Source organism: Triticum urartu, chromosome 5 (assembly GCF_003073215.2).
Source record: "Triticum urartu cultivar G1812 chromosome 5, Tu2.1, whole genome shotgun sequence".
Classification (NCBI taxonomy): domain Eukaryota; kingdom Viridiplantae; phylum Streptophyta; class Magnoliopsida; order Poales; family Poaceae; genus Triticum; species Triticum urartu.
In genome coordinates this window covers 44,648,415-44,720,503 of record NC_053026.1, presented here as the reverse complement: position 1 = coordinate 44,720,503, position 72,089 = coordinate 44,648,415, and the positions used below count along the sequence as shown (strand labels likewise).

Genomic DNA, 72,089 nt, shown 5'->3' with positions numbered 1-72,089 from the left:
GGGCCTTCATGCGCCAAGGTACTCAGCGATGGTGGAGTTTCCCTTCTTGGTGGTGGAGAGGGCCATCCTTGTATTGACGATGGCCGCCTCCGTCTGGGAGATAAAGATCTCCGTGATTGCAGTCCATGCTGCTGACGCCGTGGTGCATGTTGCGATCTGAACCATCACAGGGGGTGAGATGGAATTGAAAAGAAAACTCAGAACCTGAGAGTCGCGAGCCCTGTCGATCTCATATGCCGGGTTCGGCACATCGGTGACCTTGTCGTCTTTGTCCGACAGCTTGGGCGTCGGTTCCTCCCTCTCTGGATCGAGGTAGGAGACCAGCTGAGCGCCACGGATTGTGGCCAGAGCCTGCGCACGCCAGATGTTGAAGTTGGAGTGATGGAGTTTCTCAGCGATGGGGATCAGCACAAATGGAGCGGCTGTGGTGGAGCTTGAGGAAGACATGGCGGCGCGAGGGTTTTTGGCGGCGCGGGAGATGTGCGTAGAGGAGAGGCTCTGATACCATGAAAAGATGGGTTAAGCGTATGCCTTAGCAAGGACGTGTTGCGTGTTATATATAGGCACAAGAGATTACAGGGTTTAGGTAGTTAGGTTGTTGTAGGATTGATCTCCAAGTCATAATCTATACAAAGGATAGAGATCAACCTAAACATATCCTAACTACCTGGCTACAACACGCACACGCCCACGCATGTATACGGTTTATATGTACACCGTATACATCTATAATACATACTTTAACAGACGGCCATGGCCATGGCAGCACCCCTCGTGGAGCTCAACGGCCATGGCCATGACAGCATCCCTCGCGGAGCTCGACTCCCATGGCCATGGCGTGCCCTAGCAGCCCGGCGGCATCCCTCGAGCGGAGCTCGACGAACATGGCCATCGTGTCCATCACCAGGCGGGGAATCATGCACCTCGCGGGTCACAGGGGGCGCGTGTCTAGCGTGAGGAAGAAGACGAGTTTGGGGGAGATTCGAACAGTTACGGGCGCGCAGATCCTACGGCTACCGAGCGACCGGCCGAACTTTCGGCCGGCGCACCAGCGCCTATCGTTGCCCTATAGATTATATACTACACGTACTTCCTCTTAATTAGCTCCCTCTATAAGCCACTTGATTTCTTCTTTCCACTTTGCTCGACAACTCTAAAATTAGGCTGGATGGCTTTAAGATGTATTCATTGCTGTGCTCCATATAGAGTTATAAACATGTGACAAGAATGATAATTTCAAGCGAAAAAAGTGTCTTTCAGAAAGAGATCAATGTGATTGATTTGTTCCTTGATAGAGCCTGCCAAAGGAGTCCATGCAGTACACTAGTAGACCCAACAAGCAGCTGCAGATTGACAGTGGAGGTTGAACTCTAGTTTCCAAAGTAACGCAAGTAAAATCGGATATGAATAACTAAATCCACTGTCGTATACGAATGAATATGTAGGAAGAACCAAAAAAACCTATTAAGACTATCTAAATATTGTTAAAGCACCAACTCCGGGGGGAAGAGCCACATGACATTCCATCCTAGGTAGCCAGGCTCGTAAAACCTCGTCGGTTTAGCATTCTGAGTTTTCATATTGAGCACCTCGCCTGACTCGAGAAAATAGATGTCATCCTCCTTGATATCTCCACAAGGTGCAGAAACAAACTTGGAGAAGTGTTGGCTGATGAATAGTGCTCGGTCGCCACCGAGCCCATTAGCCATGGGCACCCATTTGCGTGTCTTAACATCGGCCATGAAAACATCAACCTGGCGAATGGATGAGGAATAGTCTGGAAAGATATGGATGTGTGGCTTCACCATGAGCAGCTCCCCGTGTGACTGGACTAAGTGCCAGCAAGTGTATTCTTTATCGCGCATAAATCCATGATGTGAGATATTCCGATAATTGAAGTTATTTCGACCATCATCATCATTTGGCACTGTTGGCCCCTCATGAAAATCATTGACCACCACATTATCAGCCACGGCTATCATGCCCACCGCAGCCTCTTCTTCTTTTTCTTCTTCCTCCTCCTCCTCCTCCTCGCCTTCATCCCCATCATCTGCAGCGACATCAATATCTATCACTTCCTCATCTTGGTCATCGTGATCATCAACATCATCTTCGTCGTCCTCGTCGTCCTCATCGTCATCTTCGACGTCGTCCTCATCTTCATCGCCATCATTATCTTCATCGTTGCTACTATAATCATCATCCCGACCATCGTAATCAATTGGCCGTCGGATTACACGCCTTGCAATGGTGACCATGGGCCTTCCATCCTCATCCAACCCTAGGTCAAAAGGGATAAGGTCCTCCGCCTTGCTAATGCCATAGAGCTTCTTTCCATGGAAGGCAATGTCAATGATATAAACATATGGAACTGCTCGTGGTTCGGGCACCCACACACCCTTTCCTGGCAGGATCACGATGAGCGGATGGTTCTTGTTGGTGGTGACGACGGCCATGAAGTCATGGGCGGTGGATTGCATCCGGAACTTGCTGACGCGGTAAGCGGGGTGGAGGGCTGCGTCCAACTCGGTCAAAAAAACACGCTCTCCAGAGAATATATTGTGTAGAACATAGTTGTCGATGAGTTCGGGGGTCCGGTGGTAGACGCCGAAGAGTAGCCACTCGTCGGCGGAGCCGGAGAGATGTGAATTCTCGGGGATGAAGGTGGGGTGTCCCGAGGGACCGTTGGTGGGTGTGACGACTTCACCATCAGTGAAGACCATCCATGGTAGCTGGGCTGCCTGGGGTCCATGGCGTCGCACGGCGGAGTGCCATGAACGGCACACAGCGCGGGAGCGGGCGCGGTCGGCAGGGTTAGGGAGGCCGGCGACAACGAGGTCTAGGAGCTCCGGTGGGAGGTCCACCCACGACGACGCCATAGGAATCGATCGTTGATAGTAGAATTGTACCAAAAGTGGGGTACTTATTGTAGTTTTGCACCGTACGTAGAACGGGCAGGCCAGCAGAGACAGAGTCATGCACGTCGCCGGCGGCCAAGCGCCAATCTCTTGTAGTAGTATAGTTTGTATTGACGTCCATCTAATACATGATTTGTTCGGTCAAACTTTGCTAATTGTGATTCTCAAAAAAAAACTTTCCTAATTATGCATGTTGTCAGTTGTCACGTCCAGGATTAAATTATAACTTTTTTGAAATAAGATTAAATTAGAACATATTTTCCTTCATTGACCGGCTTTAAGTGGGTACTTATGTTTCCCTTAAAAAATATTTCCCTAGAAAAACTGGGTACTCATATTTCCTTCAAAAACAATATTTCCCTAAAAAAGAAACTGGGTCCTTATATAAAAAAACCTGGGTACTTATACTATCACGTGAGATATTGTATCAATCGTACATTTTCATAAGCATGAATGCATACAATTTTTTCCCGCCTAGACATACCATATTTTCAAAAGATTAGCAACGACAACTAATACATAGAGGACGTAGCCAGGCCCAGGCTACCAGGGCCACGGCCTGGGGCGTCGTGGCTTGTTTATTTGTTCACTGTAGCAACCAGAACACTATTTGACATTATTTACTACTGTAGTTAGGTTGTTAGCAGGGGGCATGCTCCTCTGTGGCTACGCCTGTGAATACATACACAATGCAAAGGGGCCTGCCATAATCAGATCATCAAACCGCGTCTCGACCAACACCGGTCATCTCACACACCAACACCGGTCATCTCACAGAGCAACAACTTCAACTTCAACTGAACTTTCCTTATCAATGCACTAACCACCCTTCAAAATAGAACATAAGAGCAACTCTAAAGGGCCGACCCATTTCGTCCACCTGCGTCCGTTTGGGTCGGCGCGGACAAAAGTGGTGGCCCAGCGCGCCGACCTAAACCCAAATCACGTCCGCGTCGCGTCCGCGCCGACACATTTGCGGCCCAAATTTGCGCCCCAAATGCATCGGCGCAGACGCCGAATAGACGCTTCGCGCGCCTTCTCGCTGTCCACGCGTCAGCGATGGCGCTCATCCTTTTTAAGCCAACCATGCAGCGGGACCGTCCTCATCCAAACTCATCGTCCCCATCTGCCCACCCTTACTCCCTCGTCACCGGCAAACCCTAGCCACCGTAGCCACAGCGACGATGGGCCTCTTCTCCGGCGCCAGCGGCAGTAAGGCCAATGGCAAGTCCCCCGCCACCCCTTTCCCCTCCGAGTTTCTCCTACCCCCGCCGGCGCCTCGCCGGCAGAGGCAGCGCGTCAGCGTGCCAGTGCACCAGGCGGAGTGGCACTGGTAGAACCGCCAGCCGCTGTCGTATCCCGACGTGACGCTGCCGCACGACTGGCATCTAGATCCAGATAGGATCACAATGCCGGCGGCACCGCGGTCGGCTCGTGCTCACGCGGAGGAGGTGCGGCGCCCGCAGGCGCTGCTGACGGCGGAGCAGCGCCGCGACTCCGCCTACGCAACGCCGGCGCAGGAGCAGGCCTACCTCGAGATGTGGCGCCAGCACCGGCTGGCAGAGGAGCGCCGACAAGGTGAGTACGAGGAGTTGCTCGAGCGCGAGGCGGAGGAGGAGGCGCGCCAGGCCGCGGCTGCACAGGCGGCCGCACAGCCCCCCACTCTAGCACTGCCTGCGCCGGCACAGCCCGACATGGCAGCGCTCTGGAACACGGCGTTCGCCTGGGCCGGGCCGGCGCTGACGCTCATCGACCTCACGGACCCCGAGGACGACGACGACGCCGCCTAGGGTAGCGCGCCTCCTCGTAGTTTAGGCTGTTTTTTATGCAAATGTGGACGCGTGGACTCTCGTCGGCCTTCGTGGCCGGCTTTAATGTTTAATTAATGCAGTTTCTCTTTTTTTAAATATGCATGCGTTCATTTTTTTTGGCGCCGTCTAAATGGGTCGCAGGCCAGCATTGGGTGCAGGTGCCGACCCAAATGCGGAAGCGGGCATCCGTATCCGTCTGGCCGACCCAAACGGACAAAAAGTGGATGAAATCGCCGTCCGTTTGGGTCGACCCGTTGGAGTTGCTCTAAAAGTCCTTTTGTACAAGTCTCCTTTCAAATAAAAGTCCTTCCCAAATAGACAATGTACCAATCGTGCATTCTTGTAAGGGCATCTCCAACGCGGATCCTCAAATCGCCCCTATATGTCATTTACAGGAGTCGTGATGAGTTTTGCCATCCAATGTTATCCCTCAAGCGCCACTGAATAGTCCGGCAAACTAGAAGCAAACTAAGGAGTTTGCTTTGGGGGAGTCCAGACATCCGTCTAGCCAACCAAAAGCCATCATGTCAGACATTCAAGCATCCTCTCTCTCTTCAACTGCGACATGCAATGCATAGATGGATATTTAGGGGACATGATTGGATAACCAGCTTCCACGTCAATATCCTTGAACTGTTCTGGACCAGACCGTGGACAAATAATGTACCCATTTTAGGGGTTATCATTCAAGATGCCCTAAGCATAAATGCATACAAATTTTTCTTCTGACCATGATTGCCTTGCTAATTATATTAGGCATCTCCAATGCAGATCTCATTCCGGCCTAAATTGTTAAGAGTCGTACCGTTCGTCAGGGATCCCTATATTACGTCTGACATGCTGGGATGTCCAGAATTCCCTGGGCTGATCCCAAATCGGGGGGCTCAATCACTACTAGGGAAAAGCCTACCAGCAGCGCGGGTTTTAGGACTATCAATAGCGCGGGCAGGAGCGCTACTGGTACGGCGCTACAACTAAAGGTTAGCAGTAGCGTTGGTTAACCCATGCTACTGCTACACCGACTTAGTAGTACCGCTTTCTCGACGCGGCGCTACTGGTAATTACTAGTAGCGCTTCTCCCAGCCCGCGCTACTACTATTATTCCGTATTTTATTTCTTTTTTATTTTATGTTGTATTCATACACCTCTATACAAGTTTTCATACAGCAGCAATTTAGAGATTGCTTTTACATCATAATGAGTTATTACATCATTGGGTGAAAGAACCGTGGACTACTTTCAAGTGGCATCCACTTGAAACTAATCTGCGGTTCTTTCACGCAATGATATAATAAATATCATCATCATCATCATATCATTAACAACTTATCATCATAATACATCATTGTCATATAACACCTCCTCATGATCATCGTTTTGATCGATAAGACATCACATAGCAAGTTGGTCACTAGTCATAATCACAACTACTCCTCATCATCAACTCTAACACATTGTACCACATAATAAACATATTGTACCTCATAGGACCTACTACATTCTCTTAGGACCTACTATATTCTCTAAGGTAAAATAGTAAAAAGCAAGATAGCCCCTGGCTCTCCATTATGGAGAATGCAGATTATCCTGTCTCCAATTCTTGCCTTTCGCTTAATGTTGCTTCCAAGAACCTCCTTACGAATGTCCAAATATTTTTTCCACTCTTTTATTAGCATGTGTTCACCGGTTTCAGAAATCCGATATGCACAGGTGAGATCCGTAGGATGACCTGACTGTATGTTCAGAACTTCAAGGCGACCATTGTAATACATCAGATGAGGCACACAATCCATCAGGATTTTCTGTTGAAAAACATAGTAATAACTTCGTAGTTAGCAATGATGTACTAGTTTTAGAAGTATGCAAAAGATGCACAGATATCGTAATAGTAAAAAATCTTACCAGGGTATCTTCATAGAAGTTATCGTGGTTCAACACGTGCACTAGTGGCACATATTCATCATAATTTGGAGGAGTTCGATAATAGGTATTGTAATTCTTAAAGAAAGTACAAAATGCGATCAGATGATTTTTCTCCTTATAAGTTAATTCGGAGCCATCGGTGTAGTGGGTTTTGTCTACCATCTTCGGCACATTCTTTGAAGAATGAAAATAAGCTGTCAATGGAAATAAGTTGTCAACTATTTTGAAATAAACAATATAAATTAGTTAATAACTATGTTTGAGAAACTCACATAGCGGTAGAATCGGAAGCGTATCAACAAGGACCCAAATGTCCATAATATTTTGCTTGATGTCAGGATCACCAAGATCCATGGTGACAATCATACCCTCATAAAAACCATACATTTTGCAAAGTGCTTCCCAATTTTGGCAACCAAAATGGGTTACGCTCTGAGAATTGTACAGACTTACTTCAAAATCCATACCATGATGGGTCCTTAGATGTATTTCCTTTGTTTCAAAATTTTCATGGTCTTCAAAACTCATCCTCTCCAAGACATAGCGTCTTGCATGGCATGGGATAAGCTACTCGAATTGTAAAAGATGAAAATTAGACGTTGAAATAGTTGAAGTCGTGCTTAATTACGAAAAAAAACACTTGTCGTCGTTGCGTACCGTTTCAACATTGAAGGTCTCCTCGAGCTTAATGTTGAAGCGCCGATCATCGTCCACCAGCTGCACTCTCCCGGGAGACTTTCGTCATTCGAGTACGACATTTCCTACGTTCATAATTCAAAGATTAAACTTGTACAATTAAATATATGTACTAAAAACCCTAAATTAGATCATTATTTTTTGAGAAAATCCAGGTCACTCGATATTTCCTACATATTCTAGCACAAGTCATGCCAGAATTCACGGGAAAATCCGGCATGATCTTTGCTAAAAAAGGACATATTGAGCGCCTGAAATTTGTCGGAACGGAAATTAATCAACACTCCGGCAAAACATAAGCCACTCGGAGGTCTAACCTGAACATGACCGGCCACTTGGGCAACCACATATCCTATTTGAGCAACACAGGATATACATGTTTTTATCTACATCATATATATCTTATAGGACTCATATTAACATGGAGATTTGGCTGGTCTCACCTCGAGGTCGGAGGGGGTCGGTGACGGGGACGACGGCGGGGATGATGGAGGGGCTCCTTGATTTCTGCAAAAACAAAAACCCTATAAGTTATCACTAATACATCCCGAATAATTTCTTAAATAAAAAAATAACAACAAATATGACATGTTCAATTAGTTCTATTAATTCAACTAGTTCTTACTAAATATAAACTTACTATAAATAGAAAAAAAAACTAGTTCTTTCTAAAAATAAAGTAGTTCAACTAGTTTATTAATTTCCTTACTAATTATTTTAAACACTTACTAAATAAACTAGTTCTATTAAGCACTTACTATAAATAAACTAGTTCTATTAAACACTTGCTAAAAATTCTACTACCCTAGTTCTACCCTAAATTTTCTTACTTCTATTTTATTCAAAACACCTAAAATAGTCAAAAAAATTATTCTATTAAAAAACCTACATTCTACAATGTCTACATTCTAAAATCTACATTTAAATTACCTACAATTTGCAAGAACAGAGACAAGGGAGGGAGGGAGGAGAGACGAGGGGGAGGGGCAGCCGGAGGAGGGGGGAGGGGCCGGCCGGAGGAGGAGGGAGGGGCGGTGGGAGGAGGGCTGTCGGCGGAGGAGGGAGGAGGGAGGAGGGGGCGGCCGGAGGCGGAGGGAGGAGGGCGCGATGGGAGGAGGAGGGATGAGGGTGTGGGAGGAGGAGGGAGGGAGGGAGTACCTCGGTGGAGGACAGACGATGGCGGCGGCGGCGGCGAACAACGGGTATCGGCGCAGGCGAGAGTGACTGAGAGGGAGAGTGAGTGAGAGAGGGTCGGCCGCGTGGGGAGGATAAGTTAGGGTTAGTAGTAGCGCGTGATGTCTACTACACAACCTTCTTCTTGTAGACGTTGTTGGGCCTCCAAGTGCAGAGGTTTGTAGGACAGTAGCAAATTTTCCTCAAGTGGATGACCTAAGGTTTATCAATCCGTAGGAGGTGTAGGATGAAGATGGTCTCTCTCAAGCAACCCTGCAACCAAATAACAAAGAGTCTCTTGTGTCCCCAACACACTCAATACAATGGTAAATTGTATAAGGTGCACTAGTTCGGCAAAGAGATGGTGATACAAGTGCATATGGATAGTAGATAATGGTTTTTGTAATCTGAAAATATAAAAACAGCAAGGTAACTAATGATAAAAGTGAGCGTAAACGGTATTGCAATGCGTTGAAACAAGGCCTAGGGTTCATACTTTCGCTAGTGCAAGTTCCTCAACAATAATAACATAATTGGATCACATAACTATCCCTCAACATGCAACAAAGAGTCACTCCAAAGTCACTAATAGCGGAGAACAAACGAAGAGATTATGGTAGGGTACGAAACCACCTCAAAGTTATTCTTTCCAATCATTCCGTTGGGCTATTCCTATAAGTGTCACAAACAGCCCTAGAGTTCGTACTAGAATAACACCTTAAGACACAGATCAACCAAAACCCTAATGTCACCTAGATACTCCAATGTCACCTCAAGTATCCGTGGGTATGATTATACGATATGCATCACACAATCTCAGATTCATCTATTCAACCAACACATAGAACCTCAAAGAGTGCCCCAAAGTTTCTACCGGAGAATCACGATGAAAACGTGTGCCAACCCCTATGCATAGGTTCATGGGCGGAACCCGCAAGTTGATCACCAAAACATACATCAAGTGAATCACGTGATATCCCATTGTCACCACAGATACGCACGGCAAGACATACATCAAGTGTTCTCAAATCTTTAAAGACTCAATCCGATAAGATAACTTCAAAGGGGAAACTCAATTCATTACAAGAGAGTAGAGAGGGGAAGAAACATCATAGGATCCAAATATAATAGCAAAGCTCGCGATACATCAAGATCGTATCACCTCAAGAACACGAGAAAGAGAGAGAGAGAGAGAGAGAGAGAGAGATCAAACACACAGCTACTGGTACATACCCTCAGCCCCGAGGGAGAACTAGTCCCTCCTCGTCATGGAGAGCACCGGGATGATGAAGATGGCCACCGGAGAGGGATTGCCCCCTCCGGCAGGGTGCCGGAACGGGTCTAGATTGGCTTTCGGTGGCTACGGAGGCTTCTGGCGGCGGAACTCCCGATCTATTGTGCTCTCCGATCGTTTTAGGGTATATGGAGATATATAGGCGAAAGAAATACGTCAGGGGGGCCATAAGGGGCCCACGAGGGTGGAGGGCGCGCCCTAGGGGGGTGGGCGCGCCCCCTACCTCGTGGCTCCCTCGTTTCTTTCCTGACGTGCACTCCAAGTCCATCAGGTTGCTTTCCTTCCAAAAATAAGTTCCGTGAAGTTTCAGGTCAATTGGACTCCATTTGATTTTCCGTTTCTGCGATACTCTAAAACAAGGTAAAAACAGAAACTGGCACTGGGCTCTAAGTTAATAGGTTAGTCCAAAAAATCATATAAAATAGCATATAAATGCATATAAAACATCCAAGGTTGATAATATAATAGCATGGAACAATAAAAAATTATAGATACGTTGGAGACGTATCAGCATCCCCAAGCTTAATTCCTGCTCATCCTCGAGTAGGTAAATGATAAAAACAGAATTTTTGATGTGGAATGCTACCTAACATATTCATCATGTATTTCTCTTTATTGTAGCAAGAATATTCAGATCCATAAGATTCAAGACAAAAGTTTAATATTGACATAAAAATAATAATACTTCAAGCATACTAACTAAGCAATCATGTCTTCTCAAAATAACATGGCCAAAGAAAGCTATCCCTACAAAATCATATAGTCTGGCTATGCTCCATCTTCACCACACAAAATATTTAAATCATGCAAAACCCCGATGACAAGCCAAGCAATTGTTTCATACTTTTGATGTTCTCAAACCTGTTCTCAAACCTTTTCAATCTTCACGCAATACATGAGCGTGAGCCATGGACATAGCACTATAGGTGGAATAGAATGGTGGTTGTGGAGAAGACAAAAAGGAGAAGATAGCCTCACATCAACTAGGCGTATCAATGGGCTATGGAGATGCCCATCAATAGATATCAATGTGAGTGAGTAGGGATTGCCATGCAACGGATGCACTAGAGCTATAAATATATGAAAGCTCAACAAAAGAAACTAGTGGGTGTGCATCCAACTTGCTTGCTCATGAAGACCTAGGGCATTTTGAGGAAGCCCATCATTGGAATATACAAGCCAAGTTCTATAATGAAAGACTCCCACTAGTATATGAAAGTGACAACATAGGAGACTCTCTATCATGAAGATTATTGTGCCACTTTGAAGCACAAGTGTGGTAAAAGGATAGTAGCATTGTCCCTTCTCTCTTTTTCTCTCATTTTTTTATTTGGGCCTTTCTCTTTTTTTATGGCCTCTTTTTTCTCTTTTTTTTTTTGGACTTCTTTGGCCTCTTTTATTTATTTATTTATTTATTTTCGTCCGGAGTCTCATCCCGATTTATGGGGGAATCATAGTCTCCATCATCCTTTCCTCACTGGGACAATGCTCTAATAATGATGATCATCACACTTTTATTTACTTACAACTCAAGAATTACAACTCAATACTTAGAACAACAATATGACTCTATGTGAATGCCTCTGGCAGTGTACCGGGATATGCAATGACTCATCAGTGACATGTATGAAAAAATTATGAACGGTGGCTTTGCCACAAATACGATGTCAACTACATGATCATGCAAAGCAATATGACAATGATGGAGCGTGTCATAATAAACGGAACGGTGGAGAGTTGCATGACAATATATCTCGGAATGGCTATGAAAATGCCATAATAGGTAGGTATGGTGGCTATTTTGAGGAAGGTAAATGGTGGGTTTATGGTACCCGCGAAAGGTGCGCGGTATTAGAGAGGCTAGCAATGGTGGAAGGGTGAGAGTGCGTATAATCCATGGACTCAACATTAGTCATAAAGAACTCACATACTTATTGCAAAAATCTATTAGTTATTGAAACAAAGTACTACGCGCATGCTTCTAGGGGGATAGATTGGTAGGAAAAGACCATCGCTCGTCCCCGACCGCCACTCATAAGGAGGACAATCAATAAATAAATCATGCTCCAACTTCATCACATAACGGTTCACCATACGTGCATGCTACGGGAATCACAAACTTCAGCACAAGTATTTCTCAAATTCACAACTACTCACTAGCATGACTGTAATATCACCATCTCCATATCTCAAAACAATTATCAAGTATCAAACTTCTCATAGTATTCAATGCATTCTATATGAAAGTTTTTATTATATCCCTTTTGGATGCCTATCATATTAGGACTAGTTTCATAACCAAAGCAAATTACCATGCTGTTCTAAAGACTCTCAAAATGATATAAGTGAAGATCAATGAGTAGTTGAATAATCATGCAACTATATGAAGACTCTCTAACATTTAAGGATTTTAGATCTTGATACTTTATTCAAACAGCAAGCAAAACAAAATAAAATGACATCTAAGAATAGCAAACATCATGTGAAGAAGCAAAAATTTATGATCAACCGATACTAACTGATAGTTGTTGAAGAAGAAAGGTGGGATGCCAACCGGGGCATCCTCAAGCTTAGACGCTTGAGACTTCTTGAAATATTATCTTGGGATGCCTTGGGCATCCCCAATCTTGAGCTTTTGTGTCTCCTTAATTCCTCTCATATCACGGTCTCCCTAAATCTCAAATGCTTCATCCACACAAAACTCAACAAGGACTCGTGAGATAAGTTAGTATAAACCATTCCAAAAACCTTATCATACTCTACTGTAGAAAATCATTAAAATTATTATACAACATTGCATACTGAATGCCTCTGCATATTTAATAGTCATATCCTCAAATAAAATCATTCAAGAAGCAAACATATGCAAACAATACAAACATAACAGCAATCTGCCTAAATAGGACAGTCTGTAAAGAATGCAGCAACATCCATACTTCCCTAACTCCAAAACTTCTTAAAGAAAATTCCCACTATATTAAATTTATCAGATCTTAATATGCAAAAGGTTTCAACATTTTATCACATTCTGACTTTTCTAGGGAATTATTGCAACAGCGGTGAACTTTCTGTTTTCAAACAGCAACATGTGGACTTCTAAAATAGGCATAGTAAAGGCTACCAATGCCACTTTTATTGAAATAAAAGATGCAAAACATTATTCTAAATAACATCAAGCAAATCTTAACAAAATAAATTGACGCTCCAAGAAAAACACATATCATGTGGTGAATAAAAATATAGTTTCAAGTAAAGTTACCGATGAACGAAGACGAAAGAGGGGGTGCCTTCCGGGGCATCCCCAAGCTTAGACTCTTGGCTATCCTTGAATATTACCTTGGGGTGCCTTGGTCATCTCCAAGCTTAGCCTCTTGCCACTCCTTATTCCATAGTCCATCGAATCCTTACCCAAAACTTGAAAACTTCGCAACACAAAACTTAACAGAAAACTCGTAAGCTCCGTTAGTATAAGAAAATAAATCACCACTTCAAGGTACTGTAATGAACTCATTATTTATTTATATTGATGTTAAACCTACTGTATTCCAACTTCTCTATGGTTTATAGACTCTTTTACTAGCCATAGATTCATTAAAATAAGCAAACAACACACGAAAAACAGAATCTGTCAAAAACAGAATAGTCTGTAGTAATCTGGATCAAACGTATACTTTTGGAACTCATAAAATTCTCAAATAAGTTTCTGGACGTGAGTAATTTATCTATTAATCATATGCAAAAAGAATTAACTCAATAGCACTCTCCAATAAAAACTGGCAGCAATTCTCGTGAGAGCTAAAGTTTCTGTTTTTTACAGCAAGATCAACAAGACTTTCCCCAAGTCTTCCCAACGTTTCTACTTGGCACAAACACTAATTAAAAGCATAAAACCACATCTAAACAGAGGCTAGATGAATTATTTATTACTAAATGGGAACAAAAATCAAGGAACAAAAATAAAATTGGGTTGCCTCCCAACAAGCGCTATCGTTTAACGCCCCTAGCTAGGCATGATGATTTCAACGATGCTCACATAAAAGATAAGAATTGTAACATAAAGAGAGCATCATGAAGAATATGACTAGCACATTTAAGTCTAACCCACTTCTTATGCATAGAGATTTTGTGAGCAAACAACTTGTGGGAACAAGAATCAACTTGCATAGAAAGGTAAAACAAGCATAACTTCAAAATTTTAAGCACATAGACAGGAAACTTGATATTATTGCAATTCCTACAAGCATATGTTCCTCCCTCATAATAATTTTCAGTAGCATCATGAATGAATTCAACAATATAACCAGCACCTAAAGCATTATTTTCATGATCTACAAGCATAGAAATTTTATTACTCTCCACACAAGCAAAATTCTTCTCATGAATAATAGTGGGAGCAAACTCAACAAAATAACTATCATGTGATTGAAAATTAAGATCAAGATGACAAGTTTCATGGTTATCATTATTCTATAAAGCATACGTGTCATCATAATAATCATCATAGATAGGAGGCATGCTTTCATCATAATAAATTCGCTCATCAAAACTTGGGGGACAAAAAATATCATCTTCATCAAACATAGCTTCCCCAAGCTTGTGGCTTTGCATATCATTAGCATCATGGATATTCAAGGAATTCATACTAACAACATTGCAATCATGCTCATCATTCAAATATTTAGTGCCAAACATTCTAATGCATTCTTCTTTTAGCACTTGAGCACAATTATCGGAATCCTTATTTTCATGATAGATATTAAAAAGATGAAGCATATGAGGTACCCTTAGTTCCATTTTTTTGGTAATTTTCCTTTATAAACTAAACTAGTGATAAAACAAGAAACTAAAAGACTAGATTGCAAGATCTAAAGATATACCTTCAAGCACTCACCTCCCCGGCAACGGCGCCAGAAAAGAGCTTGATGTCTGCTACACAACCTTCTTCTTGTAGACGTTCTTGGGTCTCCAAGTGCAGAGGTTTGTAGGACAGTAGCAAATTTTCCTCAAGTGGATGACCTAAGGTTTATCAATCCGTAGGAGGCGTAGGATGAAGATGGTCTCTCTCAAGCAACCCTGCAACCAAATAACAAAGAGTCTCTTGTGTCCCCAACACACCCAATCAACACACCCAATACAATGTTAAATTGTATAGGTGCACTAGTTCGGCGAAGAGATGGTGATACAAGTGCTATATGGATAGTAGATAAAGGTATTTGTAATCTGAAAATATAAAAACAGCAAGGTAACTAATGATAAAAGTGAGCGTAAACGGTATTGCAATGCGTTGAAACAAGGCCTAGGGTTCATACTTTCACTAGTGCAAGTTCCCTCAACGATAATAACATAATTGGATCATATAACTACCCCTCAAAATGCAATAAAGAGTCACTCCAAAGTCACTAATAGCGGAGAACAAACGAAGAGATTATGGTAGGGTACGAAACCACCTCAAAGTTATTCTTTCCAATCAATCCGTTGGGCTATTCCTATAAGTGTCACAAACAGCCCTAGAGTTCGTACTAGAATAACACCTTAAGACACAAATCAACCAAAACCCTAATGTCACCTAGATACTCCAATGTCACCTCAAGTATCCGTGGGTATGATTATACGATATGCATCACAACAATCTCAGATTCAGTCTATTCAACAACACATAGACCTTAAAGAGTGCCCCAAAGTTTCTACCGGAGAATCACGACGAAAACGTGTGCCAACCCCTATGCATAGGTTCATGGGTGGAACCCGCAAGTATCACCAAAACATACATCAAGTGAATCACCTGGTATCCCATTGTCACCACAGATACGCACGGCAAGACATACATCAAATGTTCTCAAATCTTTAAAGACTCAATCCGATAAGATAACTTCAAAGGGGAAACTCAATCCATTACAAGAGAGTAGAGGGGGGAGAAACATCATAGGATCCAAATAATAGCAAAGCTCGCGATACATCAAGATCGTATCACCTCAAGAACACGAGAGAGAGAGAAAGAGAGAGAGATCAAACACATAGCTACTGGTACATACCCTCAGCCCCGAGGGAGAACTACTCCCTCCTTGTCATGGAGAGCACCGGGATGATGAAGATGGCCACCGGAGAAGGATTCCCCCTCCGGCGGGGTGCCGGAATGGGTCTAGATTGGCTTTCAGTGGCTACGGAGGCTTCTGGCGGTGGAACTCCCAATTTATTGTGCTCCCGGATGTTTTTAGGGTATATGGAGATATATATGCGGAAGAAGTGCGTCTGGGGAGCCACGAGGGGCCCATGAGGGTGGAGGGCGCGCCCTAGGGGGGTGGGCGCGCCCACCTACCTCGTGGCTCCCTTGTTTCTTTCCTTACGTGGACTCCAAGTCTTCTGGGCTCCTTCTGATCCAAAAATAAGTTCCGTGAAGTTTCGGGTCAATTGGACTCCGTTTGATTTTCCTTTTCTGCGATACTCTAAAACAAGGTAAAAAAACAGAAACTGGCACTGGGCTCTAAGTTAATAGCTTAGTCCCAAAAATCATATAAAATAGCATATAAATGCATATAAAACATCCAAGGTTGATAATATAATAGCATGGAACAATAAAAAAATTATAGATACGTTGGAGACGTATCAGCATTATAGATACGTTGGAGACGTATCAGCGCGTGCGCGAGAAAAGCGCTACGGCTAAGGAGAATAGCAGTAGCGCTGGGCGAGGATACGCGCTACTGCTAAGTTGGGCTAGCCATGTGTGCCCAGTTCAAACATAGCAGCAGCGCTTTTTGCTAGTACGCGCTACTGCTAAAGTTATAGCAGTATCGCGGTTTATTTACGGGCGCTGCTACTAAGTTGCAGTAGCGCATGATTTTGTCCAGCGCTATTGCTAAAATGGTGTGTATAAGGTTTTCCCTAGTAGTGAATAGGGGATTCCAGAATCCGAATGTCCGCCACGTCGAAATCTGATAGACCGGACCTACCCAATCCCGCCCCCTCCATTTATAGGGTTGTTAAGCAACTGAATTATGATTGCAAATTCAAGTTAGCTGGAGGGGAATTGTTGCTTGATATGAGTGCTTTAGATCAATGGTGACATAAAGCTAATGAAAATGCTAATATATTTAAAGAAAAGGTTAAAACTTGGGATGACAAGAGAAAAAAAAATGTGAATTCAAAATAGGAGATGAAGTCCTTCTGTACAAGTCTCTTTAAGACATTTTGCAGCTAAATTTCTATCGAAATGGGAAGGCCCATATATCATCGAGGAAGTTTACTGGCCAGGAGCAATCTCCAGCGCGGACCCTCAAATCTCCCATATATGTCCTTTGCAGGAGTCGTGACGGGTTATGCCATCCAATGTTATCCCTCAAGCGTCACGGAATAGTCCAGACGTTCAAATTCCGGCAAACTAGGGGGTTTGCTTTGAGGGAGTCCAGACATCCGTCTAGCCAACCAAAATCCATCATGTCGGACATCCAGGCATCCTCTCTCTCCCTTCAACCGCGACATGCACATGCATAGATGGATATTTAGGACACATGATTGGATGACCAGCTCCCACATCAATGTCCTTGAACTGTTCCGGACCAAACCGGGGACAAACATTGTACCCATTTTAAGGGCCAACGTTGGAGATGCCCTAAGCACAAATGTCTATGTTGCTTCCGTGTACAACTTTGAAGGACTCTACTTGACCTTGTCTCGCCTTCTTTGACATGGACTCCTTTTTAAGAGAAAAAGAGAAGGGCTTTAGGAACATTTTAACTACGTATTAGGATGATGCAAGTCATCCAATGTAGTGCCCCATCAATCCATAATCTCGCAGACTAGATGCAAATGCCGGAGTTCGGACGTTCCGCCACGTACGCGCCTGTTTGCCATGTCCTACCTACTCTCTTTGCTCGAAAAACCCTCTCCAAATGAACTGTTTGCCGTGCATTCATGTTGGCCAGGCCGATACAGAGCAGACGCGACTCCGTGACATTGATGCTGGTCAAAACAACGTGATTGGACGAGTGGGCAGCGCCACTTCAATGCCAACAGGTGACCAAGAATCCCACTTCAGCTGGTGTGCCACATTGAAGCCAATTGTCCGCTCGTTCGACTGGCCGTGACTACTTAATTAAGCATGGCTCTGGCATCATCCACGCTACACCTCACATCGTATCCTCTTCATTCCTTTTCATTTATGCTCATCATCGTCGACGATGATGAAGTTCTAGGTCTTCGCGCCGACAAGTGGTGTCTCCGGATCCGGGGCCGTCGTACTCCACGGCGCCCGGATCCTCCGGGAAGGAGGAGATCATCTTATGCTCCGGCGAAGAGGAGGAGCGAAGCCACATCAGCCGTGCCTCCTCGTGGAGGTCGCCGCAACGGACGAGATTATCGGGCGCACCTGGAGCTCCTTCTCGAGTGGCCACTCAAGGACCACGGTCTGTCGTCGCCCTCGCCGCCCCTCCGTCACATGAAGGCGGAGTCGAGTCAGCGTCATCGCCTCTCTGGGCGTCAAGGCGGAGCCCTACCCCGTGTAACCTGTCCAAATCAGTCATCATGTGAAGCAGGAGCCGCGCGCCGGCGCCGCACCGCCATTATGCCCGAATTGACGAGTCGGCGTTGCCGTCTTGCCGCATCTGGCGCCACAAGGCCGTGATGGAGGAGATGCCCCCGGCGATTGCGAAGGCGTGTGGCTGCCTGCAGTGGCGGAGCTACAAACTAAGAGCAGGGTGGGCCAATCTGAAGAATACCACCCAAAAAATTCAGAAATAGCCCAGTTAAGCTCATACTTTGCATTGTTTTCGTTCTAAGCTGGGCGGGCCATGGCACTGTTTTGCCCCTACATAGCTCCGCCACTGGCCGCCTGGTCGCGGCTGCAGCTCCTCGTCGTGAAGCATCATGACGGCAAAGGAGAGGGTGGTCAAAAAGGTAGATGGAGGGAGCAGCACAACGAACCACACCGGGCGTTTGCTCTAGAAATTTGATCTAGAATATTTTCTCATTATCATAGTGCATCTTAAGAAAGGACTTTGCTCCTACTCAAAGCAATAGTTGTAATTGTATTTCCGAGCTTAGGTTTATTTGCACCCGGTCAAAAAAATCATATTTTTTTTTAAAAAATCCCTCCCCCTCCCTTCCTCCCTCTCCCGATGGCCGAGTGGTTCCCCGGCGATGAGGCCGCGGCCAACGGCTTCGGCCGCCGATCGCTCCGCGAACATGAGTCTTGACTCCTGTTCCAGGCGAACATCTCGGTGCCGCCGAACATGCGCGCCGGGCCAACGGGGTGGAGACTCAGCAACGGGGGAGTGCCCATTCCCCCGTTGCCCGACGCCGTGGCGAAACCGGGCTACTTCGCCGACGAGGTCGACATCGTGCGCGCCTCCCTCACCGACGCCCAGCTCGCCCTCCCCGAGTACGCCGCCGACAACATAGCGGCGTGGACGGCTTACTTCCAGCGCCGGCAGCAGCAGAGGCTGGCGTCCACCAACGGCGCGCCGGTGGTGGCCGGACCGAAGAACAGCGACGGACGCCGCCTGTGGTGGGGTGTCCCCGGGCGGACCCTCGAGGGCGTTCTGACGTACCTCGAGGGCGGCAACGACCCGCCGTTGGCATACCCCCGGCGAGGGCGGCTGCCACGGCCATGGCTCACCGCCGACTCGACGGGCAATGGTTGCCCAGGAGGTTCGGCGCCTCCTCTTCTCCCTCCTCCTCCCGCTCTTCCTCACACTCGTCCGGCGCTCCGGCGCTGCTCGGCGTCAAGGCCGAGCCCGCGGCGGAGATGTCGCTCGGCCGGCGCACTCGCAGCGTCGGCATCATCATCAATGAGGACGGCCGGCGCGCCCCCTCGTCGGCTCCTCCGCGCTTCGTCAAGCCCAAGACGGAGCCGGGCCTGGCGCCGGTGAAGACAGAGCCGGGCCTGGTGCCGGTGAAGACAGAGCCGGGCCTCCCCACGGTGAAGACGGAGCACGGCGCTGACGTCGAGGTCGATGATGTTGCGGCCCTAGAATGGGCGCGCGCGGACTCCCTGAAGATGGCGAGGGAGCGCCAATGCGCCGCCCTGCGCGATTCGCGCAGCGCCGCCGGGGCCGCGACGAGGGAGGAATCGTCGTCATCGACGGCAGCGACGACGCCGCCGCGCCGCCGCCGCCAGCCCGCATAGGCGACGCCGGTCAGGGGTCCACCAGGGACGGCCGCGTCAAGGAGGAGAAGCCGAACGACGACGGCGGCGGCGGCGACTACTCCGCTTTTAGCCAGTTCTTTTTTAATTATATATGTAATAAAAACCCGCTTTTTAAATGTAATATATGCCCAACTTTGCCGAACTTTGAACTTTGCTATATATTTAATTTTTTTTTAAACGCGCCTGGGGACGGCCCTGGGACCGACGGCTGGGGACCAACTCGGCCCCAGGGCGAGTTTTTGCGCCGGCTCACCTCAGGGGGCGATTTTAGGCGCCCCCTGGGGGGCCAACGGCTGGAGATGCTCTAAAATGCAGTAGCATGCCAACAAACAATTACACTGCTCATTCCCAATACTGCACTATCTTCTAACCCTAACTAAAGTACTTTTTTCCTAACCAAAACTATCATCTTCTAACCCTAATTTTAAAATCTCAACTAAAACTGTAACTGGTACTGAAATTTCTTACCTCACTCCACCAAACGCGGACGCCCACCTGTGGCCGCCATCTGGATCCGCGTGGATGCACTTCGCCACTGCCCTAGCCGCGCGGACTTCCGGATCCACCTGAGCCTCGGACAGTGATGGTCGCGGCGACCGCTGCGCTGGGAAGCTCGAGCTGCCTAGCCATGCCTGAACCTCTGAATGTCCACCGCCCTCCTCACCGGTGACGCCTTGGCTCAAAAGCTCGCCGCCGACGGCATTTCGCTGTGGCGCCGCCATCGCCCACCTAGGTCACTGCGGGCGGAGAGTGAGAGGGAGTGCGACCGACCGGCTGCTTTGGTTCCGACCGGATCGCACGGGCTAACGGCCGTCAACGACCGCGCCGTGAGCGCGCGTGGCCACGTGCCCTGACATGTGGGTCCAGGCGGTCAGAAAAACGGTTAAATCGCTAGTCACGGGCGTTTTGGGTTTTTTAAAACAACGGACCGCGTGACTGATAGGTTTTTGAGAAAATTTAAAAAGTGATAGTTTTTTGAAACCCTAGCCTGTAAACTAGTAGTTTTATGCTATTTACTCGACTTGAGGGCATCTCTGAACATGAAGGCGTCATAGCTCTTCTTAGTTCCTTTAACAGCAATGTTTATCTCATTCGCAAACACCCGGTCAGCAAAAGTAGAGGGAGGCCCAGACCTTAGAGAAGATTCAGAAGCTATGATCTCTTCCATCCACGCGAGCTCTTTCGTGAGCCTCAGAACAGCGGATTCTGCTGTTTCAGTGACAAAGTTGGCATCGTCCATGCCGTCACCGGCATCGGCAAGGGCAAACCTAGGGACTGTTCGGCAACCCGCCGGCTCCTCAAAATACGAGGAGCTGCAGAGTCGAAGGACTACAGCTCTATCTTTTTAACTACAGCTCCGCCAGCTCCCGGAGCGGAGCGGCGGAGTGGAGGGGATCCGAACGGGGCGCTAGTTGCGTCGGACGAGTATTCAGCAGTGGCCTCCTTGAGAGTTAGAAAGTTCCCTGTGGACTTGGACATCTTCTCAGAGTTAAGCATGAGATGCCCATTGCAACGAAATCCGCGAGGCCAGTGGTGCTCCGGAAGAAGTGCCGTGTGTTGTAGATGCTGAATGTCAGATGGTTCTGGATAAGATCCTTACCAGATACCCGGATATCCAAGGGATACCAGTATTCGAATTCTTGCTTCATTTTGCACAGGAGGGCAGAAGGGATGTCACTCTTGGGTGCCGGGCCATCACAAGAACACATAGCCCCATACTTCATCAGTCATCTGTTCTGGCATGATGGATGAAATTTCCTTCCATACATGTTGCCGTTTTGCAGATAATGCGCAACTGTGTAGTAAGCCATGTATAGGGTTGAATCAGAAAGAGACTCCACAAGGAACTGCTCATCCCAAGGGATGCGAGTACCTAGGCCAAAAGAACGTGAACATGCCCATTGGTTGAGCCAGCCCAACGTGTGCTCGAAACCATTTCGAGTTTCTGCTGAGAAAGTATTCATATTGTCCAAACACCGGACCGCCAGTGGAGTGTTATACTCACACGTGAATTTTCCTTCTGATCACGCCTGCCCTCACCCTTCCAAGCCGCCCCCCGCGTGGGCGAGGCCCCAGATCCCATCGGCCGGACCTCCCCCACTCCTCCTCCTCCCTCACCGCCGCCCAAGGGCGCGGCCAGGCGAAGCCTTGCCGTCGCCGGCGGCGGCGGGGACTCGGGCCCTCTCGCTCGGGTGGGGCTGGCGCGGGACAGCGCCCCCAGGCCGGAGCGTGGCGGGCGGGCCGGACGCCACGATGGGTGGTGGCGGCGCATCGGCGACCTCGCTTCCCCGTGGCAGGAGGTCTCGCGATCTGGTGCGTCGCGGCCGCCAGGGACGACGGCGGTGTGACCGGATCGGTTCGCGGGGCGCGGCCAGATCTATGTCCATGCGTGGGCCTTGATCACTGGTCTGCCGTCGGCACGGTGGTGGGTGCGACTCGTCGGCAGCTGGGCAGATCCGCGGGATTCTATCCTTGTCTGGTCCTTGACAGCGCGGGCAACTCCGGGGGAAACTCTAGATCCCCTTGGGATCGAACGATGGCGGCGCTTTTGCGTCATAGTCCCTCTTTAGGGCATTGTTTTGGAGTTTGCTCCGGTTGAAGGGACCAGCGACGTCGGCGGCGCATGTCTGGTGGAGCAACTACCGATGAAAATCGCGCCGACTACGGTCATGGCGGACGATGGCGGCGTGTTAGATGTCGTTCCCTTGTTGAGGCATCGTCGTTGCAGTCTGCGTCATCAGGCTCGGGATGCTCCGGGGGAAACCCTAGATCTGGGTCTTCCGGATCGGACGATGATGGCGTTTTATCGCTTTTCCTCCTGGGGCCATCGTTTTGGAGTAAGTGCTGGCTGAGGGGATGGTGGAGCGGTGCTTCATCTCACACATTGATGGCGACGGATATCGGCGGCATGGCGTTGTGGAGGCTCGGCGTCCGATGCACGGAGATGGACTCGCGCAGGAGGAGGTTGCTGTCCGGCGTTATGGTGACGTCGATGGCAGAGTGGCCAGACAAGGTAGAAGCCTCAATATGATCTAAAGACGGACCTGTGAAAGATGGCGGCGACGACACACGAGTGCGTCTGACCGGATTGTGCCCCAGACCCGGTATGTGGCTCGGCTGGAACTTCCGAATAAGTTTCAGCTTCCGGCTTTTGATGTTAGGCTTAGGTGAGTGGTTCGGGTAGTGGCCCAACTAGCACCCCTTCATCATTTTGAATAGGAATAGTGGTATATGTTGTCAAGATGGTGGATTCAGGCACATTGTTGTAATACTTTATAAAGTCCTCGAGAATAATCAATAAAATGGCCGTATGCATCTTCCAGATGCAAAGACCGGGGATCATCCTCCTTTTTAAAAAAAAAAACACCGGACCGCCTTCTGCTTCCACTCATCTTCACCGTAAGTGATGTACCACTGATCTGTGAGCGCAACCACACACTCGTCGCCGGACCTTGACATAACGTTCTTCTCGGGCTCACTATACAACACTGCCATGGCTTCTTCCTGTTAAACACAATATTATGAGGCTGTTGGGCCGAATAACTTATATATCATGTTGGAGTAGTTAGGTGTTGTATCTCCTTCTATCTCCTGTTTATATTTCCTGTAATATCTCTTGTTGGTTAGATAAGACTCTGCCAACTCTTGTAATCCAAATCATCAATCAATATATACCGATGCGGCTTCCCTGTTGGGAGTAGGAACGCTTACCTAAACTTTACATGGTATACAGAGCAACCTCTTCCGCCACATCTAGTTCGATCTGCGTGCGCCAAGAACCCTAGCCACCTTCCTCCTACCTGCGCCAAAACCCTAGCCCACTTTCCTTCCATCAGCCATGTCTTCTTCTTCCTCCGCCATCAACTCTAGCCTCAACTACAACACCTCCGAGCCACTTACCCAAACCAATTACATCCTATGGCGCGCACAGGTAAGATCACAGATCATGGGTGCCGGCCTCTTCGGCTACCTAGATCAAACCATTGAAGAACCACCAAAAACCCTTATCACAAAAAACGCCAAAGGGAAGGATCAGGTTGTTTTGAACCCTGCCTACTCCCAATGGATCATCCAAGACCAACAAATCGTTGCTTATCTCCTCATAAACCTATCCAAAGAAGTTCTTGTCCAGGTTGCTTCGCTTGAGAAATCACATGCGATATGGACCGCGCTTGGGAACATGTTCTCGGCCATGTCTCTCTCACGCGCCAACAACATACGGGTCGCCCTCACCAACGCCCAGAAGGGCTCCCAGACGGCGGCTGCATATTTTGGTCACATGCGCGCCCTCTCCGACGAGCTTGCAGCGGCGGGCAAGTCGATCGGAGAGGATGAACTGCTCTCCTTCATCATCGCCGGGTTGGACATGGAGTACCAGCCCATCATCTCGGCGCTCGACACAAGAACAGAACCGGTCTCCGTCGACATCCTCTTCTCCATGGTGGCAAATTTCGATCAGCGAGTCGAGATGTTCCATGGTACAAACGCCGGATCCTTCAAATCATCGGCGAATACTGCATCTCGTGGTCGCCAGGGAAACACCAAAACCTACCAAAACCAGCGGAGTGGTGGAGGTGGTGGTGGATCCCGAGGTGGTGGCGGCCAGTACGGAGGCGGCGGCGGACAGTACGGTGGTGGCGGTGGCTACCACAACGGCGGCAACAACCAGGGCAGTGGCGGCGGCTACCACCCAAATAACAGTGGTGGCGGCTATCCTGGTGGGGGCGGCGGCTACTACCAGGGCAACCCTCCCGGTGGAAACAACAGCCCCCCCCCCCCGGCAACAACAACTGGGGGCGCAATTTCTAGGGCTACGAGGGGTACGAAGGGAAGTGCCAAATCTATAAAAAAAAACAAACCACATAGCTAAAGATTGTGATTGGCGCTACGCTGATGACAATTCTCAAAAGAAAAAGGTCGCAACCGCTGTTGATATGTCATATGGTGTAGATACAAATTGGTATATGGATACATGTGCCACCAACCATATCACTGGAGAACTGGACAAGCTGACGATGCATGAAAAGTACCATGGCAATGATCAAATCTACACAGCTGCAAATGGTCCAGGTATGGAAATTAGTCACATTGGAAAATCAATCATTGAAACCCCACACACAAATCTTGAACTCAATGACATCTTGCGTGTTCCTAATGATGCTAAGAATCTTCTATCTGTCCATCGCATTGCTCTTGATAATAATGTTTTTCTAGAGTTTCACCCTTTCTTCTTTTTGATCAAGGATAAGGTCACGAAGAGGGTTCTTCATAGGGGTATCTGTGTGCAAGGGCTCTACTCATTGCTTCCCAAGTATTGCAAATTCAATAAACAAGTCTATGGTGCCATCAAGCTTTCTGCTGAGAGGTGGCATAGTCGATTAGGTCATCCATCCTTTGCTACTGTTCATCAAATTCTTAGTAGGAATAAACTCCCAGTTGTTGGTGAGAGAAATTTAGAAACTGTTTGTGATCATGCCAAAAAGCAAAAAGTCATCAACTACCATATCTTGTCTATACTAGTGTGTCTACAAAACCCTTGCAAGTTATTTTCTCTGATATTTGGGGCCCATCACCCACTTCTGTTGGTAGACATTCTTATTATGTGAGCTTTATTGATGATTTTAGCAAATATACTTGGATATATCTTCTTAAAAACGTTCAGATGTGTTTCAAGTTTTTCACAATTTTCAAGCCCTCGTTGAACGCAAGTTTGATTGCAAAATCCTTGCCATGCAATCAGACTGGGGTGGTGAGTATGAAAAATTGAATTCTTTCTTTCAACAAATAGGCATATCTCACCATGTGTCATGCCCTCACGCACACCAACAAAATGGCTCTGCTGAACGCAAGCATAGGCATATTGTTGAAGTAGGATTAGCCCTTCTGGCTAATGCCTCTATGCCCCTCAAATTTTGGGATGAAACTTTTCTTACCGCCGTTCACCTCATTAATATTTGGCCAAGTCGAACTATTTCCAATGAAACACCCATTGAACGCCTTTTGCATGTCACACCAGATTATCAAACTCTTAGGGTTTTTGGTTGTGCCTGTTGGCCCAATCTTCGTCCCTACAATTCTCGCAAACTTAGCTTTCGCTCCAAACAGTGTGTCTTTCTAGGTTATAGTGCTCAACACAAAGGTGTAAAATGTCTTGATGTATCCACTGGACGTGTGTACATCTCTCGTGATGTTGTGTCTGACGAAACCCAGTTTCCCTTTGAAAAACTCCATCCCAATGCCGGTGCTCTTCTCAAGAAGGAAATGCTTCTTCTCCCTTCTCATCTTCTTGGCAATGATTGTGTGGGTGTTAATAATGATGATTCCATATTGACTAATTCCTCTCTGGTTCCATATGAGCTTTCTGCTGCAGGATTAAACAGTGCAGCAAATGGCATGGAGAATGGTACAAATTTTTCTGAAAATTTTGTGCAGCATGCCCCTGATTTGGATGCAGCAGATCCGGCCGAATCTCCCTCGGGATCGGTGCAGTAGACTGCTCCCAAATCCGCCCCGGGATCGCTGCGCCAGTCTGGGCCCATATCTGCTTCGGGATCGACGGCCTGTACCGCGGCGGACACGTGTGCAACACGCCACCCACCGCCAGGGGACAACCCGACCGGCCGGGACCCACTCTTCGGGCGCTACGCGCCATCCCCGTGCGTCTACGCCAGGCGACAGCCTGCCCTTGCGTCAGGCGGGACCGACGCTCCACCCGAGCTTGCATCGCTGGGTCCCCCTGGATCTTCTGTGGCACGTTCTCCTTCAACACCCTCTGGTTCTGCCACAGATGATCTGACCGCGACAGCTGCCTCGGGATCGCCTCGGTCAACTACAGATCTGGCCAGTTCGCCTGTCCAGGAGGATTCTGCTGCCCCTGGATCTTCTGTGCCGCTGCAGCCACCTCATACACGACTTCGAACAGGCACAATTCCTTCTGTTAATTACAAAACTAAATATGGCTTGGTTGTATCTGATACATCTACAGGAGAACCTCACACTGTTCATGAAGCACTTGCTGATCCAAAATGGAAACATGCCATGGATGAGGAGTTTTGTGCCCTTCAGAAAAATCATACATGGCACCTTGTTCCTTCCTCTCCGGGTACAAACCTTATTGATTGCAAGTGGGTCTTTCGCATCAAACGGACATCAGATGGTACCATTGATCGTTACAAAGCACGTCTTGTTACCAAAGGATTCAAACAGAGGTATGGACTTGACTATGAGGATACTTTCAGTCCCGTTGTTAAAGCAGCAACTATTCGCCTGGTTCTTTCTATTGCTGTTTCTCGTGGCTGGTGCCTTCGTCAACTAGATGTACAGAACGCGTTTCTTCATGGTGTTCTGGAAGAGGAAGTATATATGAAACAACCTCCTGGGTTTGAAGATCCAAACAGGCCATTCCATGTCTGCAGACTTGATAAGTCACTTTATGGACTGAAACAGGCTCCACGAGCATGGTACTCTCGCTTGAGCTCCAAATTGCAAAGTCTTGGTTTTGTTCCTTCCAAGTCTGATACTTCTCTGTTTATTTATCATCGTTCCAACACAACTATTTTTGTGCTTATTTATGCTGATGATATCATTGTCACTAGTTCCTCCAATGAGGCAGTTACAGCTCTCTTGCAAGATTTATAGTCAGATTTTGCTCTAAAAGATCTTGGTGACTTGCATTTTTTCCTTGGTATTGAAGTCAAGTGAAACCAGGAAGGTGGTCTTCATCTCTCTCAAGAGAAATATGCCACTGATCTTTTGAGCAAGGCAGGACTGCAGGGCTGTAAACCATCACCAATTCCACTCTCCAGTTCAGAAAGGTTGTCTCTCACAGAGGGTGTGCCTTTGGATCAAGAGGATGGTACTAAATACAGGAGTCTGGTAGGAGCACTTCAGTACTTGACACTCACGAGGCCTGATATTTCATGTGCTGTAAATAAAGTGTGTCAGTATCTTACTTCTGCTCATTGGAATGCTGCTAAACGCATACTGAGATTGTGAAGAACACACTAAGCATTGGACTAACGTTCACCAAGTCAACCTCTACACTTGTTAGTGCCTTTTCTGATTCTGATTGGGCATGTTGCTTAGACGACAGAAGGTCTACGTGTGGTTTTGCAGTTTTCTTTGGACCCAACTTAATCTCTTGGTGTGCAAAGAAACAAGCCACTGTGTCAAGATCAAGTACAGAGGCAGAATACAAAGCACTAGCCAATGCTACTGCAGAAATTATATGGGTTAAGTCTTTGCTTAAATAACTTGGAATATTTCACACGCAAACTCCATGTCTCTCGTGTGACAATATTGGTGCTACTTATCTCTCTGCCAACCCTGTTTTTCATGAGAGAACGAAACATATTGAGATTGATTATCATTTTCTTAGAGAGAGAGTTGCTAGCAAAGAATTGCAAATGCGGTTCATACCTTCAAAGGATCAAGTGGCTGATGGGTTTACTAAGGCATTATCAACAGAACTGTTTGAAGAGTTTAAGCGTAATCTAAACTTGAGAAGTTCAAATTAAGGAAGGATGTTAAACACAATATTATGAGGCTGTTGGGCCGAATAACTTATGTATCATGTTGGAGTAGTTAGGTGTTGTATCTCCTTCTATCTCTTGTTTATATCTCCTGTAATATCTCTTGTTGGTTAGATAAGACTCTGCCAACTCTTGTAACCCAAGTCATCAATCAATATATACCGATGTGGCTCCCCTGTTGGGAGTAGGAACGCTTACCTAAACTTTACACTTCCAACAGTTTATTCCTTATCAGTGGCTTTGCTTCTTGTACCTTTCTTCCATTGAACTCCCCCACAATCATTGTCCCATCAGTAAATCCTTTCAGGTACGTCATTCTTTTTGCTTCCGCAAGCTTCTCCTTGTCATTCTGGCTCTTAATCTTGAGACTGAAGCACACCTTCTCAGCTGACTTATCTCCAAATTCAGGAATGTTGATTACAGGGATAACTTTGAGGGGAAGGACCCACTCATCCTTGACTCCATACTTCGCTCTCAAAGCAGGCTTGGTGACCAAATCTTGTAGGGCCATGAAATCATCCGGCGAATCACTCGGAACACTAGTCACGATGCCGGTGCCTTTATCTGTTAAGATGGTGAGCATGGGCAGCGCATATATGTTTTCACTCAAAGCGAGAGGAGATCTTAACCGCAGACCAATCAGATCACTGCCAGACAGCTCGGCTAAGCAGGTTGGCTTTTCTGGGACCCTGGATAGATGTTGATATGCAAGATTAAGAGCAGCCCTTGCTGTCATGATGAAGACATCAATGTCATTAACCTCGAACGCCCCGTAGTTTCCACCTGGCAATACCCAACAGTTTGTCTGGTCATACATAGTCTCGGGTCTCAACGTCGCTGCTGCCAAATAGACTTTCCTCCCTTCTAAGGCCTTCAGCTTGGGAGGAAAAGGCGAGAGCACCTCCATTTTGATCAACACATACTCCTGCGGCTGCACACCTTCACCTGTTGCTCGATCATGGTCAGCGCAAGGTTGGCCATCCAACGGAGAATAGATTGTGTACCTCATATCTTTAACAATCCTGTGCAGTTTCTTCAACTTCCTCATTTGCCATCGGACAAAAGAATCATAGAACGGGTTGATGTCAGACTGTCAGTGGTTACAAAAGAACGCCTCCAATCACAACCCAGGCCAAAATCCTTGAGATGTTCCTTGGCCAACTGAGGGAAGTAAGTCATCCAATGATAAGGATCCTGAAATCTGGCAATTTCTTGATCTGACAGCGCATAGTTCTCCATAATCTCCCACTGAAACTTCTGCACACCAGACTTTGCGGCAGCCTTACCTTTCTTGCTCTTAAACTTACCCGGAACGACGGCAACCTGATCAGCCTCTGACACTTCAGCACTTGACTTCTCGTCTGCCACAGGAAATACCGGAGGATTCCCATACTGTGCAATCTCTCGGGCAAGCTTGTCCGCCGAGGCCTTTATTGGCATCCCAGTACAATGGAAAGCTAAGGGTAAAAGGACATTGGACCCACGAAGCCTGTGGTATGCAGCACCGAACTCAAGCTTGCACAGTGAGAAGGTGTGGCCCAAATGCAGTAAACCATTCATGTATGGGTATGGAAACGTGCCAAAGAATTTTTCGCCGGGCGCCGGAGGTTTGTCCCCAGGCTCGGCCTCAAAAACCCTGTGCTCCTCCCAGCACTCCTGAACAGCATTTTGGATATCGATCAAAAGCTTTGCCCGCGCCTTGCTCTTGCCTTTTTCACGAGTCGATGACATTTTCCTGAACAGTGAAGACAAGGAGAAAACAGAGTTAAGCATCCAGAATTTAAAATGCTGCCACAGAGCTAGCATCATGTGGAAATTTAAATGGCTTAGAGACCAGCAGGCCATTTAACCATTACAAATTTCAGAGACAACTTGCTGAATATGACATGCTGTAAAAAGGCCTGGAGTTATATATTTTCACCAAAATAGAAGATCTAATGGTTTTCTCCATAGTTGTGAATCCTTAACAGACATCGATAAAAACTAGTTAACACCTTTCGGAGCTATCGACTTTTTTAGTGCATAAGTTGTTGTGCAATCATTAAAACGAGCACAATCATCTCCTTCTCTTCTCCTTGTGTGAAGTACTGTACCCTATCTCTGAGGTGACTTTACTAATTTACTTGATGCAGAAACAAGTTGCATCGGCAACTTAGATGATGGCTTAGAGACCAGCAGGCCATTTAACGATTACAAACTTCAAAGACAACCCGCTGAATATGAGGCGTAATCTATCATACGTGTGGACCGTTTTAGACAGTGACACGATGTGAAAAAGTCTGGAGTTCTATTTTTTCACCAAAATAAAAGATCTCAGAATAGTTAATTTTGCATCGGCAAAACATGGTGATGCCACAGACATATTGTTGAAAACATTACATTACAATACATGGGCCTCCTGATGATAAATCAAATCTCTTAACAAGGACAAGTAGCGGCACTGAGTGCAGAACCTAATAAGTTGGGAAGCCAACGTGAACAACAATTGATGGGCAAGTTGACGCCACATGCGTATTTGCAGACAGATATTTATTAGTTGAATTTAAAGTTGAAGCTCCTGGTTTGAGATTATAGCATTGACCCGAATGGTTTGATATCATAAAACAACTTTACTGCACCGTACCTCTGAGATGACTTTACTGATGCAGAAACAAACCACTTTTAACTCTATTCACTATGTGGTTCGAGCAACACAACATAATTTTTTTTTAACAGATGATGAAGATACCTGTATGCATATAGAAGTGAACTAACCACCTTAGACACGCAAATCGTTCAGTGGACAGTATGTTATTTTGACTCTGGTGGGCGATGGAATCAACTCTGTCACTGGTTTTAAGACCCAAACCGAAGAGTTGGCTTCAGAAAGTTGGGGCCGCACCGGCGAGGATCGCTGGAAGAAGACCGGGGCTCGAAGGAGTAAGCGAGGGCCTCACCTCGAACGGAAGGGGGAAGGTGGGAGCGGAAGGGCTCGTCGCCGCCGGTGAAGACTCCGGAGCGCGATGGCCGGTGGAGGTGGCGGCACCCGCGCCGCCCGAATTTCTGAGCTCTGTTTCCCCCCAAGGAGAGGGAGGCGATCCTGGCCGTTCCGTGTAAATCCGATGGTCCACGACAGGCGTAAATGTTTTTGAATAGCCCCCGAGCCTTGAACTAAAACCACGACGAGTAATTTGAAACGAAGGAAGTACATATGTTGCTTCCGTGTACAACTTTAAAGGACTCTATTTGACTCTCTCTCGTCTTCTTTAAGAGGGTCTCTCTTATTATTTTTTAAGAGAAAGAGAAGGGCTTTAGAGAGACCTTACAATCGTCCGCAAACATTTTAACGATGTATTCGGATGATTCAAGTTATCCAACATGTGTGGCACATTAATTTGTGGATGCATCTATGTGTATAAAATCCTGCAAACCGAATGCAAATCAGGAAAAAATTTATGAGAGTCCGGACGGCCACCACGTACACGTATGGCAGCCACTTCTCACCTAAAACTCTCTCTACCCGAAAACCCCTCTCTATGCAAAGCGGTTGCCTAGCATTCATACCCATCAGGCCGTTCAGTGTATACTTGATTCCACAACATTGATGCAGGTCAGAACGACGTGCTCGGATGAGCAGGCGGCGCCACTTCAATGTTGAAGCCGCTACCGAGAAGCCTAATTCAGTTGGTGGGCCGCATTGAAGTCGACCGCCCGTTCGTTCGTCTGGTTGTGGCTATTTAAACATGGCTATGACGCTGTCCACACCACACCTCACATTCTCTCCTCTTCGCTCCTCCCCATCTCTGCTCATTGATGTCTATGATGACCAAGTCCTATGTCTACTCGCAGGCAAGTGATGGCTACGTATCCGGATCGAGGCGCATGGCTCCTCCAGGAAGGAGGAGATCATCCTCTGCTGAGCAGGAGCTGCATCAGTCGTGCCTCCTCGCGGAGGTCGCCGCGATGGACGAGGATTACTAGGCGCACCTGGAGCTCCGTCGCTCCACCGCATCAAGACAGAGTCGGTGTCGTCACCTCTCCGACGCGTCAAGCCAGAGCCTGCCCCCCCCTCCCTCCCCGGTTGCAACCGCGGCGTCCAAATCAGACGTTGCGTAAAGGAGGAGCTAGCGTCGCCGGCGCACAACCATTACGCCCGCATCGACGAGCCAACATCGTCGCCGTGCCGCGTTTGGTGTGACAAGGCCGTAAAGGAGGAGGTGGCCCGGCAACTGTGAAGGCGCGCGGGCGCCTCCCCCTCTACCTCGGCCCCGACGACAGCTTCTCGTCGTGGAGCACCGTGACAACAGAGGAGAGGTGTGTCAGTGAAGCGGACAGAGAGAGCGGCGTAATCAACTACACCAGGCTTTGCTCTAGAAATTTTGTCTTGAAAACTTTTTCATTATCATAGTGGATCTTAATAAAAAGGACTTCCGCCTACTCAAAAAGTCAAAAACATAGGTGTAGTTGTATTTCAGTCTTTTTTCTTTTCTATTTTGCACGGTCAGTTCAGTTCAGCTTCAAAGTAGAGAGCACAAAGCTTATCTCAACCTTGGAATAGTTACCTTCGTCTCTCCACCACCCACCCCGTCCGTACGAGGAAGAGGACCCTCTTCTCTTCCCGTCCCGACCCGGAGCCCTCCGCCGCCGCCGCCGCTCGCCTCCTCGTCGCGTCCCTGCCCCCGTCCGCAATCTCCGGAACCCCGGTCTTCGAGGTACGAGCCTGCTCTTTCGCCTCCAAAGAACCGCGGAGTAGGGCGGTAGTGACATTGGAGGCTTAATTTGGGGGATTCCTGCTTCCCTGCTGCAGATTACATCATGCTTTCCCTGAGGTGTTGGGCGCCCGCATTCGGGTTAGCGTTCGAGAGAGCCGTCGTTCTGCGCCCTCGAAAGTTCAACTCTTTGGTGGTGAGCTGCTCCATTCGCCTCCATGGCATGTGGGGTTCGTTCAGAACTTGGTGGTGGTTTGTGGTGGTGCTTATCCTGATTGGTACTGTACAACCTTGTGGCGCAGGTTTGCGGTGCCAGGGGTCCGAGGCCGAGATATCCTCGCGTGTGGAAAACTGACAAGAGAATCGGGACCGTTTCCAAGTCGCAGAAGCTTGTCAAATGTGTGAGGTTCTTCTACATTTCGCTCTTGTAACTATCACTAGAATCTGTACTCTATATAGATTTGTGCCTATTCCTGCTCTGAGACACTAGATTACCCCATAACTCCATGTCTGCACTTGCAACAAAAACAATTGTTCTGTACTTCAGCTTTCAGATGGAACTCTGCAACTTTCAATTGCTGTACTGATTTTAATAAATTCTTACATGTACACTGTTTATCAAATAATACCTTTGGGACAACAGGGATTATGTGTTCCTTATTACTTTGGCACCAAAAGGTTGCAGCCATAGTTCTGTTTCAGCATTTGTGTGACTCCTTTCATCTTCTCCTGCAGATTAAGGGTTTGTCTAATGTAAAGGAGGAAGTCTATGGTGCCCTTGATTCATTTGTTGCATGGGAACTGGAGTTTCCCTTGATAGCGGTAAAGAAAGCACTGAAGACGCTTGAAGATGAGAAGGAATGGAAAAGAATAATTCAGGTATCAGATAGGAGTTCATGCTTGTTTATGTGAAAGTGTCGATTATTTTGTCTGATGTGTTTCTATCTTGTATTTCTAATGAAATTGTTGGTGGATATTATTTCTCTACTGAATATCTACAATTGGCTCCTCCCTTCCAATAATATTCTTTTTCTTGTATCAAGAAAATAATTGCACGATCTCTGGTTTAGGTTATCAAGTGGATGTTCAATAAAGGTCAAGGGAAGACCATGGGAAGCTATCAAACTTTATTAAATGCTTTAGTCGAGGATGGGCGAATTGAGGAAGCAGAAGAGCTATTTCAAAAGATATTCTCAAGATATATGGAGGGTTTGCCCCGTATTTTTTTCATGAAAATGATCTCCTTGTATTACAGATTGGGGTCATACGAGAAGATGTTTGAGGTAGGAAAATAGAACTAAATATGCTGTGTTTATTTTCAATGTGCAAATCTTATAAATGTAGATTTTGCATCATTTGGTCCTACTTGCATGGAGGGGCAATAGCTATAATACTGTAGAACTATATGCATACTTAACTGACATAGTAAGATGCGAATCTGTATTCCTTTTATTTTTCACCTAATTATCTGCTCGCCTTAAGAGATTTGGAGTTTGAGTTGGTTGTATTCTAACATGTTATTGACCTTACACTGGATGTGATTGTATCAACATTTTCTTTAGTGGTACAAAAGCTATGCTTAAAGGAACATGGTTACAGAAATGATGCTTACTGCAATGGCTATTCCATTTATAACCGTTTCATGTTTCCTTCACAACCCATCTAGGTTTTTGCTGATATGGAAGAGCTGGGTGTTCGACCTGATACCTCGATTGTCAGGATGCTCGGTGATGTATTTATGAAGCTAGAGATGTTGGACAAATATGAAAAGTTAAATAGGAAATATCCACCGCCAAAATTTGAATACCGATACATCAAAGGCAAGCGCATAAGGATAAGGGTTTATCCAGACGATAGTACTGAAGAGGTAACACAGAGAGACTCTGGTAGAGATGAACTGGAAGATGCAGGAAGCATGAATCCTGACAATGAATTAGAAGAAGTGCCAGGAACAGGCCTGGACATGAATGTATTAGGCGATGCGGCTTCTGGAGACCTTGAATTTGTATAGCTCAGAACTTGAATGTGGCGTTTTCGTGTCTGCTTCATCATAGCAGGTAAGGTTAAATTTGGCTGGTTAGCTTGGTCTAGTTTTGTGTCAGTAAATCTTCAAATACTGAACTAAGAATGTCTGAATTATTCTATTAAGAAACTGGGAGACATCGGTACATATCATGCTGTTGGAAAGCAAACAAATAATAATTATTTCACCAGTTTTTCAAAGTTCTTTTAAGCAGCCAAGCAAACAAGTCATGAAATAGATTTTAGAATGTAATGTAAGGTGTCCAACATGGGAGTGAGAGAATGTAGAATGTAAATGATTGGATCAAGATTATGTCTGCAGTTTAAGGTGTTTGACAATGGAATTTGAAGAATGCTGTGTTTGATGTAAATAAGAAAGTTCTTCCAGAGTATTGAGTCTTCATGGTGGTTTACTACATTAGCATTTGTTCTGCTTGCATATTGCTCATGCTTCATCCCAATGCTCCTAACTGGATTTACACATATCTGTAGACACAGATTGTGATGATAGTATGGAACTTTGTTCTTTCAGTTGTGCTGCAACTCTTTTCTATAATCTAGCAATATTAGGCCACTCTTGCCATATTTGGAAACAAAAGCTGTCCAACAATTTGGCTGAAGATGTTCAGCTGTTCAGTAAATGATATGGTATGTTCTAGGGACCTGATGATAGTTCATTTCCAGGACAGGCTTTATTTAACTTTCTTCAGAAAGATATGTAGTTAATCATCTTTGGCATGAGGCAGGATACAGTCCTTGATGTCTTTGTTGTGTTGTATTCATCAAGGATTGTGCATTGGTGCGGGAGAGAAGCAGCTCATTCTGGATACATTGCAAGTTTTCACCATGTCCTGAGACGGATGGACTTAAAATCCTGACTACGGTCACACGAGATGCTTTGGGTAATGTTCAACTGTTTCAGGAAACATGTACAAGTATTATTTGTAGCACTAGCATTAGACAGTAGTACGTATCTGAAATGGAATGGTTGTACTAGAAAACCTTAGATGTTAGTAATATCGATCGGGTGTTGTAGATGAATCTTTTGCCGCTTTCAGCGTCGTCTTACATTACCTCCTTGTTTGAAAAAACGTGAAGCGCCAGTTCAGATAGTAGCATATAGCTATGGATTCGTAGCGAATCGGGTTTATTACTCTGCAATTCTCAAACGTGGCCCCGTTAGATACATCGAAGGGTTCTTGAGCAGCTACTCGCCAATAAGGGAATCAAATGCTGCAGGTTACTGGAAATTTACATTGTCTAATCTGTGCACGTACGGTTCATAGCCAAAGAGGGATAGGTGCTGTAAAGATGTGCAAAGACCATGTCTTGTTGAATCACATTGTGATCAAATCATTTGCTCTAAACTACCAATAGCACAATCAATTGATTATTTTCTTATATTTTGCAAGCAACAAGCATATTGTTATGGCGCAAGAAGGCCGGCCGGGGGCTTTTTGCCCACGGCCGGGCAAGATGAAAGGATTTCCTTCTTAGTTCTTGCTTGATTAGATTGATACATCTCCTTTCTTTATATAGAAAGGTTTACTTGACTCCCAAGCAAGGCTTACTTGACCCCTAAGAAAACGACTCTTATCTCTAATTAACCCTAAGACTAACGGGCCCATTAGGCCCCTGCAGCCTAACCAACTTATAACCATGACTCGACGCAACCCAAACCTAACACCTAAAAACAAGCCTTTTACATCTCGGCTTGTTTTATTATTCTCAACCTGAAATGGATTGGGACGATTTATTTTGGACCTCTTAACAAAAAGTGGATACCATCCGCACGTCGGACGTGCACGTGTACAGCCACCTGGATCCCATGGACACCATCTGGACAAAAGGAGTGCATGTGTATGGCCACCTGGAAGTGGTCGCAAGAGTGACCAGCAGAGGCGCCCTTGCGGCGCCCGGTGACGGAATGCAGTGGTGCTACGTGGTGCGTTGTTGTCGGTGACACCATGCCTTCTTCCTGTCGGACGGCTGTTGGTCTGCACCGCACAGGGAAGAGTGGGGGGCTTGCGATGGAGAATGACGAGGAGGGGTGCGCCCCCCCAACCGCCAATGTCGCAGACTTGAAGGTCGCCGCCCGTGGGGAAAACAGCATGCCCGCTGCCCGTGGGGAAACCGCATGCCCAAGATCCCCGGCGGAGTGGATGAGATCGAGGTCCTTTGCGCAGCGAAGGGCAACTTGGAGGAGCGGCAGCTGCAGACCACGCATCTCCCGCACACGCCGACGCGCTAGGAGGTCGCGCAGTAGCCTGCAGCCTCACCGCCGCTGACACGTGGCGGGTAGCGATCCAAGGCGGAAGCGGTGACAGCGACGGCGGGGACTGGACTTGGTGGAGCGGGACTCCCGCCGGCACGGTCGACGCGGGGCCGGAGCTAACCGGCGGTGGCTGCGGCAGCGGCTGCGGCGGTGGCGCACCGGGCAGCGGCAGTGGCTGCTGCGGCGGAGCGCCGGGCGCGGCGGAGGCCGGCAGGAGAGGCGGCTACCAGTGCAGCCAGGGCTGAGCGGTGGTGGCGATGGATGGCAGCTGCGGTGGCCCGGCGAGCGCGGCGAAGGCCGCCTGGTGCGGCGGCTGCCACGACAGCCAGGACGGGGCGATGGATGGCAGCTGCAGCGGCTGCTGCAGCAGCCCGGCGAGCGCGGCGGGGGCCGCTTGGTGCGGCGGCTGCCACGGCAGCCACGGCGGCGCGGTGGCGGTGATGGGCGGCGCAGCCGGGTGCGGCCCATAGGACCCGGCCAAGAACAGGTGGATCTCCTGGACCGCCTGTGTTAGGTCCCGCAGCGTCCCGGACACCTCCGGGGTGAGGACGACGGGGGCGGGCGCGACGGAGGATCCCGGCGCGGGCAGGAGCGGGGCGACGGTCGTGACCGGTAGCGGAAGAGACGGGTTGGGCGGCGGTGAAGACATGATCGAACCGAAGCTAGCTGATACCAAATTGTTATGGCACTGCTAGAAGGAGGGCGCAAGAAGGCCGGCCGGGGGCCTTTTGCCCACGGCCGGGCAAGATGGAAGGATTTCCTTCTTAATTCTTGCTTGATTAGATTGATACATCTCTTTTTATATAGAGAGGTTTACTTGACTCCCAAGTAAGGCTTACTTGACCTCTAAGAAAGCGACTTTTATCTCTAATTAATCCTAAGACTAACGGGCCCATTAGGCCCATTACGTACTCTTAACACATATGATACTAGAACCAACAAAGCGGCACACAAGACCATGTGTTGTTCCATGTGCAGAGCATAGCAATCTTCTAAGCAACAGTTTGACCATCCCTCCATGTAAATAATTATGCCTCACTTTCTTTGGATGATTCCATGACAAGAACTACGTGTACTCCCAGTTGGATATGCCTCCCTTAAAGCCACCTGAATATACTGACTTGTATGTTCTTCTCCCTCGGTTAACTTTTGTAAGACGTTTTAGACAACTGCCATTGAACTGTTTTGGGTGTTGTCTGAACTTTCTAAAACGTCTTTGAAAAGTGAATAAAGGGAGTACAACCAGAAGACTAGGCTTCTGACTACCTTGCTGAGTGGGCATTGGCCTAGTTATATGAATTGAAAATCACACAAAGGAGACGAAGTGGTGAAATTCCTCAACAGCAAAAAAAGGTGATGACTAATCCGGTCCAGTTCCAAGTTGTGAAATCATTGAGATAAAACTTTATGATCAAATATGTTACTAGAATGTAATTAATACTAGAACTCAAAGAACTTTTTCATCACTTCTTTAGATAATGACAACTCAAAGAACTAGAGGTGCAACTGTTTCATAGTTCCCATCACCAAAGGAACTGGCATGCGCAAAATTGTGAAGCTTCTGCTTTTTTCGACGACATATTTCTACTTCTTTAAATGGACAAATTTCCCTTTTTCTTTTGATACATCATTGAGTAGTGATGGCCTCTATAGAACGTGTCTTTCTTTTTCCTGCTCTCTCTCTCTCTCTCTCTCTCTCTCTCCATACGTTGCACTTGCACTTCATCGCTCTTGTTTTTTGATCTTCTTTTTTCGAGATGACCACCAATGTTTTGATTTGCGGCCTCTATAGAACGTGTCTTTCTTTTTCCTGCCGTTCATATATAATGGATTGTAGTGTTTCTATGAAATTCATGCATTCCAAACGGAACGGCCGATATGTTTGTTTGCTTTTCTTCTCTTCCGCTCGTACATTTGTTTGCAAAATCCAAGCTATATATGCTCCTATATATACAGGAACTGAGAGTACAATGAGTTGGTTGTTGCCTCTGTCAGTGTCCAGCTGACTGTAGCAGCCAGCGCATTTGACGAACATTTTTCTCCTCCTTTATTCCATGGAGAACAACAACGATTCTCTGGTAAACAATCACACGGATTGAAAAAGCATGTGTGCGCTTTGTACAATTCCAAGAAACTTTGGGTTGAACCAAGACGCACATGCCACCCAAGTTCACCGATATCAAAGATTGGTAGACGTTGGATCACCAAATGTACAACTGCGTTTTTTCCAAGCACCGGTACAATACCAAGATAAATATTGGGTGAATTCGGCTTGCCAAAACATGTTATGTTGCCAACTATTTTGGCTTGGCAAACTTATACAGACTGAATACATGAATGAATTCTATAGACGCTGTGATTATTCTGTACCAAATACCTTGGCCTGGGGCAGACCAGACAGACAAGCGGCAAACTGAAAGGCACCGTTCATTCGGAAGATTCGCCGCAAAAGGAAGGTAAGGTAATCCAACACATGGTGAATAAAATTCCAACATGGCAGTGACCTAAACCATGACAGCAACAAGGGTCCAGAAAGATGGAATGACCATCATCTGTATTTATTCAGCTTCTCATCATCCCACAGCCCGTGCAGATCGCATTTACGTCTCTGTAATGTGGGAGTTAAATATGAGTTTGTCTTCCTCCATCCCTCGGCAAACCGGCATGAGGGAGAAAGGTAACTAGCTTCAAGGTGCAAGTCAGAAAACCAAGCAAGTTTGCGCTGCTTGAATCTGGGATGAGCTTGCATGGATTAAAATAACAGATCAGCATTGCCATCAGCTCGATGGCTCCAGTAACACCAAAGCATCAGTTAGTTTGCGCTGGAATTCAGCAGGCATGCACGCGCGCACAACAAGGTCAGAGGAAAGCGGACGCTGAAGCAGGTCCCACAAGATGTGTCAACCTCGAATGATCTGCATGTGAGCATGAAAGCGTTCAGGATTTGCTGAAGCAGATAACATGTTTTTTTTTCACGATTCTAAAGTGTCCATTTCCTATATAAATTGCTTGAAAGCAGTGATTCTGATTATGTGTGTTCAAGTGTTCCAATGTTTTACTCATGAATATGAATGCGACTGTTTGTGGAGGGGGCTAGAAATTCATATTAAAGCAAAGTGAATGTATTTACTTGCATTTAAGTGGCGTGATGTAAGTGTGCAAAACCAACAAAATGTCAACTGAAAACATGAAAAAAAAAAGTTGAACATACAGTCTAAGTACTTGAAACAATTACCAATTTTGCGGAACTCCTGTTTTTTAATGTCAACATTGCTGCTTCCGCAAAGGCTTGTGCAGCTACAGCATCAGCTTCTGCAGCCTCCGCTTCCCTCATTGCGGCTTCAGCTTCCGCCATGATAGCGTCTGCCTCAGCAACCGCACGAGCTGCTGCAGCTGCAGCCTCTTCTGCGCTCATGTTTCTCATCCGTGCAAGTTCAGCATCTACCTGAGATTTGGTGTGGGCTGTAAAGCCATCCCGCTCTACCTTCTCTACCTTGGTTGGCTCCTTTTTTATATCATCAAGCAGCAGCATTTTGGAGCTTCGCCCTTCTAAAAAGGACGAGCTAGGGGCTATCCTGTACTTCCGATTCACCTAAAATTGTTAAACTAATAAACTTCAGTATTGGGCTGCATGGCAGATGGCTTATACACTTAAAAAGAGTAACCTAGCCTATCTAGGTGTGAACATACAAATTTTCAAGGCTAAAATATTAAGATTATCCAGGTTCATGATTTTAGGGACCTTACATTCCAACTAAAAATATATATATAACAGCAATTTCCAGGTGGTCCATGGCAAAAAAAAAATACGCATACAAAAGATATCATTGGAACCAAAGAGATCCAGCAAAAGGTATAATAGTACCTTTCTGAAATATAGTATGGCATTTTGAATCTTACTACCTAGATAAGTACTGTCCTACTAGACATGTTACGGCACTGAAAGCAATTATAATAGAATAGATAAGTACACCGTCCGTCCCAAAATATAAGAACGTTTTTGACACTATCATAGTATTTTGGGACAGAGGGAGTAGATGCCAATAGCAGGCAAACAATGTTTGGAACAGAGAGTGCTCACACACGTGTTGATAGGGTGAATGCATTTGGGGGGAGCACAACATATCAAGCACAGTCATCCATATAATGATAAACCCAGACATAATATGAAAACATCCTAGTTCATTGAGCTTCATCAGACTTCATTTATATGCTACAACAACGGTAACAGGTGTGACTTTAATACTTTATATCAGGGCACTTTTTGCCCACCTCTTTATAATTTACAATAACGGAGTTATGGTAGAAAGAAACGTTACTACCTTCATCAATTTCCCAGATGATGTCAACTCATTCAGTTTTGCAGACAGTACATGATCAAAATCAGCAGGTGGCCAGTATTGTTCCTACATGACATGAAAAAATATGTTAAGAACGGAGCAATCTACAAAACAAACTAGATTAGATAGAACTCTGCCACAATGGAATGGGATTTTGTAGCCACTGATTATCATGAAATAATTTCTGTGTGCCTATGTTGTCACATAATTTTTTTTCTGCATCACTGCCTGAATTCAAAAGTATATTAAGTGATGGGCAACGTAAATAAGCAATGTTTTATTCATGAAGACTACGAAATTTAGCATTTGTAAAGCATCATATATTATGTTTGTTGTTGACATTTCATTGTGATAAAGTACATGATAAACAGAAGAAGCATATAGAGACCTCTATGTAATTAGCAACGGCTGTTTTGTATGACCCTGTAGGCTCATTCAAGGTCTTCACGGCCTCCAGTATGATATTTTCTAGCCTGCAGGAACGGCACCATAGAGGTACATCAAAGCAGTCAAAACCTTGCAAGTTTCTGTTCGAGATACTGGTAGAACAAAGGAAATAAACAAGCATTCAAACCAGTATATCGAACAGGGCACCTACCTGGATAGCGATTTATTCCCTGAACCTGTAGTAAACGTCACAATAGGCTTTATGATAGGCTTCACATCGACGACGTCATCATCGCCGTCGGAGGTGATGGTGGTGATCGACGTCGGGTGGTTTTCCTGCTTCGGAGCAGACCTCGGCTTCTTAGCCGTGGGTGTCGTCGTGGTCGTCGTCCTCACTTTGTCGCGAGTGCCCGACGCGTTCACCGTGACATTCATGTTCCGCCACTTGTCCTGCAATCATGCAGCAGTCATCAGAGTCTCTCCAATCTAGTGGAGCGGCTAAAGCGCGCAGGGTCTGGCAGCCGAGGAAACGGACGCAGGAACGAACCTTGAGGTCAACGTTAGAGCGGTAGCGCAGGATGTTGCTGAACTCGGGGTCCTTGAGTATGGTGCGCCATTTCCCGGCCCCGTGCTTGCCTATCCCGGCCTTGAGCGCCGCCTCCTCCTCCGCCGTCCACTTCTGCTTCGGTGCCCCCATCTGCTTCGGCCTTGCCCTAGGAGTCTAGGGCTCCCTCTCCTCCTCCTCCTCCTCCTCCTCCTTCAACAACGACAGCAACAGCGCCTGCCGCCGAGCAGATCGGAGGCGGATCTAGGCCCGGAATCCCTCGAGGTCAGTTCGGGATCGACTAATCAACCACCGGATCGACGCCTAGAAAGCTCGTACTCGTACGTACCTCGGAAACGAAGGCTGCGGGCGGGACGGGGGCGGGGGCGCGGCGAGGTAGGGCGGAGACGGCGACCGCGCGCGGGGGGCGCCGGCGGTGGCTAGGGCACGTTCGGCGGCAGGTCTAGGGCACGGTGGATCGGAGCTTGAGATAGGGCAGGGCGGCACAGGGGAGGAGGAGGATACGGTGGAGAGGAAAAGTCGCCGCGGGGATGATGGATTTTTTTTATTATTTTTTTTTGCTCTGTCGACACACCGAGAGCGGAGGGATTTGATTTGTTTTGGCCCTGAGAAACTAGTAAACGTGTACCTGCAACGCACGTCTAGATTAACACAAAATTATTCAAGGATGACGGTCATCTAAATATTGCATATCATGAATAATAAAAATCGTCTAAATTATTGCATGTAATGAAATAGCAAAAATCATTGTTGATTCAAATTGCAAGTCATGCACACGACATGTACATAAGAACTAATGCAAACTTAGTTAAACCTATAACAAGCACAAACGATCGGATTGTGGCATGTCACGGAACAACAAAGTTTTTAATTGGAATACCACAAACTTTGTAATTTACTTTATACTAATAAGTACTATAAATACCCTTTCCTAGACAAGATGCGTTACCAGCTACATATATGAAGGTGTGCGTATTCAAACTATTTTTGCCTCAGTAAAGGATAGACTGAGTGCTAAGCTTCCACACCAGGACCTCTTGGGACAAGTGGGGAGTATTTCACCCACTCGAATACATTCCCGAAAAGGTATCAAGCTGCTCACTCAAAAAACCTAAATTCATTCACAAAAGGCATCCGTAAGCACTTAGATACATGTAGTGCGGAAACAAGGTAGATAACAAAGTTAGTAGATCTTGGACTTCTTTGCACTTCATTTGCACATTGATATGATTACAGTAGTAACAAAGGGGAGAATATAGATATCAAGTAGATCTTGTCGCAGTTGATAGTACAATACTATTTATTCCCAGCAATTAAATCTCATTGTACATCAATTGCTCACCCATGGTAAAAAGGAAGCATCACTGATTTATGATCACTACAAAGTAGTCTAATTTAATTAGAAACCACATGCATTTAGCCAAAGTATCTCTGGTTAAATATTCAAACAATGAAATAAATCACTTCCAAGAAATAAATATGTGCTCTTAGAAATTCTAGAACTGTGTTCCTGGAGCTCTTTGAGGTAATCATTCTTTTTGTAATCTAAAACATGAACACGTGGATGGTAAAAAAAACTTTGCATTAAATATGTGCATGATCATAAATACAAGTGTTTTCGGTTGTAACCTGAAGGCATCCATCTCAATTGTAAATGTTAATCATGAAATCGAATCTAGTCGTTTGCCCTTGATAACCTGCACATTCTCTTGTTAAGTTGTTAGCACAAAAGATGACATGAACCTGAACATATATGAGCTGCTAAAAGACATATTCACATGGCCAACGACCAACAGTAATGCAGTATACATGGCGCATGTATAGGGTATTACTATCCTTCTTCTACCATGTGGCATCTGCGGACCAGGAGGCGGCTTTGGCACCACCAGATGCTCAGCACTGTGATTGGATGGAAGAGTGTCGATTGGATGCCCACCGTCCCGTTTCTCGCCATGGTAATGCATGGCCCTAGCCACAACCTCTTCCCCCATGTCCTCGGCCTCTCCATTGCATCATTCTAGCTTTGTCATAGAAACCATCCTCACCCTATATAAGAGACACACCATTAGATAGATACCTGCCGCATCTTCTTCTTCATACTCTTCAAGATCAACTTCATCCGCAACCTCCTCATCTCCACCTTTTCTTCCTTGACCGATCCCATGTTTCTAGTGGCCAGTAACAAATTAAATGTGAAAAAAAAGGATCCCCTACAATGAAGCATGCGATATAATGGTGATATTAAAAAAGTCTTGTGGGAACAGTCTGTCCTCTAAATGTAATCTTCACTAAGCACTTAAGCAGGCTTGTACTCATCAATAAAAAATGACAAATAGATGTAGCCAAAATAGTAAGATGGAGAAGGAATACATAGGACAATTTTGTGTGCATTATGCTCAGAATCAATCTATGATTACTTCAAATTTTGCATAAAACATGGCATGACCAATAAAAAAAGATATTGAATTGGTCAGGATTCATTAAGGTGCCAGGAGCGAACAAACTCTCCATGTCACTGATCACGTGTTGATCGATCCAAAATTTTAGAAAATTCAATACAAGAGGTAATTGAGCATACACAGAAGGTCCATTTACATATTTCATCAAATGGTATGTACGTATATCTTTACTGATTCGTAATTGAGCATACACAGAGGGTGTTGCCGGCAAGCTCATGTGACCTCGATTTAGATCCTCTACTCAAACATACTGAACATAGAGGTTAGAAAGACAGATTGGGTGCAGAGGGTGCAGTTGGTCCTGCCGCCGCCCATGCCCTTATGCCGGCACCGCCGCAACGCCTTGCTGCAGCTTGAGAGGGACAGGAGAGTAGAGAGGGAAGAAGGAACATAGAGAGTGAGAGGGAGAGAAGTACCCTCGTCTGAAGAGCCTTCTCGTCACTGCGCTCGTCGGCGTCAAACGGCCCCACCCCGTCATCGTTCTTCCACGTCTCCACCGCAGAACCCTTGCGCACGCAGCAACACCGCGTGGGCATCAAGCGTCTGGTGGAGCAAGCGGCGGAGGCTGCGGGGAGGGAGCGCGGCGACCCGTGCAAGATGGAGCGGCTGCGGCGGCGGCATGCGGGAGGCTAGGAGGGCCAACGCGAAGGGCGCCCGTGAGGCTGTCCCGGGGGCAGTTCGGGAGAAGATTGGCTGTTACGTGATTGTAGGGATTTGTTTCCTTTTTTAAAGTTTTGTTTCCTTTCTTTTTGGATTTTTGGAATCGCTAGAGATGGTGGCAGAGTTTTCGTCCGACGCCTAAAATTGCTAAACGCACACTCCAGGAGGATAAGTTGTTAATCCTGACGGTTAGATTGATATGAGTGGGCCTGATCTAAGGCTCTAATTGTTTCAGTTTGTTTTGTGCGCATTAGATGGGGTGCACTTAGCGATGAATATGTTTGCTTGTTTAATAGTAGTATAGATTCGACAAAATCGCACGCTTTGCGCATTTAATTTTTGACGAAATATCATTTTGTACTCCCTCCGTTTCTAAATATTTGTCTTTTTAGAGGTTTGAACAAGTGACTACATTCGGAGCAAAACGAGTGAATATACACTCTAAAATATGTCTATATACATCCGTATGTAGTAACCATTTAAAATCTCTAGAAAGACAAATATTTAGGAACAGAGGGAGTATATTGTTAGAAAGTTTGCAAGGACTGGAATTTGGGTCTTTTGGTTCAAGGTTTTTTTTTGCGAAAATGGTTCGAGAGAATTCATGGGCATTTAGAATATTTCTATAGGAGCAACTCCGATTGCTCCCTTATCCCTAAAAAAACTACACTCCACGAACAGTTAAGACAAAAATGGCACTTCCATCGCTTTGTCTCTCCTCCAAGGAAAGACCACTACAGTTTCTGCCTTTCGTCGGCGGCGGCGCCGATCTGCCACGTCTCCTGTGGTCTTAGGGTCATGGGTGCGCGGTCCATCCCGGCCTTTGCCCGCGGGAGGGCTCCGTTTTTAGGTGTTTCTTCAAGTTGTGTAGGGTTTGTGTCTTGCTCAGGTAGACGAAACGGCGGCGGCTACCTGAAGATGGAACAAGGTTCTCCTCGCCTAGCCTCCGTCCTGTTAGTGCGTCTAGCACCGTCGGAGGGCGCATGGAGGTGTGTCTCCGGCGGATCTCGCGGGTTTCGGTCGGTGAGTGCCTTTGGTGCTTGGATCAGGTCTTTATTTCTCGTTCTTAGCGTGTCTTTAGTTTAGATCTTTTCGATCTACGCTTCTCTTATCTATGGTAGTTACTGTTCTGGTGTGTTGGTCTTATGGGGCCTTAGCATGACAACTTCCTGACTGTCTACTACAACAAGTTGTGCCTGACTCCGACACGGGAGGGGCGATGACGGCGGCGCACCTTCGACTCGTTTCAACGCTTGTAGGCGTCGCTAGGTGTTCTACGTAGCTGGATGTAATTTTAGTTATTTCTGGTGTTTGTTGTACTTTCATAAGTGAAAAATAAATAGATCGATAGTTTCTCAAAAGAAAAAGAAACAACACTTCAATAGCTCATGTAAACCCCTTTCAGTATAATTTGGCAGACAGAAAACCGCGTAAAAGTTCATGGGAGTTAGGGATCATTAAGCTCGTAACTCGCTTTTTAATGAATAGTCAATCATTAATTTTACCTTTGTTAAATTTAACGAGCTTAATGAAGAAGCTAAATGGGTTTCACGAGTAGCTCGTTAAGCCCATTAGCACAACACAACACATACTTTTTATGATCTCTTTTACGGTGATTGGGGAGTTACATCTTGTAATTTGATGTAACTCCTCCCTTAATTATTCTCCACAGTTGATTATAACTTGTTAACTAAAAAGGTTAAATTTAATCAACAAGGGTATTATGGTCATGCATGATTGTTTTTTTAGTAACTCTGTCAATTCACTGGTCAATCCCTCGCATCTGGCTAGACGGTTGCGCAGGAGCGACGACCTTGGCGACCAGGCCGGCGCGACATCCATTAGGCGAAGCCCCGGCTGGGCTTGCCGTGGTGGAAGCTACCCCACGCCCCCCCCCCCCCCCCCCCCCCCCCCCCCGCGCCGCCGTGAGGTCTTGGCGGAGACAACGCTGGCGCGGGGTCCTGGAGGCTCCAACTGCGGTCGGTCGTAGTGTTCCATCGCCCTGAGCAGCGCCTCCTGCTGCCGATAAGCCGACCAGCAACGCCGGCGACCAGTCCATAGGCACGTAGCCGCCACTCCTGCCTTCTTCCTCCCTGTTCCCTCAACCCCCGGCTGAATCTGAATCTATTTGCTCTATTAGCTCCGCTCTTTCTGAATCTCTTTGATCTGAATTACTACCACAGTGTTGGGGCACGTATTCCAAATTCTGAATCTCTTTCTGTGGAGAACTGACAATATATGTTCGTCCAATATGTGTAGGTGTAGTTTACAGTGGAATGGGTCTGATCTCTTTGCACTTTCTGAATTTGTTTGCTATGTTCTGAAATAACTTATATAAAAATCAACAAGTTTCTGAATTAATGTTCAAAAAACCATCTAGTTTCTGAAAATCAACAAGTCATGAGATGTTGTACAGCAGCTTTGTACAGCAGCTTTTTCTTTCTTCATATGAACAAAAACTATAATCATAAAAGGCATGAGATGTTGGACATTTTTTAAATTATTCCGAACCTCTTATCTTGAGGGGAATATATGAGCATGGAAATTACTTTACATCCAGTACATGATTGAGACCAGTTGATCATTTATATGTCATATGCAGGAAGTCATGGCCGATGTAAGTGCACTCTGTATGGCTGAGTATCACTACAGGAATCAGCTACTTTGCCGTCTGCCACGGCGGACGGCAAAGGCATGAACGGCGGACGGCAAAGGCCTTTGCCGTCAGCCGCGGACGGCAAAAGGCTCCGGCAAAGTAGGCTTCGGTAAACAGCTACTTTGCCGTCTGCTATTGATGGCAAAGTCTTTGCCGTCCGCCGCAGACGGCAAAGAGAGCGTGGCAGACGGCAAAGAAGGCGGACGACAATAATTGCGCTGTCAGTCCGTTAAGTGGCTAACGACAGGCCTTTGCCGTCCGCCGCTGACGGCAAACTTTCTAGTGTCTTTGCCGTCCGCCGTATGATGTCATCTACACGTCACTACATGGCAGAGCTCGTCAAAAGCACGGCGAGGTCGTCGAACACCAAACCTCGCAGCGATGAAACAACTGCACATTTAAAACTACACGATCAACACAATTATATATGATGTTTTTCATAACAAAATCGAAAAATATATGACCTAACTAATAATTCACAAATATATGACCCCGTCGGCCTCTGGAAGGCCAAAGAACACCTTTTCGGGAGGTGTCGGTGGTCGGGGTGTTCTGTCGGTGTCGGGGTGCCGTGTCGGGGTCGGGGTGCTGTTTCGGGGTCGGGGGGTCGGGGTGTCGTGTCGGGGTGCCGGGTCGGGGTTAGGGTACCGTGTCGGGTCGGGTTTTTTTCCTTTTCTTCTTCTTCCTCTTTTTCCTTTTCTTCCTTTTTTTCCTTCTTCTTCTTCTTCTTCCTCCTTTCCTTTTTCCTCTTCTTCTTCTCCTCCTCTCCTCGTTTTTCTTCTTCTTCCTCCTTTCCTTTTTCCTCTTCTTCTTCTCCTCCTCTCCTCTTTTTTCTTCTTCTTCTTCCTCTTCTTCTTTTTTCTTCTCCTCCTCCTCTTCTTCTTCTTCTCCCGATCTCTTCTTTTTCTCTTTTTCTTCTTTCCTAAAACTAAACTAAACCTAAACCTAAAACTAAAAAAACAGAAAAAGAAAAAAACTAAATCTAAACCTAAAACTTAAACTAAAACTAAACCTATAAACCTAAAAACTAATCCTAAAACTAAAACTAAATCTAAATTAAACATAAACCTAAAACTAAAAAAACAGAAAAAAGGAAAAAAAAGGAAGAAGCTCACCTGCAGGGTGGAGGAGGGGGCGGTGCGGCCTGGGGCGGCGGAGGAGCGGGGCGGGGCGGCCTGGGGCGGCGGAGGAGGGGGGCGGGGCGGCCTGGGGCGGCGGCGCCGGGGCCCGGCCGGGGCGGCGGGGCGGGGGGGGGCGCCGGGACGACGGCGGGGGGCGCTGGGGCGGCGGCGGGGGGCGCTGGGGCGGCGGCGGGGCGTGGTGCGACGGGGTGGCGAGAGGTGGGAGAGAAAGAGAGAGAGAGGGGGTGTGGGGCGCGTCCCCGTTAACGTTACATGGGGCCTCCCTCTTTGCCGTCCGCCTTCTTGCTCTTTGCCGTCCGCTAGTGGACGGCAAAGAGGGGGCCCGTTAGGTTTTTTTTTGTTTGCAGTTCGTCAGTGGGGCCCCTCCCTCTTTGCCGTCCGCTAGCGGACGGCAAAGAACTGGCTGATGGCAAACTTGGTCTTTGCCATCAGCCAGTTCTTTGCCGTCTGCTTTTTGGAAGCTGATGGCAAAGAGCTTCTTTGCCGTCCGCTAGCGGACGGCAAAGAACTGGCAGATGGCAAACTAGCTGATTCCAGTAGTGTATGACGGCATTGTCAGCAGGATGTTTGATAGCGAGGAAGAGGGTTTTGAGTTCTATAACAAGTATGCTCTTGAGAAAGGCTTTAGTGTGAGGAAAGGATATGTTGAGTGGGATGAAGCGAACGAGAAGATAATTCTGAGGAAACTTGTCTGTAGTCGTGAAGGTTGCCGTGAAGAGAAACACATGAAGAGGAAGAGAGAAGATAGGGAGAGGAAGCCACGGAATATCACTCGTGTTGGGTGTAAAGCGAAATTTGTCATTGCAAGAGTCGCGAAAATAGGGCGGTGGTTTCTGAAAGATTTCATCGACGAACACAACCATCCTTTGGCCCCACGAGACCTTTCTTGCTGTCTGTGTTCCCACAGAAGAATGAGCGACGAGAAGAAAGCGGACATTATAGAGATGAAAAGTGTTGGAATCAAGAAACACAAAATCATGGATGTGTTGTGCATGCAGTACGGTGGATATGACCATGTTGGATGCACGACGAGGGACATCTATAACTTCTGCCATCGCTACAAGCAGGAAACAGTCGCTGCCGGTGATGCTCAGACGGTGATCCGTCACATGATGGCGCGACAAGAGACCCAGATTATTTCTTCAAATACTTGGTTGATAAAGCTGGGCATTTGAAGGGATTGTTCTGGTCCGATACTCAATCCCGCCTTGATTACGAGGCTTTCCGTGTTGTTGTTGTTTTTGGTAGCACATATAGGACCAATAAGTACAATCTTCCGTTTGTGCCGTTTGTCGGGTTGAATCACCACCGCGGCACTGTTATCTTTGGATGCAGGATCATTTCTCATGAAACTAACGAGGCGTACGAGTGGATGTTGCGGACATTTTCTGAAGCCATGTCGCAAAAGCATCCGATATCTGTAATCACCGACGGGGACCTTGCAATGCAGAGAGCGATCAGGGTGGTGTGGCCTGACTCATACCACAAGCTATGTGTATGGCACATTCAGCAGAATATTGTACGCCATTTGCATGACGACGAGGTTAGGGAAGAATTCAGATCTTTCATATATGACTCGTCTTCTATTGAAGAGCATGAGAGAAAATGGATAGAGTTCTTACGAAGGAATGAAGTGACAAGTGAGGAGTCGTGGCTGCATCAGATGTATCAGATGAGGAAGCTGTGGTGTGCTCCATACCTGGTGGGGCGTTGTTTCTTAGGATTGAGCAGCAATCAGCGTAGTGAGAGCCTCAACTCGGTGCTACATACACATCTTGAGGGTAAGATGACATTGTTTGATATGCTAGAGCACTATGAGCGTTGCCTTTCGGGACGACGCTTGAACAAGGCGATCCTAGACATCGTGGCCTTACAGTCCATTCCATTTACAGATGCGGATGCTTCAAGTCTTGAGAAACATGCTGCCCGGGTTTTCACGCCTTGTATGTTTGAGTTGGTCAGATGGAGCATAAATGCCGTCAGCAGATATGTTATCAACGAGATACTAGACGCATGGGAGTTGACTACATATGTTGTCGCTAAGATCGATAGAAGAGAGAAGAAGTTTGAAGTGCGCTGTAAGGTGAAGGAAGGTTCTTTGTACATGATCAGTTGCTCTTGTCGTAAGCTGGAATGCTTGGGAACACCATGCTCTCATATATTCTACATCTTGGGAATACGTCAAGTGGAACTGCTGCCTAGGTGTTGTGTTCCCATGAGGTGGACAATGAGTGCGAAGTCAGCATTCGCTCCGACCAGAAAGAGCGAGATGTATGACTATTCAGAAAGCCTTGTGAGGTACCGTGAGTTGCGGAATTTGAGTCATGCGGCATGTTTCCGGGCATGTCAATCCAGTGACGAGTATCAGCGTCTGAAGACGGTTCTGAATGCACAAGATGGCAGCAAGGAATCAAGCCGTGGTCAGGAGGAATGCATTAGGTTGGGTCCGGTGCTGCCACAGACGACGGAAATTGATTGTGCAGATTTGGAAAAGGTTTTAGACCCAGTGCATGTACAAGGCCGAGGTGCACCGAAGAAAAGGTTGCAGGCAAAAATGAAGAAGCAAAGATCAAAGAGGAAATGTGGCTACTGTGGGGTGGAAGGTCATGATCAGCGTATATGCACTAAATTGGAAGAGGTGTCAAATGTCTATTTTTTATTTTGCGTCTGCTTTACTCATTAATATAGTGCACTAATTATATTTGTTGCTGTGTAGGAAGTGATGGGATGATGGCAGCAAACTGTTAGGTACAACTCTCTATACAAGGGATTTTGTGGTAGGAAACTGTTGCGCTTGTGGTCCTGTTATGAAGTATTAATTACTGCAAGTATGACTGTGCTTGAATAACATCACTGTTAGTTGTCAATTCATGTATCATATTTGTCTTCTAATAGTATTATTAGGTTGGCTTCCATATATTTCTAATATAAAAACAATTGTTGGTTGGCCGAGCAAAGAATGAAACTGTCTGCATGTTACTTATTAATAACTTGAAACGGACCACTGTTTTGAGATGTACAGTATATGTTCATAGAATTATAAGATTTCTGCAGTATATGATGATACTTCTTTCTGAAAATGAGATTGCAATATGTAGTTGAGATCCGGTGTTGTAATTGCGACATCACATTTTCTATCGACGCTATGCAATTTCTTAAACTTTTGTAAATATTTCTCCATATTCTTCAGGTGACCCGAAGTGGCAGGCAGCTACATGCTGGTCTGCTGAGAAGATCAAACGCACTAAGAAGATCAAGCAGGTAGAGAAAAAAGTCTATGGTTCTAGATTCTCAAGCAAGGTAGAGAAGACTAATGTTAGCAAGGCAGGGTGTGCTTGTCTATACAAAAAACATCGTAGATTTAATGGCAGCCGACCATGTAGTAAAAACATCATACGTTGAAGACATATGGGAGGTTGAAGATGATGTTTGATGAGTTATTGGCTATCATGAGTATGTAGTCATTTCTCCGGTTGTTGTAATTGAACACATGCATGTGTGTGTCTGTTTGTGTGCCGCTATTATCCCACTCCTCTAGGTTCTCTACTTTAGTTTGTTGTGGCCAGCTATTAGCCCCCTCCTATAGATTCAGAGTTCTTTTACAACAAATCAGAGAAGGTTAGGTAATATTTATGATAGATGGAGAGGTGATCACAGAGCAGCCAAAATATAATGTCCTGAATGTCAAACAGAACAAAGCAATCCCAAAACTGATGCGAGCTGGCTTGACTTTTTTCCAACTTGTTTTCTTTTTTCTTCTTTTTGTTTGCTCATTTTTTTGTTCTCTTTTTTGTTCTCTTTTTATGTTTTTTTGTTTTTTATCAAGCCGGTTACTAGCAGACTATGTATCCACCCAAAATTAGAGCTGACAGAGAAAAGGGAAAAAATATTGGTGAGACGTGTGACACGGAAGCTAGCGTTGTGCTAGTAGCAAAAGTGAGGCATGTATGATGATGTGCTGCATAGACAATACCAGCGTACCGGATGACCCATAGTACTTGGTACTGCTGCAGACGCCGTTGGTGAGTCCGTCAGGATGGGGGAGAGCACATGCCTCAAGACTACTGTCAAATTTGCTCGCGCCGTGATTGAGGTCTTTGGACCGGAGTATCTCAGAGAACCAAATGCACGGGACACGGGAGAGGTTGTTGGCAATTGGACAGGCAAGGGGGTTTCCAGGAATGCTCAAATCAATTGATTGCATGCAGTGGCAATGGAAAAACTGCCCCAAAGGTCCGCGGGTAATGTATCAAGGTCACACCAGCGAGGCCACCATCATACTAAAAGCTGTGGCATCACATGACTTATGGATTTGACATGCTTTCTTTGGAATGCCCGGTTCTCACAACGGCATCAACGTGCTTCAACGATCTCCAGTGTTCAGGAGGCTTTGCAATGGGGAATCATCGCCGTGCAACTACGCCTGTCAACGGCCGGGACTACAACATGGGGTACCAACATTTGTTATTTACGTGCGACATTGTGGTGCATGATCAACGTGCATGTATTTGCATGGATTTGAGAGTTAGGATTTAAGATATGTGGATGCACAGAAGGAAATATGAGGGCCCGTCCGGATGCGCCCGCGGGCGGGATTTGAGATATGTGGATGCACAGAAGGAAATATGAGGGCCCGTCCGGATGCGCCCGCGGGCGTGCCCGGATGCGTCCGCGGGCGTTTGAGGGGCCGGATTTGCCAAATCCGGTTGTAGATGCTCTAAAAATTCTTCATATCCTTTCCTGACGAGGCCCCGGTCTGATTCGTTCAATGGCAATGCCTTCACTTTTGGTGAGCCACCTTGAAGGTCCGCAAAGCTGCATATCAATGATGGAGCCGCGTCGAGCTCGGGTGAGGAGGTGAACCATCATTCTTTTTCTTCGATGGCTGATGTGGTGGTGCCGGAGGCAGGTGACAGGTGTTGGTGTCAAGCTCAGAGATGTTTTGCTATCTTTTCACTTATGTCATGTCGGTCTTTACGTGACTTGTACTTTGTTTTTTATGATATATGAATGAGACACATACTACTATAGAAAAAAAGAAGTTAACACACAATTAGTTTGGCCAAAGAGATCGCCTAAGCCCGGGCGCAAGCCAAAAACAGACGTGGCAGATTCTGAAAAAAAAACGACGTGCCAGAAGAATTGGTGTTTCATCAATCAACCTTTTCTGATTTTAAAGGCGCCATCCAATTTTTGGCTCGTCACACTTATCACGCGCGTATCTATCGGCCTTCCCAAACTCCGCTCCCACCTCCCCCATTATTTGCAATAACCTCCGATCCAACTGGCCTAGCCGGCTCGAACGCCGATTCTCGACTCATATTCCAGGTGCCTTCTCACACGCGACCTTCTCCTCCAACGCCAGTCCCATCGCCGCCTCCCTGTTCACCAGCTGTAACGGAGCCGCCGTCCTCACCCACGGGAACGGAGCCGCCGGCGACCGCCCATCCGGCCTGCGGAATACGACGTCACTGCTTGTTCTTCATCCACACGTTGGATTGAAGGTGAGAATGCCGGCTCTTGTCATCAGTTAGAACTAAGGCAACATATGAGATGATTTAAAATGGAAGAATGGATCCCGCTTATTCTGTGCATGAACCCATCATGAGATCTTATGGGTTTTCTCTGAATTTTGCTCCGTCCACAACATCGTGATCCGCCTCTCTATGCTTGTCGCCGGCGTCGAACTCTCTCCATGGACACTTCACGCAGTCAGCTCGAACGCCAACGCCACCCTCCTGACCGGGGCGATCGGAGCCGCCAGCCACACCCAGCCACCCAGGGGACCGGAGCCAGCGGCCACCACCCACCTGGCCTGTGCGATACGACGGTACTGCTTCCTCTTCATCCACCTATTCGCATCACGGTTAGAACACCTGGTATTTTTACACCCCTTAGACAACAGTGAGGTCAATATAATCAAAAACTTTGTATATAAATATCAAATGGCAGAATACATACCACGTGTTGTTCACATTAACGACAGTAGAGAAAATTTAGGAAGTAATCATTAATCACCGATCAATCTGTGTGGTAAACGTACACCTCTGGAGAGGTAGTAACAACGAAGTAATTAAATTAAATAGCCTATCATAGTAATTTTGTGCTCTGTAAGAAACAGGTGGAACAATTACAGTATGGTACAACCCCATAGCTTATGTTTATTCTCTGACTTGACCCAGTAGCTGGTTGTGCATATTTTCCAGGAATGGCCAGTTCTCCTACAAGTTGTGCCGACACACAATTACCAGACTTAACCAATCCGGTATATTTTTTTCCCAGTTAGGTTAAAATCTTTGAAAACACATAGTTCTTTTACCTTTACATGTATTTCAGGCTTTTTTGGATGAACTCAGTGTGAAACATGCAAATATGAGGTTAATGTGCTCACCGATAAGGTTCGCGCAAACGATTGATGGATTAGATGACGAGCACCTAAAGGCCATCTGCACTCAAACTGGTCTTGGAGGGCTAACAAAGATGAAGTCAGTGTCTCTCCGACGTATTATGTTGGTGCTGCTAGCGAAGAGCTACATCCACAACATGCAGAGTATTCACATTGCTGGTAAGGACATTTCTATAACTCCAACGGATGTCTATCAATTAATGGACCTTCCAATAGAGGAAAATATATATATATGGAAATGAGAAAACCAAAAGACGAAAACCTATTAAGGGCTTATCAAACAGATGGAAGACTTAAGCTGAGTGACCTCGAGGACAAAATTAAAGCCTCCAAAACTTCAGATGATCATTTCATCAGGCGGTTTGTTTTGTATGCTATTGGCATTATTTTAGCACCCACGGTACAAGATTATGTCGACTCCAAATATTTCGTCCTTGTTGAAGATGTCGCAAGAATTCCCAATTTTAACTGGGGATGTTTCACACTGAACCATTTGATAGCATCCATCAATACTTTTAATTATAAGGATCAAGTCAATCTACAAGGAAATCTAGCTTTGCTCCAAGTAAGTGCTACAACAGTAGTTGTCATTCAACTATTATTCATATGATGCATATCTCTCTATCATTGATGAACTAATATTTCATATAGTTTTGGTATTGGGAACATGTTCGTGCTGGATCGATTTTGTATTCTCGTATACCCCGTCCGCTGATGGCACGGTGGGATGAAGCCACATGTAAAATAAGACATGAGGCTTATGATAAAGGAGGCCTATATAACGGATTGGTACCTTTCTAGACTTGACTTCTATATTTACCATATTTATTTCTTAGTACTAATTCTTTATATCTTTTCAAAGGTTGTCATGAACATCGGCGGTCTGGAGCCAACTAACATTACAAATGACCAGCATACCAACAAAGATACACATGCGGATGAAGATGCTATCTATCGACCACAACCACGAGGTCAAACTATGAGTAGCCAACAAGTAAGTTGCTCCAAGACACATCCTTTTCAATAACACAACAAAGGTCACACCTAACCATACTTATTTTTCTTCTAACAAAACGAGTTGACATTTCTTTTATGCAGATGGACATGATACTTCAAACCCAGAACGATCTATTTGCAGAACAAGAGAAAAAGTTGGTCAAATAAGTAGTAGAAGTAGAGCACAAATTAGATAAAAGAATAATCACCATGACCGAGGATGTGATAAATATAAGGGGTAAAATTGCCACTCAACCTAGGTTGTCCAAGCTGGAGGACGAAGTTGGAGACCTCAAAAGGGAAGTTGGAGACCTCAAAAGGGAACTCCATGTAAGTGATACTACAACATCAATTTTACCCATAACTTCCTATATTTTCATTCTATGAATTTCATGTTACAGGAATTAAGATCCCTAGTTGAAACAAACAAAAAATCAACGACGAACAATGCATACGTACAGGTGATAACTATGGCCCATAACCTTGCTAACATGAGCTAATTTCTGTTCATTGACCAACTCCTAATTTTAGGAACAAGAGCAACCAAGCAATGACAACTTTTCATCAACTCCTGGGTTTGACGCATGGAAAGCACAGACTTCTGTTGGTACACCTAGTGCAAAACCTGTGGTGCAAAACGAGGAGTTGGACCAAGACATCCCACCACGGAAGCCTGTATTCAATAATGATTACATATTGACAGATGAAGACTAGGAGGCTGCACTTTTCATCCGAGGGAGTCACGACCTTGTTGAGGTAGTTCACATCAAAGACATTGTGCTAACAGTTCATCAACTCAAGCCAAATGTTAGCAAACTATTCTTCGTCGATGACGTACGGCCCGTATACTGCAATCTACATCAAGTATTCTAAATTGTGCCATATTACATGACAAATTTTGCAGGTTATTAATGCATATGCACACATTAGCAATGTTGCAACTGATGCTACATCATTCATTTCCACCGTAGAAAGTAGAAGATTGCTAGGCGAATTTGGGGGTATTCCAATGGGATGCAAAAGCCCACATGTTGCTAATGTAGCAACGAAATTTGTAGGATGCAAAATGGTATGCATGTTTCCTGACTTGTTTAATTGTATATCTTGATTTTCCCTAAATTGAGTCCGCTTTAATTTTCCGCCAGGTACGTGTCCCAATGAATGTGCACAGCATGCACTGGTTATTACTCGTGTTTAATTTAGACAAAGAAGAGATCCAGGTCCTAAACTCCATCCAAGCATATCGTGACATTGCCAATGAAACTGCACTGGTAATCTTGCTCTCTTGCTTCCTCTTACCTCATGTGACACTTTTTGAAAAGCACTGACGCAATCCCTTGAATTACTCCTCATACACCAGGTGGAGTCCATTCAGGCGTGTATCAATGAAGCGGTCCAGGATGGCTTGGTAACACCGCCTAAACCCATCAATATTACCCAGTGGAAAACCACTTGCTATACTAACATACCACAACAGACGGATGGGTACATATAGGCAGCTACATGATTCCTCACCTACATTACAATACTTAACTTCAACTTTACATCATAGTTATTCCTGTGGGGCATACACACTCAAATACATGTTGACATGGGACGGAGACAAAATTACTGAGGATTTCACACAGGTCTGCCGAACACTAAATTACATTTGCAATCATGCACTACCTATGCTTCACCGCTATCCTAACCTATGCGTCGCTATCTAATTCAGGCAGAAATACATATTTTCAGCTGGAAAATATGTTCAAGCCTGCTGCGTTCGGATTGCAACAAGCTTCAAAAAAAAATCATACAAGAATCCTATAAAGGTAAGTTCTACACAACTAGCATTTCATGTCACGTAGTTCCTACCTTTCATGATTGCATGTAACGCACCACTATTTCCTCTACAGAAGGACGAGTACGAAGCCAGCATTCCAGAGGAACGAAAATGTGCAGACGACGACGTCACGATTGTCAGCAACCCTGATGTTACAAACAAACCAGACACATCAGGTGCCCCAAAGCGTAAGCGTGGATGCCCGAGGAAGAATGCCCCATCCTAGTAATCCAGTGAAACAACAATTTGACACAGAGACTATCGCTAAACAAGTGGAGTCAAAAAGACGCAAGCGCAAACCATCAAACACCGTGTCCAGCCCATTCGTACAACCATGAATGGGCTACACGGAGAGGCACTTCAAGGGCAGATCCAACTGATTGATCTTCATAGCATGTTCTTTGAATTAAAGACTACACTTATGTTCTAATGTTTTTGCATATTATTTGTATGCTTATGTCCATCCAAATGCTTGAATTTTTATTGGTTCTTTTTAGGAAAAACCCAGCTAATGAGCTGCAAGTTCCACTTCTATCATTTGCACCATCTGATCCATACCTTTCTGCATTGGAGTAACTTTACATCTAAAACACTACCATAAGTGACTACTTACAAACGCATGCTCCCCATTCTAACGACGCCATACACTACGTAAGTATACAGTTCTGGTTTAAGTGGATGATGATTATGGCTGAGGCAGGGTAATTAAGGAAGAAAAATCATAACATATAGAACACATGAGCAATGATGTAAATATCATGGTTACACTACTATTTCTCACATCACGAGTTGAGTGGGAGATTATTACCTCGCCAGCAAAAAGAACAGAATCAATAATGCAGCTAGCTTGATGGATTACTTCATTCCACTCCACAAGAAAAATTTTAGGCTGCAGCACCAGCAGTCAATGCACACACAGAACCGTATTGTCAAATGCCAGCCTCTCCTGCAGAAAATAAGAAGGAATAGCATCAGGAACACCATGTACCATTTTTATGCTGATATAGACATGTTGACAAGAGTTGGTACATTGCAGCTTGTGTTTCGCATCAAAACTAATGCGATACATGGAGCTAACGAATTTACAACTAATAAATCTAGGCCTAAGTCTGTTGGGTAACAATACTGAAACAGATGTCCCAGCTAGCTTTACTCTAACAGAGTTTTGCTTACTAACTACACAGCTAGGACGACAATGAGAACCAGGCAACCAGCATAAGATCATCGAAGAACAAACAGATGCTAAACTTGCTCATTGGCAAAATAGGTTGTGCACGCGAACATAACAGAGAGGACTAAAATAAGGGACATACTTCTTCTGTTCCATATTTGTCGACAATGATTATGGCTGAGGCATGATAAGCACATGTAGCAACGCGTGCAAAGCGGGCAAGAAATTCATATGAAGTAGGCATTCTTCCAAATTGAGCCAATTCTGGTTTTCGAAGATATACTTTACATAACTACTGTCCATTTTCTACAGTGCCATACATTGCCTAAATATTCAGAACTATGTTTGAGGCGCGGGTCATGTATGTCTTGAGCACCCGGTTCACCCTCTCCTCGTCCCACATGAACCCCTAGATGTTCTGCACCCACTCGAAGCAACTCACCATCACTCCGCCGGAGTTGGCCATGATGTCCGGTAGGATCAGCACGCCCTTCTTTGCCAGAATCTGCACCACGAACATGAACATTTCTCTGCCGTCAGTCAATGTGTGAATGTGTCAACAAATGCAGCTTAGTTTTGTGGCAAAATGTTGGTGTTCTTGCCTCGTCGGCCTCGGGGTCTGTTGGGTGGTTAACAGCCTCGATGATGTACTTTGCTTTGATGGCATCAACATTGTCCCTAGTAGAAGAAGAAAATCAAACGGACTTTTTATTAACAAAAATGTATTCAGATACACAAAAAATAACAGCCAGGAGGATACTTTAACTAAGCTTCTGAGCAGTAATCTGATAAAGATTGGATGAAGTGAGATGGGACGAGGAAATAGAAGATTACTTGTTTATAACTCCTCCCAGAGCTGTCGGGATGAGCACGTTGCACTCTTCTGTGAGCAGCAAGGCCGGGTCGACGGCGTCGCCTCCGTCAAAGCCCTTGATCCCGCGGTTCTCTGCCGAGTGCTTCATCAGCTTGGCTATGTCAATGCCATTGGAGTTCTTGACAGCCCCTGTGATATCTCTCATGGAGACCACCTTGCCACCAGCTTCAGTGATCAATTGGGCAACCCAAGAGCCAATATTGCCAAATACCTGAAAAAGGCAAGAAGATGATAATTGCTCATCTGTGCAAAATGTAGATGAAGAAACATAGTTCTGGCCTTGGTCCACAATGTATGGCGCCATTGTACACAACAATTATTACTAGCATTGTGTAGGCATGCTTGTATATATTTGGCAGAATATATTACTTGTGGGTGCTCATTGTGTGCTCCTCTGCCCTTTAATTTCAGCGCGTGAGGTGGGAGATTAGAAAGATACTGACATATCAAGCACAGAACTTTGCAATTGCCACTGATGGTGTCTCCATTGTAAGCCTAAGCTTTGACAAGATGCTTGTCTCTAGATTATAAATGGGAAACATCTTAGCTTTGCGTGAAAATTAAAGAGATTGGCAAAAATTTCCGTGGCAATTTAAATGCGCAAAAGACCAAAGAAAAAGCAAATAATCTTAGTGAGTTCAGATAAAACAGAGAATTACCTTAAGAAGAGTTCAATTGCAATATCTTGATATTACACTAAAATTAAAAGCTGGATGGTCAGTCTAGTGGCAGAACAACAATCATCTTTTGGCAAATAAAACGTCTGCTTACAAATTTTAAGTTTTCGGAAGCAGCCATGGATTTCACCTGGAAAAGAACATCGAAGAGAAAAAACAACGTCCTACAACTGCTCCATCAGACACGAATGGGCAGAATAAAGGGATATGTTGTATGTTCTTCCCTACGGCTAAACAATTGCTGAAAATTGTCACTTTCCTAAACCAGAAGGGTTGCAGTAGCAAATTTCTACTTAGTAGTGAGCAAGTGTAGATGATTTTGGTCCTTCTGTCTTCTATCAATCCTTATCCAAGATGGCAAATTATGGCACAAACGATGTATAACTTATTAATATGATTCCTGCGCTTTGTACGTGACGAACAATAACACTGCAAATATCATTCTACAAGAATTTTGATTCCTCTCCAGGGTAACTGCATAGCTCCCCATGTGCATCAATCGACAAAGCACAAATCTATCGTGTATCTACGCCGCTAGGCCATCGCACATCCAACCACTTCCTCGCTTGGAACCACCGAATTGAACTGCCCAATCAAATCAATACATGTCGGGATCAACATAGGGGATGAAGGGGGGGGGGGGAGCAAGAGACCGTACGTACCATGTCGGGCAGGATGACCTGCAGTCCGGCGGGGCCGATGTCAACCTGGGCGACCTCGACCAGCAGCGGCGACTGCAGCATTGGTAAGGTCGACGACTAGATGCAGGAGTTGGGGACGACCTCGTCCGGGCACGGCTGCTCCCCCTCCTTGGCGGCATGGGCGGACAAGACCTCTTCTGGGAGGCCGAGGTCAGCGACGGGAGTCCGACGATGCCGCTGCCACGACCACCTGCCTCCTCCGCTGAAGATGCCGCCGCCGCTGCTGAACATGGACGCCGATCTGGTCGATTACTCAGCGAGGAGCGGGGAGGAGAAGGCGCAGGAGAAGCGGCTGAGCCGGCGGCGCAGCGACCGACAGAGGAGGAGGCGCGGAGAGGGGGGGGGGAAGAAGCATGCGGCGGCGCAACGACACTGCAGAGGAGGAGGCGCAGAGAGGGGATCGACAGAGGGGGAAGAAGCATGCGTGGCTACGTTTCTTTTTTCCTTTTCTCCCAGCGCTGCACACTAAATTGGACGAATCTAACCTTTTGAAAAATGATTTGCCCCACCATAATCTTGTAATGGTCCCACAGTTATTTGTAATTTCATGTAATTTTACTCTCGTAACTCCTATTTCTCCACCGTTTGATCATAGTGAATGGACGGCCCCTAAATTCGCCAATCACTGTAACAGTTGTAATTTTTTATGCAACAACATTTTTGTAGTATGCAACCCATCTTTTCAATCTAATCAATTCAATCCAACCTATAAAGGACAAAAACCACACCTCTCCTTATAGTTATAGCCACCATATTTTTTCGTAAGAATTAGACCCACACTCTCATGACATAGACCATAATACATCATAGTTTGTTAACGAAGCCTCGCGAGTGTTCACGGATTTAACGAGTTTTAAAGACGGAGCCAAGCATGATTTTTTGGCTCATTAAGCTTAACGAGCCAGGCAGCTTTTTAATCCACCCCTGCGCCCGAGAAACCCTCGTGCAACCCCCTGCAGGCCTGTGCCGCCCTGCTTGACCATGCCGACTCAAACCCGCGTCGCCCTGCCTCCCCCGTGGCCACCCTGCCGCGCCGCACCTTGTCGTCGTTGCACCATCACACATACAAGCCCAATGTCGGTCATGTGACGGACAACGTCATCCGTGACATTGATTGTGGGCCCTAGGCTTGTTTAATGGAAAATAAAAATAATACGGAGAAGATGCTTACGGGAACTAAGAAATTACCTGACCAGCCAACTTATCTTAAGTTACATAGACTTTCCCATAGAGCCAGTTTTACGGGAAGGTTGTTACAGGAGCTATAAAACTATTTGGTTTGTAAGATTGGAAAATGTACAACTTTTTTCCCATATGGTTGACTGTCCGTGCAACTTCAAAGGAAAAGTTATACAATTTCTTTCCCTTTCCTGTGTAAGTTGCGGCTAGGGCAAATTTTTTCCTTTCGATTCTTCGATGGTCAGCCCGCAGATTCGCGTCCCCTTTGTCTGTCACTCCGGCGGTTGGTGGCGAGGAGAGGAAATCCAGTGTCTTGGCTCATACGGATCGCAATGCTTCTTCTTTAAGTTGATCTTCCGGCCTTTGATCCTCCTTGAGTTCATTCATCTAAACGGAATTGATGGACCTCCGTCCTAGATTTTTGTCATCTCCTTGGGCGACGTGGTTAATTTTTCTGCTAGATTTTTGTCATCTCCTTGGGCGACGTGGTTAATTTTTCTGCTCGTGGGTGCGATATGGTGAGATCCGGTGTCAGGCACTTTAGATCGATTCAAGAGTTCAACGTTGATGGCGAAGGCTCCTATGAAGACTTTCTGACTATCAGTATCATCGATGTGATGAGGTCGGTTTCATTGGGAAGCGGCGACAACGGTTCGTTCTGATAGCGGTAGTGGTCGTTTGATGGTCCAAAGAGCTCAATGTAAGTTGTATTTTGTGTGCGGTGCCTTGAACATATGGTAAAATTTTATAATACATTTGGGCCATTTTTGCAATAAGAAAAGATAAATTATTTCACTGCTTTGGGTAATTTGAACAAAAAATTAATAAATTTGGGAGGCCATGGGTGCGCGGTAGATCCCGGCCTTTGCCCGCGGGAGGGCTCCGTTTTTAGGTGTTTCTTCAAGTTTTGTAGGGTTTGTGTCTTGCTCAGGTAGACGAAACGACGGTGGCTACCTGAAGATGGAACAAGGTTCTCCTCGCCTAGCCTCCGTCCCGTTAGTGCTTCTAGCACCGTCGGAGGGCGCGTGGAGGTGTGTCTCCGGCGGATCTCGCGGGTTTCGGTCGGTGAGTGCCTTTGGTGCTTGGATCGGGTCTTTATTTCTCGTTCTTCGCGTGTCTTTAGTTTAGATCCTTTCGATCTACGCTTCTCTTCATCTGTGGTGGTTACTGTTCTGGTGTGTTGGTTTTATGGGGCCTTAGCATGACAACTTCCTGACTGTCTACTACAACAAGTTGTGCCCGACTCCGACACGGGAGGGGCGATGACGGCGGCGCACCTTCGGCTCGTTTCAACGCTTGTAGGCGTCGCTAGGTGTTCTACGTAGCTGGATGTAATTTTAGTTATTTCTGGTGTTTGTTGTACTTTCATAAGTAAAAAATAAATAGATCGAAAGTTTCTCAAAAGAAAAAGAAACAACACTTCAATAGCTCACGTAAACCTCTTTTTTCTTAAGGATTTCATAAAAACTAGATGATACCCCTGCACGTTGCTGCGGGACTTTGTGGTTTCCATGAACAGATTCAAAGAAAAGCATATATGTACGAATGAATATTAAATACAGCTTGAAATGCTGAACATTACAATTACATTCTAAATATTGGTATTGGAGATCCAATGGAATATTTATATTTACATTTGAAATGTTGAGCAAACATATTTCTGCACAAGCATAAAGAGAATTATCAGTAACGTGCATCGATTCCTCTCTCAAGTAACTATGTTGTATTTTAAGAGCATTGAAGTAATTCTAGTACACTTGGTTAGCCTATAGTTGCTCCAGATGAGGCATTTGTTCACCTACAAAGAAGTTCAAATTCGTGTGGCCAAATCTTAACAACTGGAAAAATAAAGTATGGGCATATGATAGTACAGCTAAAGCATATCCAAAGAGGCATCAAGAATAGCATACATCGATATAATTCTTTATTTGCTAAGGAAGCAGTACCGTACAAAAACAAAACTAATTTATTTATTTATACTGGCATGATAACTTTTTTGAAAGGCTTATACCTATAGGTTGTACCTTGTCTAGAAATTCCCTCCTCAGATGATTTTATGTTTTGCATTCGTAACAAAGAAAAAATTCGAAGTTGAGTTGTACTTGCCATTCTTGGTTCTTCAAAAAAACTGAAATTGGAGAATAGACTCTTCATGTTTATCTGGATATTTTGTGTAGCCACTCCATTAAGATCGCCGATGAGCGGAAGCTGCAAGATCTCCTACAAAAGCGAGGCACGACAGTGAGGCAACATGTTCTTCAACAACTGGAAGAAAAGTTTTAAACTTTTAGTGTGTACGACATCCCATAGGGCTAGGGAAACAACCTGCAGTGCTACAATCCGATGATATCTTTTGGTTTTGTTTTGAGCATGCATGACAAAATGAATAGTGAAACTCTGGCCCTCCATCTACCGTAACCATCCATGTTTCATTGTTCTGTTGTAGGAAATTAGATAGCAAAATTTAACAATAATCCATAAGAGGAACCAATAAACGTGTATAGATGGGATGCAAACTAATGCAAGTATTCATTCGTCTGCAAACATAATTGCTGAAGGCATGGGAAAGATAATAATCGTAAAATTATAGAGGATAACCTCACGGTAAGTGGCAAGATAGTGTACCAGCAGGCGGCTGTAACTCCAATTTTCTCCGAGCATTATAACTTGTATTATGAGAGTAACATACATAAAGGGATCAAATAAATAGCATGGTGAGGCTAATTTGAGCGGTATAATCAGGGATTAAGGTAAGATGGTGCAAACTGGTATGTACTCCCATATTCGTGTTTCTATGAAAGTCATGTATCATGGTAACCCTGCAGTATTGCTTAATTTCAAGACATGAAATTATTCTAGAAATTGTTATTTTCCTGAAAACAGTGGACTGAAAATTTATTTAGTCAATAAATAGAACATGAGTTGAGGAGGGACTGTTGGTTATTCATATGGCTGCATGAATATTTCTTTTCTAAGTCTACAACACCGTGCATGAAGGTGAAATTTGGTGATCATCTGCATATTGTGAATGTCCTTGCGGATCTGTTGTTGACTCACATGGGTATGAAGAGAATAGGCGGACGACATTAGTGACAAAGATATCAATGGATATAAGATTTAAATGGGTGCAGTTGCGCATGTACTCAAAAGCAATACAGATGTCTGTTTCAACAGTGAGAGTAATAAGAATATACAACAATGAAGTACTAAGCTGTCATCAGGCCATGACTCATCTTCTTCGTACAAATAATCGTGTTCATTTGTAGTTCTCACCTGAAAACTTTGAGGCAGCTCATAACATAATATGATGCTTTGTTGAAACTCTGACGTGTCGCTGCATGAAATGATAAGAGATTGAGGTTTAGTTAGTAGCATCCCAAAAAAAAGTTAGGAAACAGAATAGCATGCCAGAATTGATTCTTACAATCTGGACTTTCCAATATTCCTAAAAATCTGGTCCTTTTTCTTGGCCACCTGAAAATTAGCTCCACCCAAATGGAAGTTTCCAACTTGTATGATACGTGTGAACCCACTGTCATCTGCATTAACAAACTTGCATAAAAAAATCGAGATGTTCCTAATTAATTACATGCCAAAGCATGAAGAAATCAGGCTGCAGAAGTAAATTAGGTAAGTCGTAATCATACCCAAAATGATTCCTTTTCCTAATATCGCATCAAAAAGAAAGAAAGTAAATTAATGCCCAATCAGATTTTCTAATTCAAAAACAATCCTTTTTTCGGGACTTCTAACCAATCTGGGAGAAAACGTATATACTTCGTTGCTTCCGATTCTTGGATTACTCTATGGTGCAGCCGACGCAACTAACTCTTGGCGAGGCCATCACTGCTGAGAAGAGCACGGCGGGTAGAATCCTCTGGGATTGTGGCTTCATCGAGGATCTGGGATTCAGGGTGGCCGGCGATAGAAAGGCGGCCTAGCCCGCGCTCCTACCATAGAGATGTGGAGGAGAGGCCGAGTGGCGGGATGTGAGAGGAGGTACGGCGCAGACCAAATTCGGCCATGTCTTCCTCCATGATCTGCGTCGGCGGCAAGGGAACCACGAATCACGATTGGCCCGCATCCGAACTCCGAGAGCGAGCGTGGGGGATGGGGGGCATACTGGCGGACGTGCAGGCGGATTGCAGCAGATCGGTGGGGAGGGAGCAAACCTCCAGATTGACAGCGGAGCGAGACTGATCGATCTTGGATTTGTTAGGCAGACCAAGAAGACAGACCGGAGAGGCACCGGACGGCTTGGGAATTAAAGGTGAAAGTGGAAGTGGAACGGGAAGAGGAAGGGGAGACCTGCGTGGAAGTGGAAGGGAAGACCTGCGAGAGCTGCTGAATCAGGGGAGAGCGAGAGAGGATGCGCGTGAGGTCAGATTGTGGTGGGTCCCTTAGGCCTTAGCAGTAACCGAACACCCATGTGGCAGGGTTGTTGTACTCGTTGGTCCTATATGTAAGTCACTGACAGGATGCTGATGTGGCAAGTATGTTGAGATGGATAAGCTGCATGTTAAGAGAAATAGGTTAGTGGGGATGAATTATTTAGATATCATAGATTTTTCCCAACTCCCCTCATATTTACGGGAGCATACCCCTTTCAGTATAATTTGACAGACAAAAAACCGCGTAAAAGTTCATAGGAGTTAGGAATCATTAAGCTTGTAACTCGCTTTTTAATGAGTAGTCAATCATTAATTTTACCTTTGTTAAATTTAACGAGCTTAACGAAGAAGCTAAATGAATTTCACGAGTAGCTCGTTAAGCCCATTAGCACAACACAACATATATTTTTTATGCAACAACATTTTTGTAGTATGCAATCCATCTTTTCAATCTAATCAACTCAATCCAACCTATAAAGGACAAAAACCACACCTCTTCTTATAATTATAGCCACCATATTTTTTTGTAAGAATTAGACCCACACTCTCATGACATAGACCATAATACATAATAGTTTGTTAACGAAGCCTCGCGAGTGTTCATGGACTTGACGAGTTTAAAAGACGGCGCCAAGCATGATTTTTTGGCTCATTAAGCTTAACGAGCCAGGCAGCTTTTTAATCCACCCCTGCGCCCGAGAAACCCTCGTGCAACCCCTTGCAGGCCCGTGCCGCCCTGCTTGACCATGCCGACTCAAACCCACGGCGCCCTGCCTCCCTCGTGGCCACCCTGCCGCGCCACACCTTGTCGTCGTTGCACCATCACACATACAAGCCCAATGTCGGTCATGTGACGGACAACGTCATCCGTGACATTGATTGTGGGCCCTAGGCTTGTTTAATGGGAAATAAAAATGATACAGAGAAGATGCTTATGGGAACTGAGAAATTACCTGACCAGCCAACTTATCCTAAGTTACATAGACTTCCCATAGAGCCAGTTTTACGGGAAGGTTGTTACAGGAGGTATAAAACTATTTGGTTTGTAAGATTGGAAAATGTACAACTTTTTTTTCCCATATGGTTGACTGTCCGTGCAACTTCAAAGGAAAAGTTATACAATTCCTTTCCCTTTCCTGTGTAAGTTGCGGCTAGGGCAATTTTTTTCCTTTCGATTCTTCGATGGTCAGCCCGCGGATTCGCGTCCCCTTTGTCTGCCACTCCGGCGGTTGGTGGCGAGGAGAGGAAATCCAGTGTCTTGGCTCAGATGGATCTCAATGCTTCTTCTTTAAGTTGATCTTCCGGCCTTTGATCCTCCTTGAGTTCATTCATCTAAACGGAATTGATGGACCTCCATCCTAGATTTTTGTCATCTCCTTGGGCGACGTGGTTAAGTTTTCTGCTCGTGGGTGCGATATGGTGAGATCCGGTGTCAGGCACTTTAGATCGATTCAAGAGTTCAACGTTGATGGCGAAGGCTCCTACGAAGACTTTCTGACTATCAGTATCATCGATGTGATGAGGTCGGTTTCATTGGGAAGCGGCGACAACGGTTCGTTCTAATAGCGGTAGTGGTCGTTTGATGGTCCAAAGAGCTCAATGTAAGTTGTATTTTGTGTGCGGTGCCTTGAACATATGGTAAACTTTTATAATACATTTGGGCCATTTTTGCAAAAAGAAAAGATAAATTATTTCACTGCTTTGGGTAATTTGAACAAAATTTTAATAAATTTGGTTTATTAAAAAAAGAGAAATAATTTTGTACAAATGTGTTTACCAAGAAAAAATGTTAAAATGTGTTTATTTTATAGATTAGAGATAACTGTTTGGGCTAATCATGAAATAATTTAGTTTAATCCACTTCTCTCACACACACACAACCATGGATGCCTTTGCTTCCCAAATACGTATGGCACAAGCGTGCACAAACTCGCTCCACGATAAAACCACTATCCCCTTTCCCAAAGAGAAAGAGGCGACCTCGTCTTCCGCCTCGTGTGGACGCTCCTCCGGCGACAGATCCCGACGGGCTCCCCTCCCCTGACGGCCTTCATGGCTGGCGGTGTGGATGGGGGTCGCGTTGCGCGTGGATCATATATAGTTGTAGGTAGAGGGCCTAACTTTAATGCCCTCGATGCAGCTATATCTCCCACGTGTCGAAGCATGACTTAGAGGCATAATCGCATTGAAAGCAATGTCGCAAGTGAGGTAATCTTCACACAACCCATGTAATACATAAGGGAAAGAGATACATAGTTGGCTTACAATCGCCACTTCACATAATTACATAAATAAAGCATTACGTCAACCAATTACAATCAAGGCCCGACTACGGAGCCAAAATAAAAGAAGACTACCCCAAAAGCGACAAGGTCCCCCGATTGACCCCAACTGGGCTCCACTACTGAACAACTAGAACGAAACAATACAAAGGACAAGATCTTCATCGAGATCCTCCTTGAGCTTGGTTGCGTCATCTGAACGGACTCATCGGCACCTGCAAGCTGGTTTTGGAAGTAATCTGTGAGTCACGGGGACTCAGCAATCTCGCACCCTCGCGATCAAGACTATTTAAGCTTATAGGAAGGGTAAAAGGTATGAGGTGGAGTTGGAGCAAGCGACTAGCATATATGGTGGCTAAAACATACACAAATGAGAGCGAGAAGAGAAGGTAAAGCACGATCGTGAAACTATGATCAAGAGGTGATCCAAGAACAACTTACGTCAAGCATAACTCCAACACCGTGTTCACTTCCCGGACTCCGCCGGAAAGAGACCATCACGGTTACACACGCGGTTGATGCATTTTAATTAAGGTCAACTTCAGGTTTTCTACAACCGGACGTTAACAAATTTCCATCTGCCCATAACCGCGGGCACGACTTTCAAAAGTTCAAATCCCTGCAGGGGTGTCCCAACTTAGCCCATGACAAGCTCTCACGGTCAACGAAGGATATTCCTTCTAGCGGGAAGACCCGATCAGACTCGGAATCCCGGTTACAAGACATTTCGACAATGGTAAAACAAGTCCAGCAACACCGCCCGAATGTGCCGACAAATCTCGATAGGAGCTGCACATATCTCGTTCTCAGGGCACACTCAGATGAGACATCCTACGAGTAAAACCAAATCTCAAGTTGCCCCGAGGTGGCCCCGCAGTCTGCTCGGTCGGACCAACACTCAGAGGAGCACTGGCCCGGGGGGGGGGGGTTAAAATAATGATGACCCTTGAGTCTGCAGAACCCAAGGGAAAAAGAGGCTAGGTGGCGAATGGTAAAACCAATGTTGGGCATTGCTGGAAGAGTTTTATTCAAAGCGAACTGTCAAGGGGTTCCCATAATAGCCCAACCGCGTAAGGAACGCAAAATCCGGGAACATAACACTGATATGACGGAAACTAGGGTGGCAAGAGTGGAACAAAACACCAGGCATAAGGCCGAGCCATCCATCCTTTACCAAGTATATAGATGCATTAAGTAAATAAGATATATTGTGATATCCCAACAATGATTATGTTCCAACAAGGAACAACATCTCCATGTTCCAACAAGGAACAACTTCAATCTTCACCTGCAACTAACAACGCTATAAGAGGGACTGAGCAAAGCAGTAACATAGCCAAACAACGGTTTGCTAGGACAAGGTGGGTTAGAGGCTTGGTTCAACAATATAGGAGGCATGATAAGCAAGTGGTAGGTATCGCAACATAGGCATAGCAAAAGAGCGAGCATCTAGCGAGCAAAGATAGAAGTGATTTCGAGGGTATGGTCATCTTGCCTGAAATCCCGCAAGGAAGAAGAACGAGTCCATGAAGAAGACAAATGGACGTAGTCGAACGGTTCCTCACAAACGCGATGTTATCGGAACCAACCCGAAGAAGCAACACCGGAAAGAAGCAAACAACATAGTAAACAACCACGACATGAACATGGCAGGATGCACAATCAAGTATGATGCATGTCCGGTTTAATGATACATGGCATGGCATGGCAAAGAGCAACAAACCACACTACAAATTAAGTGGAGCTCAATATGCAACGGAGTTGCATATTGAAGAAAACACCACATGACTTATTTAGTTCTCTCTTGTTTATGTACCCAACAAGATTAAATGTTGATTAACATGGCAAGAGGGTGAAGCATAATAAAACTACCTATCTAGTCAAGTTTAAATGAGGCCGGAAGCAA

General features: G+C 45.7%; 2 protein-coding genes, 1 long non-coding RNA gene and 1 pseudogene across 10 annotated transcripts; 2 read left to right on the top strand and 2 right to left on the bottom strand.

The window, feature by feature from the left end:
* Positions 1 to 21,288: 21,288 nt before the first annotated feature.
* Positions 21,289 to 30,223, bottom strand: LOC125506732 (annotated as a pseudogene).
* Positions 30,224 to 32,980: 2,757 nt separating this feature from the next.
* LOC125507772 (pentatricopeptide repeat-containing protein At4g21190-like) lies at positions 32,981 to 36,241 on the top strand. Of its 8 annotated transcripts, none has more exons than XR_007282981.1 (8): positions 32,981 to 33,181; positions 33,277 to 33,374; positions 33,481 to 33,579; positions 33,914 to 34,057; positions 34,249 to 34,461; positions 34,845 to 35,235; positions 35,733 to 35,848; positions 35,988 to 36,241. XR_007282981.1 is itself a non-coding variant. In XM_048672271.1 (7 exons), exons 2-6 carry the CDS (start codon positions 33,285 to 33,287, stop codon positions 35,187 to 35,189), a joined length of 891 nt encoding a protein of 296 aa, XP_048528228.1. In that variant the 5' UTR covers positions 32,981 to 33,181; positions 33,277 to 33,284; the 3' UTR covers positions 35,190 to 35,235; positions 35,947 to 36,241. The 8 variants fall into 8 exon arrangements, 5 of the variants coding, with proteins under 5 accessions (XP_048528228.1, XP_048528226.1, XP_048528225.1 ...); XR_007282982.1 differs by having other exon boundaries at positions 35,947 to 36,241; XR_007282983.1 differs by having other exon boundaries at positions 35,693 to 35,848.
* Positions 36,242 to 39,633: 3,392 nt separating this feature from the next.
* On the bottom strand, positions 39,634 to 43,320 carry LOC125507771 (single myb histone 5-like). The gene is made up of 7 exons (XM_048672266.1): positions 43,096 to 43,320; positions 42,750 to 43,010; positions 42,414 to 42,652; positions 42,204 to 42,288; positions 41,798 to 41,881; positions 40,711 to 41,067; positions 39,634 to 40,390 (listed from the first exon to the last, which is right to left on the bottom strand). Exons 2-7 carry the CDS (start codon positions 42,897 to 42,899, stop codon positions 40,376 to 40,378), a joined length of 930 nt encoding a protein of 309 aa, XP_048528223.1. The 5' UTR covers positions 42,900 to 43,010; positions 43,096 to 43,320; the 3' UTR covers positions 39,634 to 40,375.
* Positions 43,321 to 57,551: 14,231 nt separating this feature from the next.
* LOC125555586 lies at positions 57,552 to 58,359 on the top strand. Its single transcript, XR_007304767.1, has 3 exons — positions 57,552 to 57,920; positions 57,991 to 58,155; positions 58,232 to 58,359. It is a non-coding gene; the product is annotated as an uncharacterized LOC125555586 (long non-coding RNA).
* The last annotated feature ends 13,730 nt before the right edge of the window (positions 58,360 to 72,089 follow it).

Excerpts from the sequence above, each read along its gene's own strand:
- LOC125507772 (XM_048672271.1), top strand. The coding sequence starts at position 33,285 with ATGCTTTCCCTGAGGTGTTGGGCGCCCGCATTCGGGTTAGCGTTCGAG. Across the intron at positions 34,058-34,248 it reads AATGGAAAAGAATAATTCAG|GTTATCAAGTGGATGTTCAA; the intron begins GTATCAGATAGG and ends TCTCTGGTTTAG. Across the intron at positions 34,462-34,844 it reads CATACGAGAAGATGTTTGAG|GTTTTTGCTGATATGGAAGA; the intron begins GTAGGAAAATAG and ends CAACCCATCTAG.
- LOC125507771 (XM_048672266.1), bottom strand. The coding sequence starts at position 42,899 with ATGGGGGCACCGAAGCAGAAGTGGACGGCGGAGGAGGAGGCGGCGCTC. Across the intron at positions 42,653-42,749 it reads GCTCTAACGTTGACCTCAAG|GACAAGTGGCGGAACATGAA; the intron begins GTTCGTTCCTGC and ends GCATGATTGCAG. Across the intron at positions 41,068-41,797 it reads CATCTGGGAAATTGATGAAG|GTGAATCGGAAGTACAGGAT; the intron begins GTAGTAACGTTT and ends TAACAATTTTAG.